Source organism: Aristolochia californica, unplaced genomic scaffold, assembly GCF_029961685.1.
Source record: "Aristolochia californica isolate CCGP_79_NKW_82.1479 unplaced genomic scaffold, dmAriCali1.0.hap1 SCAF_10, whole genome shotgun sequence".
NCBI lineage: Eukaryota > Viridiplantae > Streptophyta > Magnoliopsida > Piperales > Aristolochiaceae > Aristolochia > Aristolochia californica.
The window spans coordinates 30394560-30463407 of NW_027181771.1; the positions used below are offsets into that span (position 1 = coordinate 30394560).

The window sequence follows — 68848 nt, forward strand, 5'->3', positions numbered from 1 at the left end:
TGAATTTCAATAATGGATTAAAATGCACCAATATTAATATTTTTTACTCCAATTGTTGTCTAGCTTGTTTTGTAATTTTTGAATCTGGCCATAATTTATTATGGCCTCCTTAGTGCCCCTAGATAAAAATTTATATTCTAGGAGAAACTAAAAATATTTTTCCTATGATACATAGTCCCAAAAAACCTTTAAATAAAATCTTATTACTATTAGTGACTTATTAGAAAATTACAGGAAATATTTTAAAATTTTCTTAAGAAATTTAAATGGACCTTTTTCTTGTCTCTTATAGGGAAATAAATAAAAATTAATAATCAATCTAATATATTATTATACTTATCGATAAATTTTTAATTAAATAAAATATCAAACACAAAATTGCAATGAAAATTGCTTCATGTTAAAAGTATTACTGCATCAACTGTTAAATACTTATTCAAAAATTTTTTATACATTTTTCTACCCAATCTTGGTACGAAAAATCTTACTTAGAAAATTATATGATTTTTAATAAAAAAATTCAATTCAAAAAATGTTTAAAAAAACATGAGACACTAATAGTTTATAGAAAATTATTTCTATAAAATTTATTTTTAATTTTTTCCAAAGGAAAAAGTCTTTTTTTATTTTTTTTATTTTATGATCTCGCACGTGCGAGATCATCTTCTTGCGAGGGAGGGGGGAGATTATTTCTCCCATGTTATGGTTTTCCGCCGAGACAACGCGGAGGGAAGGGGGTTACGGCGCCGGGGAGGACCTATCGTCGGGGATGACGGCCACGACGGAGGCGGTGGCAATGGAAACAGAGGTGTCGACGAGGAGAAGAAGAAATCGAACGGACGGTCACAGAGGCGCCGGTGAGTAGCTGCGACGGCGGTATAGACGGCCGGTGAACAGCTGCAATGGTGGTAGAGGCGGCGACAACAACCGATGGGAGGGGTCAACGGTGACGAGGGGGGAGGAAAAAATTTCCCCCCTGCGCTCTCACTCCCGCTCACTCGCGATCCCGTTACCGATCCATACTGATCCGACTCACTTCGAGCCGGCTTGTGAGCCGACGAACCGAACCTAGCTTCAATCGAGCTCGTTAACGAGCCGATTTCGGTGCTCGAACTCGATAAATGATGAATCGAACCGAACCGGCCCGTGAACCGGCTCGGTTCGAAGCCACTCCTGTCTTGATTATTCCTCCATTTTCTGGTAATCGAACGGAATCGAACGAAATCTCGTTCAGTTTTCTGCTGATTGGATGTAATTGATAGATCGAACGTTCGCTATCAGTAGTACTTTCATCTTTTGTACGATTGCCTGCAACGCTTCTCCGCTCCTCTCTTATTTGTCTCTTCTCATCTGCTTCTTTCTTCTCATTTTCTTCTTCGTTTCTGTTTTTTCTTTTTCCTTTTTCTTCTCAGCTTCGGATCGGCCTCGTTTTCTTCTCCAGACTTGTGGTTTGCTTCAATTACAGGTACGCTCCCTTCTTCTTTCCTTCTTTTCAGTTTTGGTTTTTTCTTCACTTCTTCTTCTCTTCCGTTCCTCTTTCTTCTTTGCTCTGCCTGTGTTGGTTTCTCTGTTTATGATTGATTGGTCGCATAATGATTCGCATGTCGAACCAGCCTGTGAGGCTTAACTCGTGTGATCATGCGAACGATGAAATGACTCAAAAAAAGCTAAATCAATAACAATAGTCAGAATTATTTGTTGAGTGGAATCATGCAAATGGAAACAAGACTAAAGAGTCGAAAGTTAGTGAGGTGACCACATGATCTGATGTATGAATACTCCAAGAGACTAAATGATCTTTGGACTTAATGATCCTTGACCATTGTCCGATACATGGTGATGGTTGGTGGGTGATGAATGTAGGAAAAGAAAGAATGGTGCCAATTGATGAACATTTGTCGTGTTCATATTGTGCACTACTCTTAAAGAGGTGGCACATTAGTGTAACATGAATGAAAGTGAATTTGAATTATCTCTCACTTACTCAAAATTATTAAAAGGAAAAGTGAAAATGAATTTTGAGGGTAAAACCAATTCATTTACTTTCGCTCGCTATCTCGCTCTTTGTCTTTAGTCGTGTTGTCGAGTTTCTCCCTCTTGCCGTCTTAAATCCTCTTTCTTTTCCGTTTTTGCTTCGATTTTCCACTTGCGGTGCCTCTCTTTCTTCTATTTACCTCTTGCCATTTGAATTCTCTTGTTGTCTCAAATCCTCTATTTCTTTTCCCTTTTTGGCTTCAATTTTTTTTTCTTGGATTTTCCCATTTGGCCTCGATTTTCCTAAAAAGTCCTCGATTTGTTATAATTAATTAAAATAATAATTTTATTTTACTTTGTAATTATATTAGTAATTTATACTACACTAAAATAGATTTTATGTTATTAATAAAATACCATATTTATTATATGTATTACCGTCAATATAATATTAAATTAGTAATTTAAGAGTGATAATTAATATAATGGTAAAGTAAGAATTTGATCAAGTATCTAGACATTATAAAAGTAACTATTTTGTTTAAGTATTCTATATTCTATAATTAATTTAATTAATAATTTGGGTTTTAACTCATAATTAGTGTATTATTTTAGACTAAACAACAATCTATCTTAATTTATTAATAAAATATCCTACTTAATCATATTTGTTATAGTGCATATATTATGTTAATATATTTTAATATTATATCAAATTACTAATTATAAAATTAATCATATTTGTTCAAATTTATTATTTATTTACATATATTATAAAATGTAATTCATTATCTTGTTTCTATTACATTTTTCATTTTATGCACTATAAGAAGAAAGTAATGTACTTTACATCGAGTACACTAACACAAAAAAGTAATTCCTTCGTATGAGGGTTACCCTGAATTATTGTGCCGTTTAAGAATACAAAAGGAATATTTCAATGTCTACGAGAAAGCGAAAGGGAGCGAGGTTTCTTCCTAAGTGACCATTGGAAACGGGAGGAACAACCCCCCTTTCTTTAGATTAACAAATAAATTACTTTTATGCGTGGATTAGGGGAACTAATCCAATCTTACTCACATCCGACCTCAAAATATCTATGTATGCGTGGTAAGTTCAGGTCGACTACATTAAAAAAATTGAAGCTTTGTCAACTAGTACTGTGCAAAACTGTTTTTTCTCAGCTCCGTTGTTGTTCGGCGAGATATCGCTCCTACGCCGCACGTCTCTAATGAGCGATGACTTCCCGGCGGGGCCAACGACCTCGCTTTCGGCAGTCCCGCGTAGGAACTTATCCGGATCACCCGGCGGATTAGGTGGTCGGTCCACGTTTGGTAGCTCGTGGGTGATTGGATACACGAAACAGACCTGGGCGGTGCAAGGCAGGGGAGCTTCTTGGTTCCACCTGAGTGGCGGCATCGGAAGACGAGCTCTTGTTCTATTTTTGTATTAACTGGAGCCTTTCGGAGTTTCTTCTTACGAGAGTGCGGCTCTTCTGTTTGACTAAATGGTCGAGTAACCCATGCTAGAAATAAAGAGACAACTGCGGAAGATTTTTATAATTTGCGTAGTTTTGAATCATGGGAAGTTGATCGAGTATTATTTAATCTCTCTTTTGCAGGCGAACTTTGGTGTAAGAAAAGAAAAGGCGCGTACTTTCATGGAAGAAGGCAGCAAGAAAAGTTTATCATCCATCAGTTCCGGTGGCTTGTTAACTATATTATTTGCGGGCTCTTGAATATACTGAAACTGATTAAAGTAACCGGACCAGAAAGGAACGGAGCGAAAAGTCATGGGGCCCGTTGATGCCCCTGCGGACAGGATATTTCTCTTTTCTCTTACATTCATGATTCATGGTGATAATTAAGACGCCATTTGGTCCTAAGAAGGTGACCACCTAGTGTCAATCCAGGATGGGCAGTGACACCAGCTCCGACGATACAGCCACGTGTACCGTGCTGAGCTCTCTTCTTTATCAGTTTCTGATCGATTTTAAAATTGTAGCTAACTTTCGCTTCAGTCGTCCATACTCTTTCCTATTTAAGAAAGCGATATCACACACGCCCTGAGGCAGATACAGAGTCTCTGGATAACCGCCTCTGTGTATCATCCCTGCAGCTTCAATATAGAAGGAAGAAGAAGTGAGGAAGAAATCGTTTAGAGAAGAACCAAGATGTTTAGGGCGAGTAACAGCTTAATCGGGTTTGTAAATTTCATGACGTTTCTGCTGTCGATCCCGATACTGGGAGGAGGGATCTGGCTGAGCAGCAGAGCCACGCAGACGGACTGCCTGAGGTTCCTCCAATGGCCCATGATCGTTGTCGGAGCTGCTATCTTGGTCATTTCACTCATGGGTTTTGTTGGCTCCTGCTATAGGATCTCATGGATGCTCTGGCTCTATCTGTTCTTCATGTTCTTTGTTATCGCCACTCTCTTCGGCCTCGTCATCTTCGCCTACGCTGTCACCGCCAAAGGCTCCGGCAGGCCGCTCTTGAACCGGGGCTATGAGGATTATTACCTGACAGACTATTCTGGTTGGCTCAAGGACCGGGTCTCAGAGACCAAGTATTGGAGTAAGATCAGTGCTTGCATCCATGATTCAAAAACGTGTCCCAAGCTGAGGAGGACCGTCGGTGGAGTGCCGGAGTCGGCGGATATGTTCTATCGCATGCGTCTCTCTCCGATCGAGGTCTGTCTCTGTAACCTTCAATGCGTTTTTTTTATATGTTTCAGGAAAAAGTTTCCTTTCTTCTTTTCAGTCCCATAAAAAATCCAGGGGATAGAAAAGAAATTCTCTTAGGACATCTTTTCTCTCTCCCTCTCTCGATGAAGATTAGAATTAAAAACCAGTTAAAGTTTGGTCGATATTTAATTTCCTGTAGTTTGTCAGATTAATATCTATCATCAATATGATAGCAACACTGTGCAAACTGTAGAACATGGTAGACCCTCCCAAGGATAGAGATCTGAATCAAGAATAGGACAAAGCATGGCTGGAGATCAACATAATCATGTCTCCATTGCTGATTTATATTACCGTGAGGGTCCTCCTAGATGGAATCTTGGGATGATATGAATTATTATTAAAATCCTCCGGTTGGTTACAAACAGCTTATTATAGAGAGATTTACAGAGACCCCTTAACGATTACAAAGACTAACCTCAGCTACGTATCGTAGCTGGATACAGTGTTTACAGTTTGAGTTGGAGTCATCTTCCTCATCTTCTACAGCTTACACTCTACAATTACTAATTGCTCTGTTCATAGTTGTCTTAAATTTAGATATTTTGACACTTATAGACAATCTCTGTTCGTTGTGGCAGTCTGGCTGTTGCAAGCCACTCTCTGCTTGTGGGTTCACGTATGTGAACGAGACACTGTGGAACCCAAATCCTGGCCTGCTTCTCGGCGACCCTGACTGCTCTAGGTGGAGCAACGATCAAGACCAGTTATGTTTCTCCTGTGACTCGTGCAAAGCCGGCGTTTTGGCAAGTCTCAAGAAGAGCTGGAGGAAGGTCTCTGTGATCAATATTGTGGTGCTCATCATCCTCGTGATCTTTTATGTTGTTGGATGTGCTGCATTCAGAAACAACCGCAGATTAGACAACGATGAGCCTTATGGCGTAAACAGGATGACAAAGGCACAACCTACAAGGATACATTTCTAGCCTTCAATGCAGATGTGAGATACCCACTTCTCATTTTCTCCATTTGGGTGATGTTGTCTCTGCTCTTTTTCTTTATTGGCTTATGTTGTGTGTTTAAATTGGGTACTTCAAGTTTGCTTGTTTAGGTTTCTTTGTAATGAAACTCTACAGAGTCAGTCTACACTTTATTTGTGCCAGATCCTTTTTATCTTTTAGCAGTAGAGATTAAAAGATGGGCTGTCCTTTAATTTTCCCCTTTGTTTTTCTGGGGATGGCTTGTATCTATAATGCATGTAAATATGCAAGGTTAATATAAGAAAAACTTGGTTTATTATTTATGCTTCCATGAAGGATTTGTTACAGAAGCAACTTGAACTTTTGGCTTCTTGATGCATAGAAGGGTAACCACCGAAAAATAATTTTCTGGTCATGTAACTGGCATAAAAATCTGCTGCTAAGCTCCTGCAGAAATGGTCTCATCAGCTTTGACAGTAACCTTTACAGGCATAGGATTTACGTAGCAGAGGGAAAAACAGAGAAGTACAAGACTGAGGAGACATGGCTAAGTTCAACTGAACTTTTGAAGTACCCATGTGTGACTGGTTGTCAGATTGCTTCAGAATATGTTCCCTTTTCTTCTTTTTCTAAAAAGAAGGAATACCCATTGAAAAGCTTTTTCGACTTTTCTGCTAGTTCCTCTTTCTAAAAAGAAGGAATACCCATTGAAAAGCTTTTTCGACTTTTCTGCTTGTTCCTCTTTGGATGGAAAGATGATGGTCCCTGCTGAAGTGGTGAAATTCTTCCTGAAACTTTTCTTATTAGCAGCTTGATGATTCTCTCCTGTTAGGCATGACAAAATCATCAAAATCATGAGATTTTCAATAATTTTGAAACCTATGTGAGGCATGACATTAAATCTTTAGATAATAACACATTCGTTTATATCACACTAACGAACAACCCATAGGAAGGTAGAAAATGGTAAGGTCTTTAGGGTCAAATGGAATAAATGAATGAATCTTAGAATTTAATTGCACTTTTTTCAAACGAAAGAGGAGATAAGACCGTTAGGGGACCTAACCCTTGTTGTTATTTTGCTTTGTTTAGTACAATTCAACATCATTAGTCGATTTTAGGATTGTACCATGTATTCTAGAATTGATTTGACATATTCAAAGCTTCTTGACATAATGTTTGAGCATAAGACAAGATGAAAGTAGATTTTTTTTTACTACAAGAATTCTTGACTCTGACTTGCATCTTCATCAAATTAGGAGTAATCTCGTTTCTAAGCCAATCTGCAACTAAGAAAGCTAATTAAATTCTTATGAAATAATAAGACATTTATGGAACATCACTCGTTTTTGTTTCAATTGTAATCAAGAAAGTATCAAGATTAAAACAATAGTTGTGCAAAGATCGTAGAAAACAAAAGGTAAATAGATGATTGTTTACATCTTCATTGCTAAAATTTAAGTAATAGAGATAAAAAAACACAAATAATAATTTGCATTAGTCATTACAAACAACCTTTACAACAAGGATTATAAAACCCAAAAAGTACAAGTTGATCGCCCTCTCTTGTTTTTTGGCTTCAAGTGAGTAGGAATAACACCATTGTCCACATATGTTCTATTTAGTAAGTGGTAAACAGATAAACAAGTAAAATTGTCCACATTAATCAAACATACTTAGCTGAACTTGAAGTAGATGGAATTGTGTAGCGAAGTAACCCTAGCTCCAAGGAAGTAAGAGAGAGAGTTAAGATCATTCAGAGAGAAACGATGAGCAAGACAATTAACAAATTTAGAAATATGGTCATCATTGTTACTAGTAATAATAATGTCATTGACATATACCAATAAAAACAAAATATGTTTGCCAGTATTAAGAGTAAATAGGGAATTATAAAAGTGAGAATTCTTAAAACCTGAACCAGCAAGAAATTGACGTAGGTCATGATACCTAGCCTGTGGAGCTTATTTGAGACCATAGATAACTTTATAAAGTTTGTAGACAAAGGTTGGATCTTCTGAATCAACAAACCCGGTGCTTGTGCCATATAAACATTTTCTTAGAGTCGGCCTTGAAGAAAGACATTGTTGATGTCGAGTTGACGAAGGAACCAACCATTACTGACTGCAATACTGAGTACAAGTTTCACGGTGGTGGTCTTAACAACCGTGCTAAAAGTTTCACGGTAATCCACATTTGGTTGTTAATGAAATCTTTTGGTCACAAGACATGCTTTGAATCTGTCAATAGACCCATCAGAGTGTCTTTTTATTCGGAAAATCCTCTTACAACTAACAAGATTAGAGATACCATCAGGAGAAACTAGCTCCCATGTCCTATTACGAGCATGAGCATCATATTCTTCAGACATAGCTCGATGCCAGTTATGATATTTGAGGGCTTGAGTCATGGAAGTAGGTTCAAGGTCGGTTTGGAATGGTAGGTGGGTGTGAAGGTTGAGTTTTTTAATTGATTTACAGATATTATTTTCGGCTCGAGTGGTCATGTGATGTTGGATGAGTTGTTAGGTAGTTGATGGTATTTCGATAGATGGATGGGTCATGGTTATTGCTCAGTTTTTGTTTGATGTGTTGATGCCTCAAAGGTTTGTGGATTATCTTCAGAAGGAGGCATGACTTGAGGGTGCCCTTGAGGTGGAGTGTGAGGAGTTGATTGTGGTGACAAAGTGGATGAGATAGTGAGTACAGGTGGAATCCAAATATCTATGGTGGTAGAGGTGGGACGAGGTAGGTGATTATTAAGGGAGTTGCACGAGAATATATTCTACAAACTGGACATGATGAGAAACAAATATTTTTTATGTAGATGGTTCAAAACACAAGTAAGCACTTTGAGATAACGAGTAGAAGTCAGGGATAACATAAACAACCAAAAAAATCTAGTCTAGCATAATTTGACATTTTGTGGAAAATTAGTTTATAGGGAGATGATAGATTGAGTATGGTGGTTGACATTCTGTTTATTAAGGGGGGTTAGTCCACAATGGAGTGGAAAATTGAATTGAAGTGAGATGAATTGCTTCCACTTCAACTCATGTTTGGGTGTAAGTCTAGGCCAGTTGAAGTGGCTGGAAAACAGATTCCAGTGTTAGTGCTTGGAAAACAGATTTCAGTGTCTTTTTTCTAAATAAAGAAGAGAATGAGTAAAGGCATGAGACCAAAAGGTAATTGGAAGGGAAACATGAGAAAGTAGGGTGAGACTAGTTTCAACAATGTGACAATGTCTTCTTTTTGAGTAACCATTGTGTTCATGGGTATAACACGGAGTGGTTAATTGAGAGATGTTATTTAAAGAAAGGTAATATTTGATGCCCATATATTTAACCCCCATTATCTAAATAGAGTGTGATTATTTTTTTTTGAAGTAATTTTCTACAATGGCTTTGTAATGGTGAAAAACTTCATAAACTTCATATTTTCTTTTGAGTGGGTAAAACCATAAGTATCTGGTAAAGTGACCATAAAAAATGACATAGTATTTGAAACCATCGTGTGACAAAATAGGAGAAGTCCATACATCAGAAAAAATAATTTAAGTGGTTGTGTAGAGATAAGAGATAAAATAAAGAAAAGTATCTATGACTTTTATTGCTAAGACATGTATTACATGAAAACTCTTTTGGCATAAGAGTAGAGAAATTTGAAGATTAACTATAAAGAATGTGTTTCAAAATGGGAAGAGTAGGATGACATAATTGATGATGCCAATTGGATGATTTGGTTTTGATTTGAGAGAAGGCAAGGATTGGAGATGAAATGAATTTACTAGCCATCCACTCATACACTCCATCTCTAGTGCTACCCGTCGAACGAATTGGCCTCATGCAAATATCCTTTACATGAAAGGAAGATGGTAAAAAATTAACAAAAACATTATTAGTAGTACAAAATTGAGAGAGAGATTTAAGTTTTTTCGCATGGTTGATATGCAAATGACATCATTCAAAGTAAAGGTAGTAGTGGTAGTTGGAAGATATATAGAATTAGTGTGAGTGATGGAGAAACCAGTGTCAGAAGATATATAGAACTAGTGTGAGTGATGGAGAAACTAGTGTCATCGCCAATCATAACATCATCAGAGCCAATATAGAGTGCATGAAAAGATAATTTGTTCAAGTCTGTGGTGATATGGTGAGATGCTCCACTATCAAGTAACCAAGTAGGATTGTTGGAGGTGATGTTAGCAACATAATGAGTTTGAGGCTACCATGGTGTTGGCTAAGTACGAGGATGTGGAAATCCTGTATTGGTACAAGTTGAAATGAGGGACATTGCTTAGCTAAGTGCCCCTGGATGCCACAAATCTAACAATACCCCAGATATGGATGAGGTCAAGGTCTGCTGTTGTAAGTTAGAGCACCTGAGTTGGTAGCCATGGGTGGTGGGCCAGTGTTGTAAAGAGTTGAGCGCCAACCCACATGACCAGTAGAATATTGAGAGGGTGGGCGCACATTGTTGTTAGAATTTGGAGGGTGCCTACTTATATTTTCTCGATTCGTTGGATTTGCAGTGATTGGAAGATGTGCATCAGGTGTTATGTTTGCATGAATGGTTGCTTCAAAGGATAAAAGTTTATCATGAAGTTCATCAAAGATGATGGGTGTGTCTCGAGTTTGAACAACACAAAAAAACTCTTTGTATTTATCTCCCAATCCATCCAAGACCTTTTCTGTAAGATTTTCCTCATCCATTGATACTCTGAGTATGGCAAACTCATCTACACAAAATTTAATGTATTGGAGAAAATCAGTGATATTCATAGTACCTTTGGTGGGATTTTTTAGAAATTTTTTAACTTGTTTGATATGACCACGAGATGGTTTGACATTTGTATTTACAAGAATAGTCCATGTTTCTCTAGAGGTGGTGGCTCAAACAATGAATGAGATAATTGTAGGAGACAAAAAGCCGATGAGGGCATTGAGAATTGGTTGATTATGGTGGATCCAGATATTGTAGGCCAGATTTGGGGAGAGATTTGCAAAGAGGGTCTCCGACGGACAAGATTTGTAACCATCAATGTACCCAAGGAGATCGTACCTGATGAAGGGAGTTTCAAAGTGAAGCTTCTATGAGAGAGTTGGTAGAGGTGAGTTTGATCGGAGCTTGTACATAAATATTGATGGTAATGAGGTGAAACTCGTTAGTGTTGAGCACTGTTAGGTGCACTGGAGCATTTGGAACTTCGTTTGTAGTGGACATAGTGATTGATCTAGCTAAGTCGACTTATATATAGTATGCAATGAGCTGGAACTGAGAGATAGTGAATAAGAGTTGAACTGAAGCTCTTTGATGATCATGAGATTTTTTTTCTCGCACGTGTGGCTGACACGAACGGCGCACGCTTCATTTTCAACCTTGCATGCATCTTCTTCCTTTCGTTGGCAGTGTCGGGAACAAAGGCAAGCCTGGGCGGCTGTCGTGGGATGTTGGAAGTCCGTTCTGGTGGCTCAGCTAGGGTCATTAGAGGCACACAGAAGTTTTGTCGAAGCTTGGCTGGTACGTTTAAGAATCGTGTGTTGCAAAGAGTGTTATTGCGGGACGTCGGACCTCCATTTTGGTGACTCAACTAGGGTCGTCGAAGGTGCACGAAAGCTCGGCCGGAGCTCGACTGGTTCGCTAAGGAAGAATGTGTTGCAGAGAGAGCATTACGGGCGGAGAGGCAAAGGAAGTAAATTTAAAAACAAAATCGAAAGAGAGCATATGTAGAGGATTTATCAATATGCTCTGTTATCGTATGAGATGTTGAATTAAACCACATATTTGCATTGATTAAAAGTCATATTTGTATACAACAATTTATAACAATAAGCTTAACGAAACGATAAGCTTTACTGAAGGATAATTACAACAGAGAGCTTGTCTCTATACAAAGGGTAAATAATCCCTTATTTATTCGTTATCTATTATTTAACAACTTACAATGTAGTGTCTTGTAACAACAAACCTATAATGTTTTTCAGGCTGCAAATAGGTTGGGTTGGACAAGGGAATTGCATGATCCATATGCAAAAACCAATTGAAAATTTTGACCCACACCCTACTTCGGATTATATCAGATTGGTTTAATTAATAATTTTTATACATTCGTGGATGTTGCATATTGTATCTGAAACTTCAAACCCCGCATGGGATCCTTTTTCATGCGGATCGACAAGTGATTTTGCTTGAACGTACAATTCTATATTTGATCATACAAACAAAACTGGATGCGTTAACGAACTAAGCTCAAAAAGAGCAGAGCTGCAGCCTGTGATTTGGGTGCTCGTTTTTGGTGGAAATGTATTGCCCAGATTTTACGTAATCTTAGTTTATTCCGTGACGGATACCAGCTTGGAAGTTATCTCATTTTGAGCAACCAAAAGAACAAAATCGATGAACAACCCATCCTTTTTATAATGCAAAAGCGAGAAATATTTGTCTGAATCTTCCTGGAGCGAACACAGCAACGGTGTTAACACATTCCTGCAGAATAAAAATGCAAAATACTGAATCCAATCCGTACTTTTTAATTTGAAATCGATTGATGATCCACATAGCTTGTAAGCCAGGAACTCCAGGAGTGGACGCTGCATCCGATGCTGCCTTCATCCTTAAAAAGTCCTCAATTAGAAGCCACTAATCTTGCGACACGACCAATAAGCTGTCCAATACGTTGAAAAATCTTCACTGGGTTGTCGTTTGTCACACGACTTAACGTCCACGAAGAGAGGTTTCTCAGATTATTCGGGGAAGCAGCTGCAGAGGGGTCAGAGGAGAAAGAGACCCCCAGGCCTGTGAAGATAACTGGAAGTAGTGGTGGACAATTGATCCTCTGTAGAGATCAATTTTAAGATCGCTCTTGGATAATAAATTTCTGATTTGACATTTCAAATCTGAGCCAAGGCAAGATTACATTCAAACTGAGTCTTATCAAGCCATACTTGACATTTCAAATCTGAGCCAAGGCAAGATTACATTCAAACTGAGTCTTATCAAGCCATACTTGAGTTTGATGAGTCAAGGATGAGTCAAGGATGAGTCAAACCTGGCCTGGACTATTCAAAACTTGGATCAAGTCAATCGTGTTAGTAAGTCTCCACATATCATCATAATTCATATCGAACAGCCGCACCAGTCCACTACAACATTCACACCAGTTTTTTTTAATGGATTTGCTTACCAACCCATCTTCCACTCTTTCTCTCTCCACTCTACAGCAATGTCTTTATCTCCGAAAAAGTTGGGTAATTTCGTAATTTAACTAATCCTCATTCCGCTTTTTTGTCTGATTATTCCAGGCCGATCGCTCTGACCGTCGCCAGAAACCTCTGTTTTGTCGAGAGTCAGGAATTAGCATTGTCGTTGGTCTGTGCCATTTTCGTAATTATGGTTTTCCTTGCCATCAACAAATTGCGCTTTTGCCCGCTTCGTTTCACACTCCCCTCCAAAGGCATCTCTGTTGCTTGATTCATTTTCTAATTTCATTCTCTGCGTTCTCACCGCTGGGTGTCGCACTCTTTATCTTGTCACTACAGCTCGTGGGGTTGCCATTTCTTCGGTCCCTTGTAGAGAAATCCGGGTTCTATAAAGCCCCCTTTGTGTGGGACGAGGCTTCCTAGCACTAGCGAATCTGACAGCTCCTTGCTGCGATCCATTTGGGTTCATTGTGCTGTTCGTGTTTCGTGGTTTGCTGTTCTTGGGTTCTTTGTTCTTCGGTGTTAGGCAGTGCACTTCATGTTTCGAATTTTGTTTGGCTGAGTCGTGGAGGTTAGTACTCGTATTGTGTCAGTGAATCAAATGCTGGCTTTAACTTTTAGAATTAAGTCGTTTGATATATTTCAGCTGGAGTTGTTTTCTAGGTGTAGAAATTTGAACTTCAATAGTTTACTTTTGATAGCAGTTTGTTCTTGAACTTGTGCGATTTGATTTTGTTTTTTATCACCTCTTGGGTATTGGCAACTGGGCAAAGATAGTACTTCATTCTATATGTAGAAAATCTGTGAGTGAAAGGAGTATAAATGATAGAAACAAAATTAGAGAGTCTTCGAATTTTCTTTGTGGTTTAATCAGATTGCCCTCTACATTATTATAATGTTAGGCCTCAATATGGTGTCTGTGTCAAATACGGCAAGCATTGGTCCCTTAAGGAAACGCTGTTATGATGGCTCCCATTAATCCACAAATTCAAATGAGAGACAACTGGAAGCATCCTGATTTCTTTCTTTTCTCCACTTATTTGTTTTTCATAGGTGATTGATGATGACCTTCCTTTGAACTACTCAAGGAGTCCGGAGCTGTGTCAATGGAGTTTGCTTCTCTCTGCTATTCGCGAGTGCAAAAACAATGTCCAGTCGTGACAACCTGCCTCCTGCTTTTGCTCTTTCTATGCAATTGCAGGACAGCAATGCCAAATTCCTCATATCTGGTTGGGCTTGGAAGTTACGACATCACAGGACCTGCTGCAGATGTGAATATGATGGGATACGCAAATTCAGAACAGATTGCATCTGGAGTACACTTTAGACTGCGGGCTCGCACCTTCATTGTATCAGAGCCTCAGGGAAATCGTATGGTATTTGTCAATCTTGATGCCTGTATGGCCTCACAAATCATAACAATTAAAGTGCTCGAAAGACTGAAGTCCAGGTATACCACTTTGTGTGCATGTTTCTATATGTATTAGTTGTTAACTCATAAAAATATTAACTTCGGTGAAGATCTCCCATAAAAAACTACTGTATGGCTAACTTTTATCTTCCATCATAGTACATGCAGTGCGTAAACATCATCTTGAATCCTAATTTTGGTGATGGTGCCTCGTGGATCTGTTTTTCCTGTGTGTTTTGGTTCTATGAAGCTCTGTTTCTGGCTTTTTAAGTTAATCACTTTCTTGTCACTGTCCAACTTCCTCAACAATCTTATTTTGTGTTTGACAGGTATGGTGGCTTATACAATGAACAAAATGTTGCTATTAGTGGCATCCACACACACGCTGGGCCAGGGGGTTATCTTCAGTATGTTGTATATATTGTAACCTCTCTTGGATTTGTGCGTCAATCATTTGACGTAATTGTTGACGGTATTGAAAAGAGTATTGTACAAGCTCACGAGAATCTCCGTCCTGGTTCGGTGTTTGTCAATAAAGGTACAGACTTTTTTCGTATTGCTTCTTTTTTAATGTCAAGCTATGCATATTTTGCTTCCAAATTTTTGTTCTTTTGTCTTATATTGATTAACATCATGATCAGTTTCTTACTGGTTGGTCTGTGGTTCACAGGGGAGATCTTAGATGCTGGTGTAAATCGTAGTCCTAGTGCTTACCTCAACAATTCACTGGGAGAGCGAAACCTGTATAAATATAATGTTGATAAAGAGATGACTTTGTTGAAATTTGTTGATGATGAATGGGGTCCTGTAGGTAGTTTTAACTGGTTTGCAACTCATGGGACTTCAATGAGTCGTACAAATTCATTAATAAGTGGTGACAATAAAGGTGCAGCTGCACGTTTTATGGAGGACTGGGCAAAACAGAGTGGTTTTGGAGGAGGAGCCAAAACAATGTCCCATGATGTTTATGGCACCACTCTTGGTAAATTACATGGAATTCCCCGAAGGGTCTCTAACATAATTCCGAATGTACATGAAGATCGTAAGTTTGTCACTTCTTATTTTCTCGACATTTTACCTTTTCGATAGAAAATTGGTGTTTATCAGATGCCTTGCAGATCATAAACTTATGGAGCTTGCGGCTTCCTTTGAAAGTTCTGGGGGAAGGCCAGTGACCAGATTTCTCAGTGTTAGACGGCGAGTACGGAGCTCTGTTAGCCAAGGTCAGAGACCGGGATTTGTTTCCGCATTTTGTCAATCAAATTGTGGAGATGTCAGTCCAAATGTGCTTGGTGCATTTTGCATAGACTCTGGACTACCTTGTGACTTCAATCACAGCACCTGCAACGGAAAGAATGAGTTGTGCTATGGCCGTGGCCCGGGGTAATTATTGGTCTATTCATTTCCTTAAATATATATTACTCTTTTCAAAGACAACACACTTTTAGTAAATGAAGTCTGTTTCTGTCAGTTATCCAGATGAATTTGAAAGTACACGTATTATCGGGGACAGACAATTCAGGAAAGCTGTAGATCTTTTTAGTAAAGCAACAGAGCAGTTAAAAGGGAAAGTTGATTATCTGCACACTTACATTGATTTCTCAAAACTTGAGGTTGCTCTTCCTTCTGGTGAAGTAGTCAAAACATGCCCTGCTGCCATGGGTTTTGCTTTTGCTGCTGGAACAACTGATGGTCCAGGAGCTTTTGATTTCAAGCAAGGAGATAATACGGTATGCTTAGCAAATTAGTGGGTTTTCTCTGCTTTCTTCCCAATATCTAGAACAAAATTGGCTTTTTAGAAATATCACTAAAAAAAGACTTTTTGGAAATTAATAGAAAATGGAGAAATGAAAACTTAAAAGGTTAAGCTCCAATTATCATCCATCATGTAAAAACCAAAAAGACCACCCAGAAAATTATAAATCATGGTGCTGCTGGATAATTAACATCCCTGACGGGTTGTGCTTTGGTTGCTTGAACAACTGATAGTCCAGGAGCCTTTGATTTCAAGCCACGGAGATAATACAGTAATCCTGCAAATTGATGGACCTTCTCGGCCTTCTTATCAGTTTCTGTAACAAATTGACTGTTTGAAAATATTAAATTTTTTTTTTGGAATTAATAGGAAATGGAGAGACAAAACCTTGAAAGGTTAACTGACAATTATCTTCCTTTACATACATGGTCTTGCTTAAAGTAAACTATATGACATGGTCAATCTTATGATCTCATACTCATGCAATCAACAAGGCATAGCGTGACAAACATCTTTTAAACTAATATTCCTACATCTTTAACATCGTGTCAAGATGTCAAGTTCATTGATATTATAGATTGTGGTTATCTATTTATATGTGAAAGTTGTGGAGTCCATGTGCTACTTTCTAACTGTCTGACTTCCATATTTCAGGGCAATCTCTTCTGGAGATTGGTGCGCAATGTACTTAAAACCCCAGGCAAAGAGCAAGTTGAATGCCAGAAACCGAAGCCCATTTTGCTTGACACAGGTGAAATGAAAGTACCATATGACTGGGCGGTGAGTTGAATCCTCCTTTTCTTAGTCTGTTTTTTCTGGAGGCTGATGTTGTGGTATCTTTAGCAATTGAATTTAATAATTTTTTCTGAGTATTTTTCATTGATAGTTTTATGAAAAGAGGGGCTTCTTGGGTTTGCTTAAATGGTAGAATGTAATCAATATAGGGGTTGGTTTCTTGATTTTGTATTTACTATTCGGTTTTCTTTGTCTGATTTGCTTTGATTTTTTAAGGAGACACTTTTTTACTTATCATAATTCTTATATCTAAAAAAAATATTCTATATTTTGCAAGACTGTCATCAGAAAAGTAACAGTTGACTTGCTTTCACATTTGGTGCTGAGAAGTGTGTGATGTCTTTATATTTTCAGCCCTCGGTGCTTCCAATCCAGATACTGCGAATAGGACAGATGGTCATTCTCAGTGTTCCTGGAGGTGGTTTCCTTCATTCTTAAGATATGCTGTTTGCTGTTCATTGTTTTTATTTGGTTCACACGGTTGTCTTGAAGGGTCATATCTATCTTCTTCTTCAGAACTCTCTTTCTCTCTCTCTCTCTCTCTCTCTCAATTCATTCTTCAACAATTGGTAGTCTTATCCAAATGAAAACCTTCTCTTGTTAATTATGTTTCCTGTTTTATCCCTATTCTTCAACAGAATTCACAACAATGGCTGGAAGGCGTCTCCGTGATGCTGTTAAGACCGTTTTAACCCAAGGAGGAGATCGAAAATTTGATAAAAATGTTCATGTAGTTATTGCTGGCCTGACAAATACTTACTCTCAGTACGTGACCACTTTTGAGGAATACCAAATTCAGCGATACGAGGTTCGTGAACTTTCCGTCCCTGCATTTACAGTATAAAAGTTTATCATGGTGATAAAACTGAGTTTATGTGAATCTTAGACGATGGATAAGATTTCCTATATATTCATGTCACATTCTGTAATGATTCTATCTGACAGTTCTTAAAGTAGTGTAGCCCATTCATATGACTGCATACAACTAGAAAGAGAGACTGTAACGTTTTGCCTAAAATACTCGTCACCTCTTCTGACAATTTTCAGGGAGCCTCAACACTGTATGGACCGCACACACTAAGTGCATACATTCAGGAGTTTAAGAAGCTTGCAACTGCTCTTCTGAATGGCCAGCAAGTTGAACCAGGTCCAACGCCTCCAGATCTCTTGAGCAAACAAATTGAATTACTCCCGCCAGTCGTTACTGATGCAACACCAATAGGTGTGAAGTTTGGAGATGTTAGATCAGATGTAGCACAGAATAGTACTTTCAGGAGAGGTGATACTGTAACTGTCACATTTTGGTCTGCTTGTCCTCGGAACGATCTGATGACAGAAGGCACCTTCTCCCTGGTGGAAATTCTTGATAAATCCACACAGACATGGGTACCAGCCTATGACGATGATGATTTCTGTGTAAGGTTCAAGTGGTCGAGACCATGGAAATTGAGTACTCGAAGTGAAGCAACCATAGAGTGGAGAACACCAGAGACTGCAATTTCAGGTGTCTACAGGATTAGACATTTTGGGGCTTCAAAAAATTTGATGGGTACTGTTAGTCATTTTACTGGCGCCTCTCGTGCCTTTGTTGTTGCAGATTGATTATGTAGTCAGTACTGAAGTTTCTCTATTCTGGCCATCATCTCCTAGTTTTGAACATGAGAGATTATTAAATATTAAATAAAATATAAATTATTTTATTTAATTTAATATTTAATTAAATAGGTCACACTGGAGTCGTTCATTCGCTTACTTATAAACTTTTATAATAAAAAATTAAGTAATTACAAGTTTTCCCTTCTATTTTTACAATCATTTTTAGATTTTTTTTTTTATCTATTTTGGAATTTGGCCGACAGAATTTGAAAATATAACTATTTGGGAAATTATCAAAAAAATCAAAAACGGTTTTTTTTTGAATCCTATTACGGGAACCTTACTAAAATTTCTGTAAATCTCCTGTCATTTATAAATCCGAGAAGAGGTTTCTCTTTATAAAACCTTCAAGAGCTGCCCAGCGAGGACGAAAGTAGGGCTGAACGGCGCCTCGATGTCCGATTGAATCAGTAGTGAGGTGTCTTATTGTAAAGAGATATCTGCAGATTCCCGATTCGCACCCAGAGGTTGTTGACATCACCGAGTTCCTTGATTATGCAGCTGGCTTTTTCATTCGATTTATCTCGCAATGGGTTGCATATTGAATGATATTTTTCTTTGTCTTTCGGAGTAGAAGCTAAAGTCAAGTTAGGAAGAAGATTCTGAAGAGAAATGTCCGTTCAAGAGTATCTGGACAAACATATGCTCTCTAGGAAGATTGAAGACGCGGTCAATGCTGCTGTTAGGGCGAAGGCTCCAGATCCCGTGCTCTTCATCGTTAGTTATCTTATGCATTTCCACTTTATTGATCTATGTTTTTCGTCTTTTCTGTCTCTTCATGTTTTGTTCAATCTTTGATTTGCATTCCTTTATATTTTGCAGTCGAATCATATGAAAAAGTCAGTCCCGGCTGCAATCACGAAGATTAAAGCTCGGCAGGTCTTTGATAGTAGAGGAATTCCTAGTGTTGAAGTTGATCTCTTCACAAATAAAGGAATGTTTAGAGCTGCTGCTCCTAGTGGTGCTTCTGGCGGAATGTAGGTCACCATCGGTTATATGTTTTTCCTTCTCTTTTTGTTTTTTCTTGAATATATATTAGACACCATTTGGTTTTAAATACTTAAAAAGTGCGGTTAGAAATTCCCTGCAGGACTGATGTGGGTTGCCTTGATTTTGAAATTGGAGTGTCTTATAGCTGAATATTCCTGAATGATTTTTTTAGGAAACTTCTAACTCTTAACTGGTGCGATTAAACCTTGATTTCCATTTCCAAGGTATTGCAGGAAATAGTAGTTTTTTTTAATGATGGAAAGTTTGCATGAAATAGTTTGTCTGTATCACAGGCTTTAGGCCATCTGAGTTCCTTTATGCTACAGAAATTTTACAACTGCTTTGCTTCACTATTGAGACAGTTTATTGGTGATAAGTGATATTTTGGATAATTCCTGAAGCAACTTCACAGTTCCAGAACTTTTCCTGGTTATTGCATTCAAAGATCCAAAGCATAACTTTTTCTAAGCATCATGGTGGCTTTAGATGTTTATACAAATAGTTCAAATCCTGACATTTGATTAGAGTATTGATTTTGATCTTAATGACTGGGAATCTAGAAAGATATTTGTTTTAGACCGTCCTTCACCTGCATTTGTGGTAGTTGGCTTCCACTTTTTTTCAAATTATACCCTGATATTGTATCAAAGTGCTCATGTTCTGTTTCATAAATTGATCCTAGCTATGGGGCTTTTGAATTGCGTGATGGAGAGAAAGGAAAATACCTCGGGAAAGGTGTGTCAAAAGCTATTAAGAATATTAACGAGAAGATTTCAGAAGCCTTGATTGGTATGGACCCAACACTCCAGTCTCAGATTGATCAGGCAATGATAGATCTGGACAAAACTGAAAATAAGGTGAGGCTAACTTGCTCCATTTGTACATGATGTTGTAATAGATTTATGCATTCATAAACGAAGTTATAATAAATTTAAGCATTTTATTGTTTCAAATAAAATATTTCATCTGAATGCTAAAAATCTTTTGAACTTGCTTACTTCTTCAGAGGCATAACATTTCAGGACCTTTCTTTATACAGGGTGAGCTTGGAGCAAATTCAATATTAGCTGTTTCAATAGCTGCTTGCAAGGCTGGTGCTGCTGAGAAAGAGGCATGTCTGCTTCATTATGTTTATAGTTTTTTGTCTTTATGTTCGTGAACATTTTCTTTTGTGAAGTATTGAAAACTTATTCTTTTTTTGCCAGGTCCCACTTTATAAACACATAGCTGATCTTGCGGGTAAAACGGGTGCTGTTCTTCCTGTTCCTGCCATCACAGTTATCAGTGGTGGGAAACATGCTGGCAATAATCTGGCAGTCCAAGTATGCCCTACGATATCCAGGTTACAAACTTAAATGAATGAGTGAAGTTGATGTCCCTGCTTGCTTATGTTACTTAGAACCCTTATGATCTTCTATTGAGTAGAACATCATTGATTTAAAGAGTGGTTTTCATAAGTGATTTGATGATAGTGAAAAGTCATTTCTGTATTGCATCTGGGTTATTTCTTAGCCATGATGTATTGTCGAGTACTAAGACTCTATGCTTCAAGAACTGAATTAATGAGTGGCAAACTGCTAAGAGTTATTCAACACTCATGCTTTGCAAGACCTATGCTTTGAAATACAGTTTTTCATGTCGTTTATTGTATGGGGTGATATTTGTTGGATTTTGAGGAGGCTAATACATGGTGTATTAGGTAATATGGTATATAAAGCTCCTATATCAACTGAAACAACTATATATATCAGACTTTTGGGTGAGAATGTGCTATCTTCTCATTTTCTTCAGAAAAAGAGAAGTTAGTATGCAGTTCTGATATTCTCCAGAAGCATCAGAGAACAAATCATGAGCCATTCTTGCTGATTATTAGGTTCAAGTTTGAACATGTATATATTGCACAGATGTGTTCTTATAGTGTTTTGTTATATTTTCTGAGTTCATGGTTGTTCTTACAATATTTTTTTCTCTTTCATTCAAATAATTGAGTGTGTTTTTCCAGACTAATTCTTTGTCGCATGTATACATGCACAATTTAGCCCCAGGAACTGATAATTTAAATGGTAACAGGAAATTATGATTGTTCCTACTGGTGCTAACACATTTGAGGAGGCAATGCAAATGGGTTCTGAGACCTACCATCACTTGAAGGTATTCACTTACACAGAGAATGGAAACCTTTTAAGTGTAATTTGCTTCTGAATTTGCAGCATCCAATCTATGATGGTTATAAACATTGTTTCAGTCTTTTAGCTTATTTTTGCCTGTTTATCAACTTTCCGGAAAACAAATCTTTGGTAGCAGTGTTTTCTTTTTAAAACAATGAAATTCTCATGAAGGTTGTGATCTGAAAATGCCCAGTTACGTATGCCTGCAATTACTGAAACCACACAAGCAAAATCCAGAAGTCAACTAGGTTCTTGCTGTATGAATTGACGTGGTAAAACCTTTATTGATGATGAAATTTTGTTTCATTATAGAAATAAATTCCATCCTGTTTCTAGTCTTACAACCATATAGAAAAGAGAATGCACATGCACAAAAAAATGTCCTTTTTAACTGGAAATATTTGTAGGCTTAGTATCACACTTTGTGTGGATTGTAATAGGAAGTTTAAAAAAAGTCATTTGAGATGGTTTGGGCATGTTCAACAAAGGTTGCTCCACCTGTTTTAGTGTGACTTGATGGATGCAAGAAATGTAGATAGACCAAATAAGATGTGGATGAGAAGTTTGAGGCACTTGAAACTATATTTTTCCAACCTGGGATCGGGACCCGGATTCTTCAAAATCCGGGCCAGGTCGTTTATCCCGAGTCCAGTGCTGGACTCAGGGTGGGTCACAGTGAACTTACCCAAAACAGAAGGGGTGAGTCCAACCCCCAGACCCAACCTGGCCCTATTAAAATCTGGGTCGACCTGGCCGAGGCAGAAGACCCTGCTTGATGCAAACCCATGGTACTTGGGAAAAGCTTTGATAAAGATGTTGATTTTTATGCAAGGAGTGCTTTTCACACTCATATGCTGTTTTTAGGTCCATTATGGTGAAGCATATTTTACTGCCTGAAATCTAAACTAGCTTAGGAAAAGGACGAAGGATAATAATTGTGGGGACTGTGGAAAGCATAGTTGGTTGCTTCTGTGCTCCAGAAAAATTGTTTAATCCATTTTTAATTAAACAGTTCTCATCTTTGTAAAGCTAAGTTGATTTTTTCCAGTGAAAAGTATATAATCTTTCAGATGACTACTTAGCTATAAAAATTCTTGTCTTGGGATTTGTACCTTCTTTAATTTTTGACAAAAACTTCTGCTCAACATACTATTTAGAATTGGTTGAAGAATGTCAGGTAATCCTTTTGTGTTGAGGTGGATATAGCTAAGTTCTTTTTTTTTTTCTACTGATTAATTCTCTTGTACTCCTTGATCATTTGTTTCTTATCACTCCCCAAAATAGGTAGTCATCACAGAAAAGTATGGGTCAATGGGGTGCAATGTTGGTGTGGATGGTGGATATGCTCCAGATATCTCAAGGTACATTCTCTCTTAGTGACATCTTGTAATATAAATCTTGTATTACATTCAAGGAATAATCTCATTATTGTGTGTTCCTATTGGCTCACACTTCCCTCTGATGCGTAAGCATGCAGTGTAGATTGCATGATCAAGCAAAGAGGCTGTAATGTCTCAGTGCACAAGTTTCTGTATTAGGATCATCTTCAGTATATTGATATTTTTGAGAATCTTTGGTTTCATTTATCTCTTGATGTTTTATTATCTTCCCCTTTTACAGTGTCACAGAAGGGTTGGACCTTGTGAAGGAGGCAATTGATAGAGCAGGATACAGTGAGAGAATTAAGATATCGTTAGATGTTTCAGCCACTGACTTCTGCATAGGTCAGAATAACATAATGGCATGAATAGTTCTTAATGTGTTTTATCTGAAACATTGTGCAGCTGTTGGTGCACACAAGCTGATATGATACATTTCTTGCTCCTTTATGTTCTCCTGAGCCATCATCCATGGATCTAATCAGTTCAGCCTGCTACATCAGCTAGATAATTTTCGTCATGCCTAACATACTGGATCCTCTTTGTCCTGCTTCAGGAAAGAAGTATGATTTAGACCTCAAATCTCCTAATAGGTCTGGGCAAAATTTTAAGACCGGGGAGGATATGATTGAGATGTATAACCAACTATGTTCAGGTACTGATTAGTCGTCTGGTTGTATTTATTATATTTTTTCTCCTTGTGTGAAGATTATAAGACTTTCTGATCTGCCAGACTACCCTATCATCTCGATTGAGGAGCCTTTTGATAAAGATGATTGGGAACACACGAAGCTATTCTGCAACCTTGGACTTTGCCAGGTCTCGCTACCTTTTCTCCTATGTTTCAACAGATTTAAAAACACAGCTTAATGAAAGCAATTGTCTGCAGGTCGTAGGAGATGCATTGCTAATGTCAAATCCTAAACGTATTGAGAGGGCTGTTCGTGAAGGCACCTGCAATGCACTTCTTCTCAAGGTATTAAACGTTCAAAGAATTCACACAAAGTTGAATGCCACAAAATTTCATAAAACTTGTCGGTTCTCTGTAGGTAAATCACGTCGGGACTGTGACAGAAGCTATTGAAGCCGTCAAATTAGCAAAAGATGCCGGCTGGGGTGTCGTGGTTTCTCATAGGAGTGGAGAGACGGAAGATTCCTTCATAGCTGACTTAGCAGTCGGTTTAGCAACAGGTCAGATCAAAGCTGGTGCACCATGCCGTGGAGAGCGCCTTGTAAAGTATAACCAGGTTGTAAATTCTGCCTTCATGTCTGTATATTCAGCATGATTTATGTTATGCTTGCATTTTTCTGATGCAATTGTTTTTCTGATTTTCTCCAGATTGCTCTGCATTAATGTCAAAACTAACTCCGTAGGTCTTACATAATATTTCTCTATGTTGCATTTGTGGTTCCATCTTCACTTTGCTCTAAGATATCCATTTTTTTCCACGTTCAATTTAGAACTATAAAATTTGTTTCACAGTTTTCCTGCCTTTTATTTTTTAACATTGGTGAGAAAAGATTTTATCAAGGGAGAACAGAGATTACAAGTGTCCTGCTTCCATTTATGCCATTCATCCTTTATCAAGTACATCAACCGTCACTTTATCTTTTTTTAGATGTTTGAGCGTAGGTTTTTTAATCTATCTTGTTTGATCTCTGCTGCTGTTTAGTGGTACAACGATGAACATTTCACATGTAAATTAAAAAGCAAGGAAAAAATGAAGAAGCAAAGAAGAGAGAAATGCTTGTCATAAAGCTGGGTTAGAATTGTGGGTTGAACCTCAATTGTCTTTTATAGTTTTAGCTAATATATTGCAATAATGAAGCTGCTCTTTAGTAGCAGAATTGTGACTTGTAACTGACCTGACTTTTCTGCTGTTATACATAAAACACTGTAATACTCGACAAATCTTATATTCCTAATTTTTTGGCCGGTTACTTAATTACCTTTTTTTGTGGAGACTTAAGGTAAGTTTTGGAAGCTAAATGTGTAATTTCAATCTTACAACGTAACAGTGGTAACATGAAACAAGCAGGTTGCATTGATCATTCAAGACAAAAGATATAAAAAAAATGCACGGCATCAACTTTAAAAAAAGAAAAAAAGAAGAAGAATGAACTGTACCCAAAGCATCAAAGGGTCAGTAGTTGTTGATGAATGAGAAGGTAGTGTTTCTTATTTAAACAAAAAAAAGAACGGGGTCATTACTCTATTACTTTCAGGATAGATTAAAGGGTGAGTAGTTGTTGATGAATGAGAAGATGGTGTTTCTAAACAAACAGAAAGAGGGGGATTGTTTCTTGGTTACTTTTACGTATGTCAGGATACAGTCAACCTGTTAGGTTTTCTACATTAGCCACTCATGATACTTAAACCCAAGATCTCAAATAAAATAACCCTCTACACAGTCATTGATCCAAAGGATATCATTCTGTCTGTTACGATAAGGAGGTCAAACTGGTCATCTTATTCAGTTTGATATCTCCTCTTTTTTAATACTTCCCACAAATTCTTTCCTTAACTAATTTTTCATTCTGAACTCTTCCTCATTATCCTAAACTTGAGAATACATTTAGATATGCACTTTCCACTGCTGGTTTGTTGGCAGCAGCAGTGCCTCTACTGCTACTTTGTAAAGGTGTGCTTTGGACAAGGGTTTCTACCTGATAGCAGGAGTGCAATAATCATGCGTAAGGGCTTAAAGTGTCCATTGCAAAAAGGTGAAGGGACAAGTGCGGTGGCCGCCTCTTGCTATTTTGGCACTGCAGGCTCCTTATGGCATTAGTAGCCCCTCACTCGCAAGCATATGCCCATTAAAGTCTGGGGTGCCCTAAGGCTTGTGATAGAAATCTACAACAAACATGATTTTTCTTCAGATTTTACGATTGATTGTTTTCCTTTCCATCTTTTAAGGGGGTCCGTGTTTTTGAGATATAAGCCGAGCACAGACCCAAATTTCTTTTTGTTAATGTCATTCAAACAAAATATCTGAATTCCAGGTTTGAATTTTTCACCACTTGTCCGAAGTAGTTGGATTTTTTATCCTCAAGAATGTAAAATCAGAAGGAAATAGAATGTACAAGTTGTTCACTGTGGAATTTTTATTTTTAAGAAGCTTTAGCCATTTGGCTTACGCCTTTGCATGGAACTTGACTTTTCCTTTTTCGCTTTCACAGTTACTTCGGATAGGAGAAGAACTTGGGGATGATGCAGTGTACGCTGGAGAAAGCTGGAGGTCACCATGATTTCTACAAAGAGATTACCACCTTGATTTCTCAGGGGGTTTTATTCAGATGTAATTTAGCCTTTTGGTTTAGCATTTTCAAGGCTGGAAGAAGAGATGAAGAAAAAAAAAACAAGGTTACTTATTCAGAGGTGGCTGTTTTGCTTCTCAATATTTTTGGTTCCATTATATGCAGATTGTGACTTCTGTGGGATACAAGCTGCAAATGATAACATTTGTTACTGGATTCCTTGCTTTAGGGTATTTTACTTTGATATATTAACAATAAGATGGTAGGAGTTTTACCAGGTTTGGATGTTACATCACAACTGCATATATTGTTAACTTAAAAATGGAAGATTGCTGCGCCAGCGTATTTTGAATGTTTTGGTTGTTATGGTGGTCCATGTTGTAAATCTTATGGGATCGTGCTTGGCTAGGAAGATGTACAGTAAAGTCTGAAGCCTGTTTAAGGTATGATTTTACCCAGAAGGAAATCATTACCCATGTGCCTCCTTTCCCTTCTGAGACTTGGACCCGTATGTGGTTATAGACTATAGCGCAAAAGACCCCATCCGATCCAGAACAAAAAATCTTCAATGTTACATGAAAGTTGATGACAACTTTATTATTTCAAATTCACATTTGCATTCAGAGGTATTGCTCTTTTTTTAAGTCACCACAACGAAAGGATGAGAGAGTTCATTTGACTGAAAATTTGATCCAGATCACACTTTCATCTTTCCAAATATTTACCAATATTAGAATAAAAAATTTCTTTTTGGGCACAAATTTGAGTCCATTATCACATGTAAATTTTGAACACTGGCTGGCCCATGGGCACGGGCGACAGCCTTAAACGGGCTTTAATTGCTGGCCGGCTACCTAGATTCAAAATTTAAAGATTTTTAACTTTTAAGATAATACCTTTTTTAAATTTGGCCATTTAGTTCAATCTAACATTATGGGGAGTTAATCAATAAACTAAAAATTTAATCTTCATCTTCAAAATGGGTGTTAATATAGACAAGTTCATTTTCAAAAATGGTGTTACTGTTGATAAATTCATCTTTATCTTTATTAATTATAAAAATGAATTAATTAAACTAAATGTTTAAATTAATAATATTTTAATTACCACTATTAAATCACTAATATAATAAAATAAATAAATAAATAAATAAATAAATATTATATTAATAACATAAGATAAAGTTTTTACATGATATTAATTACTAATATATTTTCACAAAATTAAAAATAATTAATCAACCTCCATTCCAAAAATACCAAGGTATCTCAAAAATTGAAGGGAGAAGAAAGATATTCGCCCTGTTTCCACCTCTTGTCACAACAAAAAAGGTGAACAAATATGGGAATCAATTTAATTAAACAGTGATGATTACTTGTAATACTCTTCATTTTGTAGAAAACAAATAATCAAATCACTAATACAGTCAATAAAACCAATCGCTCCATTTCCACTTTATGAACAGCTCAAAGAGCAGACAAATTTCTTTGATACAATGTCCTCAATAAATCTTTTAAACCCCGTCTGTTTCAACACATTTTCAACCATTTCCGATCCTCTTACAAATAAGGTGTAATACTAGCTCATTAGTACCGGGAATATTGCACAAAAACAATAATGACCAAGCTAAAAGTGACACAAGGTGAGCGCAACCCCCTGATAGGTTTTGAAATTCCCATAAAATTAGATTCAGCAAAGAGGCTGCAAAAGCGTCATTAATTCAACACAACACGAGCATTGAACAAGAATCCGCATAGAACTCATACCTTTCTATAGCTGACTTGCATTGAAACATGAAAATTAGAAAACAGGTTAGAAAGGTAGACATAGTGAATGGGAGTATTTTAGTCATCTTCATTCTTCGCTTGCACCTTGGGTTTCTTACTTACTGTTTCTGCTACTTCATCTGCTTCATCATCTTCTATCTTTGGAGCCAGATAATATCTGACATAACCCATTTCAGCAACCTTGTATTCCACCACAACAGGCAGCTCAGAAGACAAGCTTATAATGACTGTATTGGATAAGGGGGTTGCTTTGGTGAAAGAGTTCATGTATCTCAGAGCAAAGGTAAGTGAGACTGGTTCTTTCATCTCTATGATGGTAGCTTCTTCTGGCTGTTTGACACAAATACAGAGATTACTTCCTTATAACAGTTATTATCTATACAAGCTACAAGAAATAGCCGACCTCATTGCATAATCATGAGACAGAACATACTAGCAGGACAAAGAGAAAATAATAACTGTGGTAGTCTGATTAAACATCGGACGAGGGGTACCTTGTCAACAGAAGTGTTCTGCCTGCAAACAATATTTGCTGTTCCAATATCCCCTCTAGTGGAAAACTTCACACCTTCTTTGGTGACAGAAATCACAACTGCGATGTCCAAGAAGCAAGTTGCACAATAATGAGTGAAGAACAATGTTCAGCAGAGCCAATTTGAACAAATATCACAATAGTTTTAACCAGAACTAAGCAGTTGGCATCTATGAACCTATAAAAAAGACACTAACTGCAATTGATTGAATGGGTTAATATTGGGTAACAAGACTCGCAGCTACCTAACCAAATGGCCAAAAATAAATTATTTAAAAAAAAAACGCTGGTATTCCTTATGCTAACAAAATGAAATAGATTAAAGATACCTGTGTCACCAATGGTGCTTAGGTCCTTGCATATCCTGGCAAATTCGGAAGCGGGCATTTTCACAATGGCATGATACTCCGCTTCTGGAATTCCCAAATGCTCGCTGTCAATATCCATCAGCTTCATCTCAAAATCCGCAATCTTATCTTGGTCTTCACAAAAAGAAGAACAAAATTGGTAAAAGCAACCAATATCAGCCCGCATAAAGCTCAGGGAAGCATGTTACAACATGAATCTTACAAAACCTAAAAAAAGAGGAATATATTCAGCGGAAAAAGGCGTTAATATTTGAAGTCACTTCCTAGGTTATGCGAGACGGAAGAAGGAACTTACTAGGGCTCTCAAACATGAAAGTAACAGTATCACTGCCATCGTCACCCTTTATGGTGATAATATCATCATTTCCAGCACATTTCAACATCTTGGACATGTTGTTCAGATTAATACCCATGGAGATGTTACGATCGCAGCGGTAGTGCTCGAAACCCTCTGACCTAAGGAGAAGGGCAACAAGAGCCACATGGCTGGAGTCCATGGCCTGGAGAGAGAAGCCGGTGGCGGAGCAATCGAAGTTGGCATCTGTAACTAGATCCTTTATGGCTTCGAGGACCTTCTTCAGGAGGCTCCCTTGAACGAGCCTAAGCTCCAACATCTTGATCTTCCCGCAGTAACTCTAGAAGAATGGATCAAAGAAAATGGGAAGCAGGAGAAATCGATGAATTGCGTAAGGAAGAAAGAAATGAGAGGGAAAGGGGTCGTAAGGCAGTTAATTTATAGTGGTTTGGAAAGCTAGGGCTTGAGAGGGCGGGAAATAGACGACAACGAACCATTTCCCGCCACCCCGACAAATTTAGATGGTTTTGGGCGCGGGCGCTCTGCAGACATGCACCGAATTTTTGTCTTCGCGGCCAAGGGTGGCTTCAAACCGAGCCGGCTTGCGAGCCGCTCGAGTTCGGTTCGGGTCAAAATGTTATATTTCAAGCTCAAGCCGAGCTCGAACTCAGGGATGGGCTCATTTATATTAACGAGTCGAACTTGAGCAGAGCCCGGTTCGGCTCGTCGGTTCGCGAGCCGACTCATTAATATAACGAGCGATTCAAGGATCGGGAGACCTCTCTTCGTTTCAGGAAACCTCTCTCTTCATTTCGCCTGCGAAACCCATACCTCACTTTGCCATTTCCATGTCGTTTCAGCATGATTTCTTGCGTAAATCGCTATCCATCGGCAGGTATTCAGGGGAAATGGGGGATTTAGTCTTCAAATCCCTCGTTCTCCCTCTCCCTCTTCGATTCCTCGATTTTTTCCTCTCCGATTTCTGTCTCTTCTTCCTCTACGATTTTTTTCTCTTCTTCTTCTTCGATTTCTTTATCCAAAGTTTTTCCTCGCCGACGAGACAAAATCAACTGTCCGACAGAAGGAGGTAAGATTTTTATTTAATCTTTCTGTTTTTTTTTTCATCGCCGAGCTAACCTAAAAAATCTCTAACTCTCACTTCGTTTCCCAGCAGTGCTCCTTCATTCTTGGAAAGTCTTTTTGGATATCCGAACGGCAAACAATCTATTTCTGTAAGCAAATGTTCTTTTTCTCAGCTCTGTTTTTTTTTTTCATATATTTGCAACTGACAGTTCAAAGTACACTCGGGAATAAATCATTGGAAGAAAACTGGTATGAATTTTATTTCATGATTTTGAGTGTTGATACCGTTTGATTTTTTGAAACGGTGAGTTCTTGATTTAAGGGTAGAAGGTAAGAAGATCATTTTATACAGATTGTATAAAATTTACCTATTTTATTCTCTTAATTTTTTTTTCATTTTGTTTTATTTTTTGCTTGAGTGTGGCATCAATTGCATTCTAGCTGGCTGAGAGCCAGAAAACTTCATACTGAGCTATGACATTCAAGAAGGAAAGGAAGCGTGGGGGAGAAAAATCCCCCACCTTATCATTTGTTATGTTTTTGTATATCTCAGAATGACTTACTAAGCTCAAGTGGTATAATGTTTGGAAAATAGTTGGTTGGTTGTCAATGATTTTTTTGCTCAAATTCCATTGTTCTTCATAAATGAAGTTATTATTCTAGACTTTCAAATATTTTTATGTTGTGGGATCTTGTTTCTTTTTTGCCTTCTTATTTTTAGGTGTCTGAGCTTTTATAAAATTTTGTACGTTTATCATACATTTCAGCAATAAACAACAATGGTATTCAAATTGTCACTTGATATATTTTAGCAATGGAATTTTATTTCATGATTTTGAGTGTTAATAACATATTCTGTTCAATAATACTCTATTATAGTTAATGGAATCAGGAGCTTTCTTAATTGCATCCAACTTCTCTTTATTATAAAAAAAAGTTAGTTTTTGTCCTTCTTTCTTAATTCTCATTGAACTTATATCTGTTGTTTTTCTAAAATATTATATGGCTTGATGTATTAGCAAAAGTGATTTGATAGTTCCTTTTCTATCTTTTGGAAATTGAGATCTTGTGTGTGAACCTTTGATGTCTTAAATTTACTCATTGGATGATATATAATGCCTAAACCTTGTCAAATGTTCATATTTCGTTGAATTGATACGTTAGATATAAATGGATGTAAATTATCTCTCTTTTTTACAATCGATTTTTATCCTTCCTCTTCGATTTCTTCATCCGAAGTTCTTCCTCGCTGACGAGACGAAAGCGACGGTCCGACGGGAGGTAAGATTTTTATTTAATGTTTTATTTTTATTTTTGTCGCCAACCTAACCCTACAAAATTTATAACTCTCGCTTCGTTTCAGCAGTGCTCTTTCATTATGGGAAAGACTTTTGGAGATATCCCTGAACGACGAATACACTTTCGGGTTCTGTAAGTGTTGTTTTTTTTCATTTTTATCATTAATTTCTTGGTATTGAGGTTGAATTTCATCAGAATATTAGAAGAGAATGTTGGTGTGCTTATTTCCTTATCTTAGAAGTTTTTAAATTTATATATAAAAAAATGATCGGTATATTGGACTGGAAACTATTGGGTGCAGGGCTACTGGCTCAAAGAGACCCCGCTGCATTGAAAGACAAGGGTCGTTCCCGATTGTCACAATGTCACGTACCTTCCTCTAAGAATAAACAAGTATCTTAAATCATGTGTAGGATCTTTGTTATTCGAATAACTTTCATTTCTTTATGTTTTTAATCAATAATTAACACTAGTTCTAGTGTGACTATAAATAGTGACTCAACTCCACTAGAGTCACTACCCTCTGTCATAGAAGTGGGCCCATATGAAATTACCATAAATGAGGATGAAGGTGATTATACTCATACTTCAAAAGGACAAAAAAAGTCTCATGTGTGGTTGGAATTCAAAGAAGTATCACTTAATGGTACAAAAAAGGCGTAGTGTGTTCATTGTAAAATCAATTTGAGTGTTATTAGTAGTGGAGTGACCACACATATGAGTCGACATTTGAAAAGTTGCACTAGTAGAAAAGTGGCAATGAGAAAACAAAAAACCTTAAACTTTCAACCAGTGGGAGCGGGTCTAATGTTGATCAAAGTCCATCTGGACTTCCTTTTATGGATTTTGGAGGAAAATATGATCAAGTTAAAATGAGAGTATTCATTGCTCATTGGATTCTTATGCATGAGCATCCATTCATGATAATAGAAGAGGAGGGATTTAATTTTGTAATGAAGATGGCAAATATGAATTATGAGAAAATATCCCGTAAGACTATTAAGAAGGAGTGTATGGAGGTGTATGAGGCAGAGAAAAAGAAATTGAAATTTTTTTTAAAAGAGATTAACAAGATTAGTCTTATCACGGATCTTCGGAAGTCTCAAAATCAAAAAATTGAATACATGGTTATTACTGGGCATTTTATTGACAGTAATTGGAAGCTACAAAAACGAGTCTTGAGTTTTGTGCATGTTCCTCCTCCTCCTCGTGGCGTTGATATAACAGATGCTATTTACAAGTGTTTGAAAGAGTGGGAGATCGAAAATAAAGTTTTTAGTATTTCAGTTGATAATGCTGCATATAATGATGTTTGTATCAGAGTTTTGAAACAAGATTTTTCAAGGAAAAAAAAATTGGTGTGTGGTGGAAAGTTGTTTCATGTGCGTTGTTGTGCTCATATTTTGAACTTATTAGTCCAAGATGGTCTTGTTCAGATTAAAAATATCATTGATAATGTGCGTGCAAGTGTAAAATTCATAAATCTGTCTGAGGCTAGACTTTGCATTTTTTTTGAAATTGTACGACAATTAGAACTTGGTGAAAAAAGGTTGGTTATTGATTGTCCAACTCGTTGGAACTCCACTTATGACATTTTGTCTTTTGCATTAAAATTCAAAGATGCATTCTCTAGATTTAAAGTTAGAGAACCAACATATGATTGTTTGCCAAGTTTTGATGAATGGGAAAAGGTTGACATGGTGTGTGAGATTTTAGAAGTTTTTAATGTAGTTACTAATATAATTTCTGGGAGTGACTACCCTACTTCTAATTTGTACCTTAGTGAGGTATATAGGGTAAAAGAAGTTTTGGATTTTCATTCTACAAATTAAAATATTTTCATTAGGACAATGGTTAGTAGAATGAAAGAGAAATTTGAGAAGTATTGGGGTGAATGCAATTTATTGATGGTTGTTGCTTCAGTTTTGGATCCAAGGGTCAAATTAAAGTTGATCGAAATGTGTTTTCCAGTGATATATTTTAAGGAGGAAGCTACAATGAATATAAATTTAGTTCGACGCACCTTATATGAGATCTACGATGAATATGTATCATTATATAATGTGGATATTAGAAATGAAAAGATTGTTTCAAGTACTAGTAGCTCTATGGGTGCTTCCACAAGTCGTAGGCCTTCATCAAGTTCAGGTTGGTCAAAGTTGATGAATTATATGAAACAAAAGGATGTAGTTAATTCACCAAGGTCAGAATTGGAAATTTATCTTGAAGAAGATGTATATAGTTGTGAGGAAAGTTCACAATATGATTTTGATGTTTTAGAATGGTGGAAAGTGAATCATATGAAATTTCGGGTATTATCTAAGATGGCAGCAGACATCCTTGTAATTCCCATATCCACAGTAGCTTCAAAGTCTACATTTAGTGCTGGTGGTAGAGTAATAAACTCATATCATTCTTCCTTGGCACTAAGTACAGTTAAAGTTTTGATTTGTGGCAGTGATTGGATTCGGGTTCTTCACGATGTAAAGAAAAATCAAAAGGTGAATTTCTTTGATCAATTCTTTATTATGATATTTTTTAGTTTTATTTATTAAAATTTCGTTTTATGATTACAACCTGAGAAGAAGAGTGTAGAGATAATGCTACCAGCTACATGATTTTTCATGTTTCTCTTATCATGGTAATTTTAATATTTTAAACGACATTAAGTAACTAGTAGTGGAAGAGTATTTTTTTATCTGAGAATAACTAATTTTATTTTTTTGTTTTTGTCGTAGGTGGAAATTTTGCTCATGCAGGGACGTATATTATTTTCTAGCATTAAGAGAAACAACTATAGTTTGTAATTTTATAATGGATTTATAGTTTTTATTTGGGTGATTGTAAATTGATAGTGATATTTAATTTAATTTTGTTGTGTTTGATTATTGTATGAAGTTTATTTATAATATTATGCAGTGTATGAAGTGTTTAGACTATTTTATGGAGTGTTTATGGAATGCATAGATTATTTTATGGAGTGTTTATGGAGTATTTATGGAGTGTTTATGCAGGTATTATGTATATTGATTATGCCCAATTTTAAGTAGAGGTCATGCCGAATTTTATACAGGTATTATATACATAGATTATACTCAATTTTAAGAAGAGGTTATGCCTCAATCTTATACATGTATTATATATATAGGTTATGCCTAATTTTATGTAGAGTTCATGTCCAATTTTATGTAAAATGTATGTATAATTTTATATATAATTTATTTGATATATATTTTTTGAAAAATTTTAAATGTATGTTGAGGCTCGAGTTCGGCTGGAAGCTCGGCTCGAGCTCGGTTAAAAATTTTGGGCTCGAGCTCGATAATAATTTTAGGCTCAAGACGAGGCTCGACTAGAAGCTCGGCTCGGCTCGATGCCACCCCTATTCGCGGCCTAGATACCAATCTCAAAGTATGTATCCTCACCCTTTTTACTACTTTACCCGGTTACTGCTCGTAAAACATGAAACTATATAAAATATACATAACTTAAATAAAAATTATAATTGTTTGGTACAAAATATGCGAAATATCATCTCAGCCGTCCGATCATGATCAACGGACTGAGATGGCGGTTTTGTATATTTCACACAAAATAATTTTATCTACACCTTTGACTGGGTTCGGATTGAGGTGTCCAGAAATTTTATTATTTTAACCAAATTATTGACCAAGTTAATAGTCGTAAGTCATAACCCAAACCTAACTCGTTTATTCCTAAAGATCAGACGGATCAGACGGTTGAGAGGCCGTTTCCTAAATAGATTGGACTAGGTTTAGCTTGGCTGTTAAGGTTGCCATCTGCCTCTTACATTTAGGAGAGAAATATTTTGCAATGCGGATTAGATGCAGAACGTAAATAAGGAAGAATGAGGTGAATTGCTAGTGCTTTCTACTGACTCTTCTAGCCCATTAGCCACCGGATGAAGCCTGAAGGTCAACAGAAAAAAAATTGGAGCCTACTACCTCTTATTTACCTGTTCATCACTCAAACTTCAAACCCAGGGGCCGCTCTTACCAGTTCATCACTCAACGTCATATTTGCTCTTGTAGTCATGCGGCAATGAATATTTGGATGGTCCTGGACGAGAACCGGAACGGCAAGCAATATCAGGCATGAAATAACCCATTCAGATAGTGGCACACAAGTTCCAATTTCACACGAGGCTAATTCAAATGGATGTTCCGGCTGATAAGTAACAAAAGCTCTCATACTGTTAGAGAAAACATGAAAGGAAGGAATCAAGATTTACTGATTCCTAATGCAAAGCAAAGCAAAACAAAAAAGAGAACCATATCACTGGTTGAATAACAATGTCTGGTTAAACTGCATCACCAATCATGCTTCAGGAACAGGGGTTGTTGGACGCTTCATGGATGCACTCTTGATGAGATGGTTATAACTCCCTTTTTCCTTAAAAAGCTGAGAAAAATGGTGCTTGCAGTAGAGAATTCCTTCAAGGGCTGCGTAATTTGATGGAGAGATAGGGCAACCCCCATGCGAGCATTTGAAACAGGACTTGTGGTAGGCTTGGCTCTCCACTGTTACCTGATAAAATGCAGTGACACAGCCAAATTATAATGAAGGTAAATGACAACAATCAACTACATAACATGCTGATCTGTTAGGACAAGGTTCAAACTGGGAGTATTAGTCTTTTTTTGCTGCTGGCTTTCAATCCATATAATTATTTCATATTCCAGCTTCATCCTTAGCTATAGAGATGTCACATGCTATGCTTTAGGTGATCATCTATAGACCATCAAACACGGCAAATTGATATGTTTTCGTCTAGATGTAAAGTACATCTGAAGTAAAACATGCACTGTGGGCTGACAAGTAATCCTAACATTTTTCTTCTACAGTCCGATATAGCATTTGCTTTCATGCTGTAACAGGAAGATCATGGGCTCTTTCTTATTCTCAAACACTACAAAAGACTATGAATCAAAGGCACACATCACTAGCAAACACTATGTTAGGAAGAAAAATGTATAGATCCTAGATCATGTGCTCTATGGTAGATATAAAAATAGCCTGGCCCAAACAGCCTCAATCGTGTAACATGCTTTCCAATATTCCAGTCCTTGAAATAGAAGCTGGACTTTCACACCATCCTTCAGTCAGAAATCCAAAAAGTAGAAGCATAAGTGGTATTATTACTAGATATCCTAAACTTGCCTTGGAATCTGAGGAAGGAAAACCAGGAATCAGAATAGAAATTCCATCAGATTAACCAGAGATACAGTTCAAGTCTAAAAGGTTGAATCTAAAGGATAGACATACCACAAGCATTTCTGTGAACTATAAAAGGGAATGTCATGAGCATATTACCTAAATCGCCTACAGAATTCATGTCATGTTGGCTTCAAGTAGTTCGCAGGAGGTTGTTAAGCTTCTTAATTTGCAATTTATGGCAGCTAGAAGAACAACTAAACTGCCGAAGAGCATAAACCTAAAGTTGGGTGACTAATTAAGGCATGCTACTTTTTATTTTTTTCTTGAAGGACGCAAGGCAAGATAATTACAATCACATAATGTAACAGAAAACCCTAAAACTGAACAATGGTTATGAAAAATTACTATAAAGCTAGTGAAAGTAGATAAAACTACCAGCCAACAATGAATAGGATGCCACTGGCATATGTTACTGATTAATGGTAGCATTATAGTACTAAAACCAACCTTCTCAAGTGGATATGCCGTTTTACCACAGGTAGCACACTTTTCTTGAGTACCAGAAAACATGCTTGCTGCTTTGCTAGGTGACCTCATCTGAAACCCAAAGTAATCAATTGTAACATCCCTTTATATCAACATAGAAAACCGAAGACACAAATCAGAGGTTTACCAGTTGTGGAGCTAACTTCTCGACTGGCTTCGCGGCTGTTTATACAGAAATACATTGTGCCATCAAAATATATAGAAGTAATGCTGCAATTCTTTTTTTAACAAAAAGCACATTTTATACAAATTTACTGAGAGAGCTTACGTGACTGGAAGCTCTTGTTGAAACTTCCAGTTTCCTTAAAGAGTTGCTCGAAGTGAGGCTTGCAGTATAGAACACCTTCTAGTGAAGAGTAATTGCTAAGCTGAAAACACAGATAATTGATTAAAATAAGTCAGAAATATGCATTTTCACTCTGAGATTTTTGTCTTTATCGCAACTAAAATTGTGCTTTAAACTGATACTGAAAAAAGAAGAAGAAAACAACGAATGGATCCAATTTTCAGCTAAGCCCTAGTACATTTAACTGTGCTGCGGTTAATGAAATAGTAAAGGCAATATAACAACCTCCATGTCTAGTTAATATATAGGAGTTGAAATGTAAGTGATGTACTTGCACTTTCTGACCTACAGTAGGACTACGATGAAATAATATATGATTGAAATCAGTCCCTAATTGAAACTAAATTTGATGCAACTTGTACCAACTGAAAACCAGTAAATGAAAATAGATAACTCTCCAGTTGATGTCATACTATTCGGCATAACAATTTGCGGAGTTTTTTGGAACAGGATAAGCAAGTTAAAACTCTTTTCTGCATTAGATTTCAGGAAAACATCATATGACTGATGTCTCTCTCAGATAATATTTTCCGACCTTAAATAGAGAAAAAAATGAAACTCTAAGAAACAGGGATAGCTCTAAGATCGTACCTTCAAAGTTCCCTTGCAGTGATTACATTTAAAGCAGGCCTTATGATAAGATACCCCATCAGCGCTCAACTGATCAACCACGTAAACGGTCTTGTCGCATGCCTTACATTTCTGCTGAGTTCCGGAAAAAAACGCCATCGCTTCTAGATCCGATGTTGTCCAACTACGACGAAGGAATCTAACACCTAAATAAAATTGATCGGTGACTCCTAAAAGACAAATTAATTGCTCACTCTCAAACAAAAAAAAAAAAAAAAAAAAAGTTAAAAAACACTTCCCCAACCTTATCTCCTCCCTATGTTCAAATGGGCTGCTGCTTCAAATATACCAAATCAAAGATCCCGACCTCAAACAATCAGATCTGATACAAACAACCTCACTGTACAACCTTCCTCCAGATCAACTAAACAAGTTGGAAGTAAAAGGCAAAAGTCTCCACCGAAAAGGTAGAGCTTTATCAGAGTTTTACAAGAACTTTGATCAACAGTAATCTAGCCGTTGGAAGAACTACAAACGAACGATCATAAAAACACGGAAGAAAAACTACACCAGCAGAAATTCCAGCGGTCCCGAAGAGCTTCGTGATGAGTGGAGATGGAGACAAGAGAAGGAGAGCGCAGCAGAGATCGCTTTGATGCTCCCTGCAGCGACCGGATACCGCAAATAAAGGATGAAAACAGTGATGGCAATCTGCAAAAAAAAAGGTGTCGAAGGAATGATGATGACCGGGAGCGGCAACGCTCCGAGGTGAAAGTATCTTCTTTATCGTCAGATGTTTTACACGCACTTTGGCGAGATTATTGGTCCTTTCAGTGGGACGTGACTTCTTACCAACCACGTCGCGTTTCTTAGCTCCGATGCGCTGTAAAAATACTCCCGCTTCGGCAGTTCGGACAATTTATGTTTGTCTGAGCTGCTGTCGGCCGCGAGTACGAATTACCATTGGTGACTCTGTGGACCCACTGTGAAAACAGCAGTCTACGCGGAGAAATGAGAACGAGGGCATGCGGGCGCAATTGAGAATCGTTCCTCGCGGCATGCGAGTATTCATGATGCCACGTTATGATTGCTTCCGAGTTCTCGTGCGTGTACAAAATTTTCGGCCTGACTCAGTCCGGGCCCTCACTGGATCACTGTTTTACAAGAGTTTGAATTGGGTAAAAACTCGCGTGATCAGATTGGGAATCGGTTGAGCGGACGGGTCATCTGTTAGGCAGAGAGAATAATAAGTTCATCTTTTGTGCTTTAAAAATCCTTAATTTGGTTCGACTGGGTCTGCCCTACCGTAAAAGAAAATAAAAAGCGACCTCTTATCGTGACAGCCCGAACCACAAGTCGCCCGTGCATTCCGCATAGTTGTTGGGGTAGGGATGGGAGGGCACGTTACTGATTGAATTACCTACTTAAAGTTAAAAGTTAAAGTTAAATGAATTACTTTTTTATGTTAATAAAGGTAAAAAAATATATAATAAAAAATATTCTTTTTTGTTAGTGTATAGTGAAAAATATAGAGAGAGGTACATAAATTTTTTATTAATAAAATAATATAATAGATTATAACTTGTTTTAATTAATTAATAAATATTTTTTAAAGATGATTATTTAATTAAATATATAAAAATAAAATAATTTTAAAATTTTACTTTTATAATATCTAAATGTTTAATAAAATTGTTACTTTTTAATATCTAAATTCTCACTCTTAAAAAATTAATTAAACATAGTATTAAAAATCATAAATTTATGTAAATAAAAATTAGGTTTTTTATTATACAAATTTACTTTCATAGATTTAATTCTATAAGATTATTTTTTAACTAAACTACAATATTTTTTAAATTAATAAATTATTTTATTTGATTAAATTAAATATATAAAAATGCACTCTTATAATAGTCATTAATATAATATTAAAAATAAGGAATTTATATAAATAAAAGTATTTTATTATATAAAATTACTTTAATATATTTAAATTTTATTTTATATAGTTTTATTTTACTAGACTGAAATAAATTTTAAAAAAATAACTTGTTTTAAATTAATAATTTTAAAATTAATTTTAACTTGTTTTATAATATCCAGATACAAATACTTAATCATATTGTTACTTTTTTAATAACTAATTTCTCACTCTTAAATTATAAATCAAATATAATATTAAAATAATTAATTTATATAAATTAAAAAGGGTATTTTATTATATAAAACCACTCTAATAGATTTATTTTTTATAAGATAGTTTTATTTAATTATTTTGTTAATAAACTAAGATAAAATCCAACTTATTTTAAATTAATAAATAATTAATCACTTTTCTGATTTGAGGAAGATTTGGTCAATGATACACGTCCTTAGTCACCAAGGCGCAAGAGTTCAATCCTTGGAGCCGCTGAGAACGATGGTATGACAAAAAAAAAAATCAAAATGAAGTTATGAACCCTAACCTCTTGGGCTCCCATCCCATATTCCCGTTCCTTTTGTTTTGTATCTTTCTTTCGCTATTATAATTGGTCTGAATGATTCGGGCTGGTTATTCGGTTCGGCAGTTTAACCACTTAACCAAGCTCTAAGTCGATCAGTTTTTGGTATACCTTAGGTTTTTTGCCTACGTAGGGCCTATATAGTCAAATTCGATATTTTCCAAGTACGGCTGGTTAGTTTGTGAGCCAATTATTTAGCATAATTTTTTTATAAAAATACTCTTTACTCTTGTCAAATCCCTCTTTAGTTGGTTGATAGTTGATATAATATTCTCTTTTTTTTGTATTTTTTTATTTTAAATTTTTTAAATATAAATTGGAGAATGAACCCATGTTCAAGCTCGAACATATATATAGGTTTGAGTGTTTGGCTTTGACTCGATACCACCCCTAACATTGAGTTTGATTAAACCAGGTTTAACCAAAAATACGTTCTAGGTTTTATAACACTAGGAGAGACAAAACTTGGTAACAAATTATTATTTTAATAGAGAAAGATATTTAAAAAAACCCAAGACATCTTGCTTTAAGAAGCCCATACTTTGGTCATGGTGGGGCCTAACAAGTTGAGGAGGACCAAATACCACTAGTCAGAAATCGGTGGCGGAGTGACCACGAGCTCACGTTATTGGTCCGATAAAACTAATACGAATCTTCTTTATTATTCAGCGGTTCAGATTTTCTCATCCGTAATCCGACGTAGTCTGCAGACCTGTCCGAGTGCGAAAGATTCGGCGACCGCTTCGATGTAAGCTGTAGTGGTCCCCGAAAACGAATTTAGCATCAGATGTCGTATTTTTAACCAAATTCTAAATATTACAATTTTTTTTATCTGGTTCGATCAAGTTAATAAAATAAAAAATATACAAAAATTAATGGTAGTATTCCACGTTGGTCAAGTACTTTATTATGGTAGTGTGAACAACAAAAATTTAGTGGAAAGTGGATAATGAGTTTATTAATAAAATACTCTGATATATTTAATTTTATTAAGATAGTTTTATTTAACTTTTTATTAAAAAAGATAAATAATTTATTTATTAAAATAAGAATATATTAAATTAATTTAATATAAAAAACAATTTACCTAAATAACACATGGTTACTTTTATAATGCTTAGATACTTAATCAAATTCTTACTTTTATAATATCTAAATTATCACTCTTAAATAGTAATTTAATATAATATTAAAATTAATATATATTACAAATAAATAAAAGGGTATTTTATTATTTTAATTAATAATAAAAAATAATACTTAAAACAAAAATGTTTACTCTAGATACTTGATCAAATTCTTACATACCTTAATTATCATTCTTAAATTTGTTATTTAATATAATATTAAAAGTCATAAATATAATAAATAAATAAACATATTTATTAATAAAATAATACGAGTATTTTCATTAAAATTACTTTGAGCGTTACGAGTACTTAGACAGTGCTTTAATATAATAGCCCCGGGTTTAGGTGAAAAACTTGAATGTTATTAGATCATAACGGCTGGCCCACAGAATCAACGGCCTTGACTCTATTTCCACGTCAGCTGGTCCCCGGACAAAGTGAAGAAGGAAAGAAAACTCACCCTTTTACATGTCGCGGAAGAAAGAGATGGAGGACTGAGCAGAGTGAGGACAGAGGAAGCATAGGTCAATTTGGAGAAGAATCGAATGCTTCGGCCATTACAAGTCCGCAGAAAAACAACGGTGGTGACGCGGAAGGTGAAGCCAATTGCGTTCTGACTACACAGACACTTTTCCCGATATTCCGTTAACCACGGTGTCTCCCACTTCGTTTCTGTTATATTGACCAGATACAGTTTTCTCTGTTGCGGTCCTATTCGTTTCTGATCTCCTGCATTTTGCTTGGAAAAACGGTCTCCGGTCGTCCGAAGGTGTGTCTCGGCGAACATGGTCGCGGATCTTAAGTCCAAATCGGAGATCTCTTTCGCCGGGACGTTCGCCAGCAGTGCTTTTGCCGCTTGTTTCGCTGAGGTATATCTGTTTTATTTGTATTAACCTATTGAGATTCGCCTAACCGGTGGTTGGTCGTCTAAGAGTGTAATCTTTGTTTTTGATCTTCGCCTGCGGTTTTCAACATTTTCCTTGGAAACTTCGTTGAGCTTTGGGTTGTGACGTTGTTCACGTGCTTGGATTAGGACAACTTCACTTTTTTTTTTTTTTTTTTCGTGTGTTTCGTGAGCGTTTGTCTTTGTCATACATCCTGGAGAATAGGCGGATTGCTGTGGACAATTTTATGATTTCCGGATACTTAGTGAACAGTGATATTTGGTTTCGTCTTTCTGCTGTGTCTGACAGATTGTCTCTCAACAATCATTGAGCTCACATCTTTCTTGTTTGTATACTTCTGGCACTCTGGAAATTTGAACTCCCTAGAAGTTCGGTTCTGCATTTGAATGCAAGTGGGGATTTTTTATGGTAGATTTTTACCTCGTCATCGTCGCGGGAACTTTCGCCAACTATCCATGTGTCGGCCACAAGAATCCTGTTCCTGGAATAAACCCTGGCGGGCATTTGCTACCTCTATTCTTAGGTTGTTCTTTCAGAACCTTTGCCCCTTCGTATATGTCAGTCAAACCAGGTTATTCTGGAGCAAGAGTCTGAGCTGGACATTGTGACAGGCTTCTGATGTGATCCTGACATGCTTATGTAATCCTGTTCTAGTATTTGATAAATTGTTCGGCACTGGTTTCGGCCTGATGGAGCTCTCTGCTATTACTGGACTTTGGACCAGCAGTTCAATACTAAATGGCTGAGTCAAGAAGTTTCACCTGAAATTCTTTAAACGTGAATATGCAGATAATGGAAAGACTGTGTTGCGTCCACGTTCAGTGTCCTCCTCGGGTTGGTTATTGTAGTTTGTATGAAATAATCATGCTGAACTCATTGATCCCCCTTTCAAATGATTGAAAAATTCGGAACTGCCTCATTGAAAGTTTTACATCGTGTGGTTATTGGACGTGTATTGATGATAACTATCTGTTAATGGTTTAATTATTGTAGATTTCTAGTTGGACTATCATTGTTCGGGAACTTATGCTACTAGCAATTATGAGCTTGTTGTTAAGTACTGTATTGGCATCTACCCAATGATAAAGTGTTAAATCACTAGTCTCCTCTATGTTTTAGACTTCTAACTGGAAATATCATTGCTTGCAAATATGTGCTGTTGGTAATTACTACATTGTGCTTCTATCTTTATCTTGTTAGTTGGAGAGAATCACTTGTCCTTATCAATATTTTTTCCTCCATATTCTTTACATCCAAGAAGACAGAGTCAACTAATGAAAAATGTCAATCACATTGGCTTTATCCTTCACAAAGAAAAAAATTCAGCTTTTGATCCACACATAAGATTTTTGCATTTTAGTGTTTGAAATGTTAGTCCCTTGTTGTATTCTTATGTTGCTTTTAAGTTGCTGCTATGCAGATATGTACTATTCCTTTGGATACGGCTAAAGTTAGGTTGCAGCTCCAGAAGAAAGCAGCTTCAGGCGATGGAGTTGGTGTACCTAAATACAGGGGAATGTTGGGCACTGTTGCTACAATTGCCAGAGAGGAAGGTTTGACAGCACTCTGGAAGGGTATTGTGCCAGGATTACATCGTCAGTGCCTCTATGGAGGGTTAAGAATAGGGTTATATGAACCGGTACTTTTTTATGTCAAACTCTTTAATGTATTTATGCTATAATCATCAAAAGGAATGGAAGCAAATGCATGTTTTAGATGGTTTTCTTAACTTTTTTGAAATATTTGAAGGTTAAAAACTTTTACTGTGGTGACGATTTTGTTGGAGATGTCCCACTATTTAAGAAGGTGCTTGCTGCTCTTACCACTGGTGAGTTCTCAATTAAACTATTAAAATTTTTGTGGTTCCCTTTTTCAAAACTCATGATTTGTTTTAATGTAACTGTTTTTCTACATTTTCCGCCACATCAACATCAAAATTGTTAGTATGAATAATTTCACATGGTTAACATCATAAAAAGTCTTTTGGTTATTAGTTAGAAAACAAAACTTCTAACTTTTGCTAATAATTTTGGGATAGACCTTGATTCAATTTTAATATGGTACTAGACTGTTGTGCCCTATTTAATTTGTACCTTGTTTGTGTTATTTACAACTCAGGCCTGGATGTAAGAGTGTTAATGGGAAGAATCCCACATAGGTTAATATTTGGAAAAGTCACATTGTTATTAGTTAAAAAAAGGTCTTTTAACTTCTACTAGTCATTTTGGACGGACTTGAACTCATTTTTAACAAAAATATATACTATACTCAATTTCACTTGTTTGTTTGCTGTGTTATGTTAAATCAAACAGGTGCTTTGGCAATTACTGTGGCTAATCCTACTGACCTTGTAAAAGTTCGCCTTCAATCTGAAGGAAAGCTTCCTCCTGGTGCACCAAGGCGTTACTCTGGAGCTTTGAGTGCCTATTCAACTATAGTTAGACAGGTAGATATTTCTTCAGAGGTTTTAAAATTTATCCGTTATTTATTTGCTTGTCAAGTAAACTTTGATTTGAACAATTGTTAAAAAGAAAGCGAACTCACTTGTGATCCCTTTCTAGGAAGGAATTGGGGCTCTTTGGACTGGCATTGGTCCTAATATTGCAAGGAATGCCATTATTAATGCTGCAGAATTAGCCAGTTATGATCAATTGAAAGAGGTAATATTAGGAATGCCGAAATTCTCTGATGGAGTATCAGTTATTTATAATGTTCAATTCATGCCATCCTGACCTGTTTCATCCAATGCAGACGATTTTGAAAATTCCAGGGTTCACAGACAATGTTGTTACCCATCTCTTTGCTGGTTTAGGAGCAGGATTTTTTGCTGTCTGCATTGGTTCTCCTGTTGATGTGGTAAGCTTCAGGTCTCTTGCCTGTGTACTCCCCGCTAGTAAGATTCATGTCTCTTGCCTGTGTACTCCCGGCTAGTAAGAATAATTTCATCTTACCTTAGTCACTTCAGTTTTTCAGTTTGAGAAACTCTTAGTTAAAAGCACAATGGTTGAAAATGCTGTGTGGTGAAACTTGGAACATCGTAGTTATTTGAGCTTATATAATTGTATTTGACATGCTTCTATGTAGAGAAACTAATGTTTGATGGGAATTAGAAATGAACCCACTTTGTTTAAAGATACAACAAAAATACTGGAATCACCTGTTCCTTGTTTATCAGTTAAGGCTACAAGCTTGATAGAGAAGGCTTGACTATCTTAACTTAAATGGGTGGATTGGGCTATAAGAGAGGATTGTTCTTCTTCCATGTGGTCATTTGAGTTACTGTCGATAACTATCATTTACTCACAAAGTAGATAAATGATGTAAAATTTGAGATTAAAGTACTTGTTTACTTATGGATAATTTTGTCTTAAGAAATAGTGAACGACTAAAATAAAGACATGGATCTTTCTTCTCTTAGGTGTAAAATACAGATTTAGAGAGTTTTTACATGTACAAGGTAGTGCAATTTCTGTTTTCATTACTCTGTTACCTTGTGAGCTTAACTAACAAGAGACAAAAATAATGAAATGGATCATCTTTCTTCTCTTAAGTGTAAAATACAGATGTTGGCAGTTTTTACATGTACAAGTTAGTGCTATGTCTGTTTTCATTATTCCGTTACCTTGTGAGCTTAATGATACTTGTTGTTTCTTTTTTATGCTTCTTTAAATGCCTGTCGTGTGTAGATATCTGAAAAGGAACATCAGTTAGAAAGCCTTTGTCCTGAAAATCCTATGATAAATCCTCATCTTTGGATTATTATTATTATTATTATGTTCTCGTTGTTGCTATTGACGTTATCATTTTCCCTGTTAATGTGCAGGTGAAGTCCAGAATGATGGGAGATCCTACCTACAAAAGCACACTGGACTGTTTCATCAAAACTTTGAGAAATGATGTATGTGAATTTCCATGAGGGAGAGTTAATGCTTTTCTTTACTTAAAAGATTGTTTAATGGGTTTCTTGAAAGTGTCTTCCTATAGAACAGTATAGTAGCTTTAACCAATGTCTGACTGACTTGTCGTGTCTGCAGGGACCTTTGGCATTTTATAAAGGGTTCATCCCAAATTTTGGTCGACTGGGATCATGGAACGTCATTATGTTTTTGACATTGGAGCAGGTGAACCACTTTTCTGTTAGGAATTTCTCTTAATTGCTAATTTCTAGGTTGGGCATCTTGCTGAATGTTTCAATTTTCCTGAGCACCTAGAACTTTTTGTTACCCTCAATATGCCAAAGGTGCTTGTGGAATTGGTCGAGGAATTTAAGCTCTTATGGAACTCTTTTCTCTTGCATTGACTCAACACATTGTGCAAACCAGTCTTCTTTTGTTTACTTCACTTCTGTGTACCAATTATTGTTGGTTAGGATTACTGTATGTTATTAATTTTTGCTTCTTTTCATGTCCATAACAGGTCAAGAAATTCTTCATAAAGGATGTACCAAATTAAGGATTTGTGAAGTTTCCAAAGACATTAGCATGGCAGCCAAGATTATTTCAGAGTTAGGAGAAAAGAAAATAAGCCTTCCATTTATTAAAGTTGTTTTTCTTTCACATATGTCCTTCTATAGAGTTTTTGTAACAGGAAAACACCAAGAAAACTTCCTACTGGGTTAATTGGAGCATCATCTGGGTACCATTTCAACTTAATCAAATCAATGTTGCAAAACTATACTTCCAAAATAAAAGTTGATGCTTCTCCATAATGTTAACTTCTGGCAATACTGTTCCATCTCAAATTTCTATCCATCATTTTTTATTCTTGTTTTAATTAATTGCTGTCAAGAAGTTCCAAATCGGGAAAATGAAGCCACTATGAAAGAGCTTATGTTTGTGTCATCGAATATTTTTTATCAACTTATGGCTAGTGGATGATTTTGTAGCATCTATTTCAGATGATTTTCGGCCGGTTCCAGCAGGAGTATACTGTTTTGTCATTTGCTTGGATTGCTTAAACCAGACCGCCTCTCCTAGTCTTGTTTGAAATCCCAAAGAATAATAAAGAAAATGAGAATTTGATCATTATTATTTTAAAAAATATCATTGTCTCATTTTCATTAATTATTTTAGGAATAATGATGGTCACAATTTTATTTTATTTTCTTTTCTAGGGGTTTCAAACATACCCCTAGTGCTTATCATTGTGGAAAATTCGGTACCAAGAAACAGTAACTACATCTCTAGATAATTGAAAGTTGAGAAAAACTAGTGGTTCGTGTAACCAACCAAAATGAAGTCTTCAATTAATCTGGTCCCTTCTTGATTATTCAGTGATCAAATACTGACACTGTAAAAGTAAGACTGATACAACACTCGGACTTCTTCAAACGAACTTAAATACATTAGTTCAAACTAGCAAATAAAGTTAGGACTCCATGAAATGCATCCAGCTACAACGTTGTCTTGCGATCATAGCAAACCTGTATTTCCTGCCATCTACTCTTCTGCATTTCACTTCATTCAAAAAAACTCTAGGGATTTCCAGGGTAAGCTGCTGCATCTACACTACAGTAAAAAAACTGTTGTATCTGTACTGAAAAAAGTAAGAAAAAAAAAAGGTTGAAGAGAGAGAATGAGAGGGAGAGAAAGTGGAGAAGATAATATTGAGAAAGAAACTGAGATGGAGGACCTGGACATCCCCTAGCTTCTATTTATAGCTTAAGGTTAAGTGGGTTGAGTATAATTTACAACATTGTCCATCATTTCAAGTGAAAACCTTAATTCTCTATATTTCGTATTCTACGTGTCCCCTTTACATGAAATTTGATCTATAGACATAGTTTGACATGTAGAATAAGATCATATTAAGAAATATAAATAACAATAAGGTAAAATAACCAAAATACCCCTACTCTTGTTTTTCAACATTTATCTTCACTTTGAATAATGACTTTCTGCGCCAGATTCACCATTTAAATCTTTATTCCGTAGGTAAATAATTGAATCAAAGTCTTTGAAACCAGTTACTTAACCAGATGAATGTTAGTTCAATGATAAGTGTCTCCAAGCAGAAGCATTTGTGCACAGTTAGATATCATACTTATTTGCTTACCAGATCATATGAACCAATCTGTTGGTGTGTCCAGAAGATACCCTTCTTCCCACATTGCAGTCACCAAATCATGTAATGTTTTACTTATTTCTTCCATATATGGGTGTGAAGGATTCTCCACAGTAAAAGCATGGACACGATTCCTCACCTCAATCCAACTACACCCAGGTTGCTTCTTAACTCCATAGTCAAGCATCATGTTTCTCAACCTATCCACATCATTCCACCTCTCTTGAGAAGCATAAATATTAGACAATATCACATAGTTCCCTGGGTCATCTGGCTGCAATTCAAGAAGATGTCTTGCCGCATACTCTGCCATTTCCACATTCCCATAAGTCTTAGCAGAAGAAAGCAGAGCACCCCAAAGACTAGCAGTTGGTTGAAGTGGCATCTGGATGATGAAATTTCGGGCATTTTCAAAGTGGCCTGCACGACCAAGTAAGTCAACCATGCATGCGTAGTGCTTTCCAGTAGGAACTATACCATAAACTGAACTCATGCTATTGAACTGTTTCCAACCTTCATCAATTAAACCAGCATGACTGCAGGCAGAAAGGACACCTACAAAAGTGACACTATCAGGAAGAATCGCTTCATTCAACATTTCATTGAATAGGGCAAGGGATGAGTGAGACTTTCCATGAATGGAATATCCAGTAATCATGGTATTCCATGTTATAATATCTCTATGAGTGTGTGTTCTGAAAATGCGCTCTGCATAAGTGAAGGACCCACACTTAATAAACATGTCCATCAGGGAGTTCACTAGAAAAAAATCATTGTAAGTAGCCATGCTTCTGATACTATATCCATGAATAGCTTTACCATGCGATAGAGTAGCAGATAGCGCACATGCAGACAGAATACAAGCAATGGTGATGGAATTAGGTTTTAGCCCATGCGACTGAAGCTGGCGAAAATACTTGAAACTCTCATCAACTTGCCCATTTTGCACATGTGCTGAGATAAGTGAAGTCCAGGTGATTATGTTAGCTTTCTCTCCTTCCATTTCCATATTCTTGAAGGTCTTCAAAGCCTCATCAAGAAAACCATTTTTTGCAAGCACAGTGATTAGTGTATTCCATGATACAATGTCTTTTGAGTTCATGGAGTTAAAAATCTTAGCAGCATAATGTGTGTCTCCACAATTGCCGTACATGTTCATTAATGCCGTGCTGATATAATGGTTCATCTTGTATCCATGCCTGAGAAAAATATTGTGCAACTCCTTTCCCGTCCTCAAACTAGTTAAACTTGCAAGAACCGGTAGGATAATTTCAAAACTTGTTGAATCAGGTCTCTGTTTTGACCACTTCATTTCTTCAAAAATCTCCATGGCACCTTTAAAATCATAATTTCTGACAAGCCCATCAATCACAGAGTTCCAACTTAGAATATCAGGTTCTATGCCATCCTTTCTCATGGAATCAAACAGTTCCAGTGCATTATTAGCTTGGCTATAATTTGCGTAAGAAGATATCATTGAATTCCAGTCCCCCAACTCTTTCTCTTCAATGCTGTTAAAGATATCAAGGGCAGCTTCAAAATCTGCAAATTTCAAGTAAAAATTCAAAAAGAGAGAAATCATGGTCTTATCAGATAAATATCCTTCTTTTCCCAGGTATTGCTGAAGCTCTTTCACATACTGGACCACATCTGGAGATTCACACATTTGAAGCAGTGATGAAATAGATAGATAATTTGGTCTAACACCACCAGATTCCAATCTCTTAGTTATACCAAGGATATTATCGATGGATCCGCTTTGGACAACTGCAGCCATTAAACACTCCCAAGTGGCTTTATTTGGATTTACTTGATTATCATGCATCTGTATTAACAGTTTAATAGCCTCATCAAAGAGCCCTACCTGTGAATAACCTTTGATCATTGCATTCCAACATGCTGTATCCCTTTCCTTCACTCTCTCAAAAATTAAATGACCATACCCCAGGCCTCCACAATTTGTGTACATATCAACAAGACCACTTCCAACAAACTTGTCAGACTCAAAGCCAGAAACTGCAATCAATCCATGAATTTGTTTAGCTAAATCCAAACTACCAGAATGAGAAAATATGGGCAAAATCCCTGCAAAGATGGCTGAACAAGGTCTAACTTCTACATTCATCATTCTTCTGAAAAAATCCAATGCATCTTCGCTATAGCAAGCCTGGACATATCCTACAAGCATCGTAGTCCAAGTAAAACTGTCCCTAAAATCCATTTCACAAAACACTTTCTCAGCATCAACCATGCATTCACATTTGGAATACATATCTACAAGGGAATTCATCACAACGACATCCCACTGGAACCCACTCTTTATGACATTGACATGGATCCTTCTTCCTTTCCTAGAATCTCGCATCTTTCCACATGATTTCAAAATTAAAGGGTACAAAAAACGATCGGCTCTAAGACCAGTAAAAATCATTTTCTCATAAAATTCAAATGCTTGGGTGGACTCACCAACATTCATACAACCACCAATTATTGCTGTCCAAGAAAACAAGTTTCTCTCGCCCATCTTGTCGAATAGTTCATGCGCGAAGCTCTGCTCCCCACTTTTATAATACAGAGTGATTAAATGATTCCGTAGAGTTACATCTGGCTGAAAACCATTTTCGACCATGTGTTTGTGAATCTCACGGCCTTCTTTGAAAGCTTTGAATTTGATACAGGAGCGGATGAGACGAAGGTATGTCTCAGGGTGGACGCGGATCTTGGGTGAGTTTTCTCTCTGTAGAATGCGGATTGCGTCTTTGAGTCGGCCTTCTTGTGAGAAAAGATGAAGGTCCTGTTCCAGAGATTGTTGCTGAAACGGAAGGTTGTGTAAAGGCCTTGACAAGATTATGCGAGCACATATTGATACTCGTTGCATTTGCCACACGTAGTTGGTGGCATGAGGAAGGAGAGCAGGACCTCCTCAATAACAAGTTCGTTAGTTTCGCCAGTTAAACTCCAGGGTTTATTTTGAAATAACGGCTGATTATACTGGGAAGGCCCAAATGTCCACAATGGTATATCAAACTCAGTGAAGGCACTCTTACCTGAAGCCGCATCCCTTCATGCGTCTCTCGCGATGGAACTCAGGTTTCCGTCCCCGTCGGCGATGAAGTACAAGAAAAAGAAGTGAAGCTTCAACGGAACACTTGTAGCTGTCTCCCTTCTCCAGCGTAAACGGTGAAAAGCGCATAACACTCTTACAAATTGGTTTGCCCAGAGTTCCACAATGTCTTCCTTCTGCTACTCTACCCAGTATGATGCAACCGGAAAGGTTGTATCTGTTCCAGAATTAAGTTATCCAAGATAAAATAGGAAGCCTCATCTTTACAAAAGAAGTAACTAGAGCCGTATTACATTGAAATCATCTATTGAAGTTCATATTACTATTCATGAGTTATACTTTGATATGTGAGATTATATTGAACTGTTTTGTGTGCATTCACCAACTTGAAAATCGATCCAAGATTTACACTGAGCCTAGATTTTCAAATCAAACCATCTTGAACTACATATATTTTCAAATTAAGTCATTGAGGAGTATATGAACTATCTTCATTTTAAAATCAAGCCATCAAGAACTACATGATCTAACCTTCTTTTAAATTCAAGTCATTAAGGACTATTTCATTCTTATGATTACGTTGAATATGTATTTAGGATTAATATGCCTATTTTTAAGCTCATACCATTAAATTAGCCTATTGAGAGACAAATTATATTAGGCTACATTGTAAACAAGTAATCCTTGTAATTTAGGTCAAACCATCAGTAGACAAGACCATTTATACTCAAAGAATTTGTGTGAAGTTGTTATGGTTGAAGAGTAGGGGTTGGCAAATTAGATTTGTTGTGTAAGCAGTAAGACTTTGTGTAGGCAAGTGGTGCTGAGAATTCCTTGTGGGTCTTAAGCTTGTGTGTCTAATGAGTTGTTGAAAATTCATGTGTAGGTCTAGGATTGTCTAGCTTTGTGAGGTGTTGGAAAATCCTTTTGTGGGTCTAGGCTAGTGTGCCAATTTATTGTTATAAACTAAGTGAAGGTATATTATTGTAAATTGGTCGTTATCGTCAATTGAGTGGTCTAAGTCCTTTTATGGGTAGCATTGTAATTAGCCTTAGAGGTAATTTTCTATAGATGTTGTAGGCAATCCATACTTAGTGGAGCCTGCTAAAACATCTTAGGGCATGGAGTAGGAATCCATGAAATGATTGTGAACCACCTAAAAATCTTGTGTACTTTGTTTATGATTCCTTCCACTTGTTTTGTGCACAAACATAAATTGTAAAATAAAATTTACACTTTGAATCAATTAAAAGAATAACAACCTTCATGAGCTAAATTTTATGTTTTTGTTAAAACTATAAGTAAAAGTTAAAACCTATTCACCCCCTCAAGGTTTATTCCTTACTGGGCCTTATACTTTGTTAGCCTACTAGCCTTCTGTTGAATTTATGACCCCATGATTGAAACCTTGAACAAGATGAGAGAAGGAGAAGAAAAAGAGTAAAGACAGAGAGAGAGAGAGTTCGGGTAAAGAGGAGAGAAGAGAAAAGAAAGAAAAATAGTTTAGGCTAGGGAGAGGTTCTTCACGAGTTGAGAAGTGGAAAGCTAGATTGAACCTTTCAACTAATACCCCTATTTATGCTATTTTCATTACATATTTAGAGATAAGATATGATCCTTAATATCACTAATTACATTAATCATGATTATCCAAATCTACATGGATCAAGGGAAGATAAATCGATTACATTAATCAAGGAAGATTGCCAAATCTTCCAACTCATGTGATAAGGATGCCAACTCGTGTGATGATTCATCATGCTACCTCACGTGATCATGGTGGGTCCCACTTTGTAACACTCCCCCTCAAACCAAGGGTGAGAAAACATCGTAAATGCTCAACTTGCTGTAGATGGTGGACAATATCTTATGCGTGACTGGTTTGGTGAGAATGTCTACAACTTCCCTTGTGAGGAGATATGTTTCAGAGATAATATGTCGACTTGGAATTTCGCTCATATGAAATGGCAGTCTACTTCAATGTGCTTTGTTCTCTCATGGAGGACCGGATTTGAGGTGATATGTATTACCGCCTGATTATCGCAATGTAGATCCATAGGGGCTCCTTTATAGAATCCAAATTTAGTGAGAGAGGATCTGATTTATAGAAGCTCACTAATTGTGTGTGCCATGTCTCTGTATTCTGCTTCTGCACCAAACCTTGTAACTACATTTTGCTTCTTGCTTCTCCATGTAACCAAGTTCCCTCCAACCATTGTACAATATCCAGAAGTAGATGTTCTGTCATTCGGGGATCTAGCCCAGTCTGCATATGAGACCTTTCTATGTTGAAGTAACCATGGTTCTTATAGAGAAGTCCTCTTCCTGGAGCTCCTTTCAAATATCACAATATTCTTTCTATTGATTTCCAGTGAGTAAGTTGTGGTTTGTGCATCTATTAACTCACCACACTTATTGCATATGACATATTCGGCCTTGTTACACAGAGATAAATGAGTTTCCCTACAAGTTTTTGATATTTTTAGATATTCACATCATCTCCAGTGCCTGCAGATAATTTTGTATTGGAATCCATAGGAATTTCTGTTGGTCAACACCCCATCATTCCTGTCTCCTCCAGTAGATCAAGGACATACTTCCTTTGAGATAGTATAATCCCATGTTTGGACTGTAGTACTTCAATACCCATAAATTATTTCAGTAGTCCAAGATTTTTTGTCTTGAATTCTTCACATATCTTTTCCTTGGTTTCCTGAATACCCTCGGGATCACTATCAATTAAGATAATATCATCAACATATACGACCAAAATTACTTTGCCTTTAGGTGTGTCTTTAAGAAATACGGAGTGATCTGTGGAATATCTGTGAAATCCGGCCCATATGAGTGCTTGACTACATTTATCCAACCGTGCACGATGAGACTGTTTCAAACTATAAAGGGATATTTTTAATAGACATACCGACTTCCCCTCAACCACAAATCCAGGTGGTTGTTGCATATAAATTTCTTCTTTTATATCCTCATTGAGAAAAATATTTTTCACATCAAGTTGATAGACCAACCAGGTAGAATTAGCAACAAGAGATAATAAAATACGTACCGAGTTCATTTTGGCCACCAAAGAGAATGTTTCCTCATAATTGATCCCATAGCATTGCGTATAGCCTTAAGGAATGATGTGAGCCTTAAGGTGAGCAACTTACCCATCCAAATTGTGTTTAATAGTAAAAACCCACTTAAAATCGACAAATTTTTTATCTGATGGAAGAGGAACTAGCACCCATGTTTGATTCTCATAGAGTGCCTGCATTTCTTTGTCCATTGCCTCATTCCACATTGGATAGAACCGTGGGACTGAGATGGAGAAGATAAACTCAAGAAATTGACAACATGAAGAGGATAAACGATGGTGAGACACAAAATTGGATATGGGGTGAGAAGTAGAGGGCCTAGTTCAAGTTTTGGGTTCTTTTCTTAAGGCAATGGGTTGGGTTTCATATTGTGGTCCAAAAAGAATGGGAGAAAACGGACTTACCTCAATGGGATCCACAAACTCCACAGGTGTGGTGTCAGCCAGCGCTTCAGGGGGTTGAACAATTTCCATATTATCGGGCACAACTGGTTGAGGAGAAGTTGGTATAGAAAAGAGACTTGGAGGAGCATTGTCAGAGTAGTGTGAAGAGTATTCAAAAAAGGTTACATCCCTAGACACAAGTAACCTTTGGAGAGTGGGATTGTAGCAAATATAACCCTTCTACGTGCGAGAGTATCCTAAGAAGATACACTTGACAGATTTTGGATCAAGTTTAATATGTTACGGGGAGGTAATATGAACAAAGCATGTACAACGGAAGACTTTCAAGGGAAGTGAGAAAGGATAGCCATGTGGAAATAATAAGGAATATGGGGATTTATGACCGAGAACGGAAGAGTGTAGCCTATTTATAAGAAAATATGTAGTAAGGATGGCATGCGGCAAATAAAAGTATGAGACTTTCATGGTATACAATAAGTTGCGAGCTACCTCAAGGAGGTGATAGTTCTTTTGTTCCGCTGTACCATTCTGTTGGGGGGTGTAGGTACAAAATGTTTGATGGATAATGTCATTCTCTTGACAAAAATAGTCAAGATCTCTGGAAGTATATTCTTTGGCATTATCAGACCGAAGTACTTTGATTTTCTGACCAAATTGAGTGACAACCATAACATGAAAAGATTTAAATATGGATAGTATTTTAGATCGCTCTTTAAAAAGAAATAGCCATGTGGTAGGAGTAAAATCATCAATAAAGGTAATAAAGTAATTGACTTGGAAAATGTTTGAGATACTCAAGGGTCCCCATATATCTGTGTGGATCAATGAAAAAGGAGCAACACTTTTAAGTTCTGGATGAGGTGAGTATGTGGTCCTTTGGTGTTTGCTCAGTTGACACACTTCACAATTTAAATTTGACTTATCCTTAAAGGTAGGAAAAATAAGATGAAGAGATTATGCGGATGGATGTCCCAACCGATTGTGCCATAGATATGTCTCAGTTTCCTTGGTTGAGATGATATTTATTTGAGGCATGTCTAGGTAGTTGACCCCCCTTGTTCATGGCATCCACCAATCACTTGTTTCGTTATAAGATCTTGAAACACACAAGAAGTAGGTGAGAAGGTAATTGAGCAATTAAAATGTTGTGTTAACTAACTAACAAATAAAAGATTCAAGGGAAAGGTAGGAACAAAAAGAATATGTGTGAACGAAAGAGATGGTGTAATAGAGGTGGATCATTTCCCGATAACTTTAGTTTGGGAGCCGTCAACTATGGTAACAAGTTTATTCGAGAGACAAGGAGAAACTAAGTGGAGTAGACATGTGAGATGCTTAGAGGCCCCTGAGTCAATTATCCATGATGAAGAGGAGAAAGTGGCAGAGCATACCTGAAGTGGTGGTGGCAGCAATAGTTGAGGAGGAACTTGGAGGAGAGACCATGAGTGTTTTTATTTTTTGGAATAAGTCATACTCATCATCGATAAGGGTTTTCTTTTTTGTTAATGGGGGTAGACTGGTCCTCCTTTGTATCACTTACTGAGGCTTGATTAGCCTTAACCCAATCCGGTATGCCATTGATTTTAAAACATTGATCTATATTGTGGCCATATTTCCCACAATGGGTGCATTCCATGAGGTCTGTTTTGACAAAACCATTCCTTCCACCACTTCCTCGTTCTCCTCTATAATTTCTTCCACTGCCTCAGCCACGGTCGATTGATGTTCCCCTATACCCAGAGTACATAGCGGATGACACTTTAGTAAGAGAAAGAGAAGAAGAGTCTGGTATACGGAGTAATGTGGCACATACATCATCAAAGGTGGGAATAATAGAGGTGCTAAGGAGTTGACTTTTAGAAACTTCGAGATATGGTTTAATGTTTGTTAGGAAAATGGCAGTGGCTAAGGCTTCTTTCTGCTTGTCCTGGACAGAGACATCGATGGAGGTAGGCTGAACTAGCTTTCATTCTTGAAGAAGGCCTCTAAAATGAGCCAAATATTAATGGATATTTTTTCCTTGTTTAGTGTTGAACATTCTTTAGAGAATATCATATGGCCTGTGTAAGTTGTAGAGCTAGAGTATAGCTTAACACATGTCTCCAAACTTTGTTTGGCGGTGTCGAGATGAATAACATTATTGGAGACAGGTTCTTCCATGTTGTTGATGAGTGTTGGAAGATGGGCCCAATCCCACACAACCAAGGGGCCCACATATCCAAGTATGTTGGAAGATAGGCCCAAACCCATAAGATATGGGACCACCATAATCACGTGAGGTAGCATAAGAAGTCTGACAGAGCCACAATTATTATGGAAGCATGTCTCATAGAGGAGTTTCAGTTTACAGGTGTTTTAGTCATGTTAGTCTTCTATTTATATTGGGTTTTTTAATTATACTAGGACTTATCTTTAAATGTTAGAGTTTGGGTATAATTAGGACAAAGGTAAGTTAATTGTAATTGGACTCTACTACCTTCTTCTATTATAAATAGAGGTTCATGTACTTTGATTATAAGAAGTCAATGAAGTATTTCACTTTTTCATAAATTCAACATGGTATCAGAGCAGGTTCTGTGAGTTGACTCGGTCAACCCACAAAGGTTATGTGATCTTTTCTGATTTATTATTTCTAGAAGTTTAGGTTCGTATTTATTTTTTCAGTCACTATACCCATTATTTGCTTTACATTTTCAGCTCTATAATGAATTTTTCATAAAGCATATTATATATTGACGGAAAGATATTCGAGTCTGATTTTCAACGAAAAAATAGTTTTGGAAATTAAAGTTTTCTACAAAGAGAAATCAATATTTGAAGAAACAAAGGTCAGATTACAAGAGAGGTTCGAGCAGCAGCAGAAAACTTCAACTTTCAAGCTATTTTATGCTATCGAGAACGAAGTTTTATATAGAGAATTATATATCCAAGAAATATCTATAACTCTATTTTTTTACCTATTCAACCAATTCTCGATCTGAGTTTTTTATATGGAGATATTGATCTTGGAAGAGTCAATGGTTATGTTGGCAAAAGGAGAGAGAATACTTAGTTCGACTAGATTACAATGACCGAAATATATCTGATTGTATATCTCAATAAAAGTATATTTTATGAAGAGAATTTATACTTGGATGAAAATTTAAGTCTATTTTCAGAAGAAGAAAGTTTCATGTTAATGTGATCTATATTTAAGAATATATTTGCATGGAAGAATCAAAGGTCAGACTAGTATCCTGTTGCATTGAAAAATCCAAATTTAAGCCGATTGTTTTGCGTCACTTTTTGAGTTGTTGTTATTGATCAACTATATCAGGTAAATATCTCATTTATTCCTTTTTTGGTTACTACATCTATGTTTTTTGGTTCAAGCTAGGAACATTGCCATTACCTCCCAGCTTGAGGGGGAGAAGTAGAAGAAGTACAAAAAATAGGTATTTTATTCCATATATTGTGGTAAGTTTTATGTAACCAAAATATTCAAGAAATGGGGAGCACAAAAGATGAAGTTTTTGCATCTAAGAAGAATTTTTTTGCAGCAAAGAAAATTGAAGATCAAGAATCCTGACTCACAGTAATATTTGTAGAAATTATTGGTGATACCTGTCTCGGCTCAACTCGATTCTATTTCTCTGACTAGATTATTATTGTGAGGTATTTACAACATATTCCTTGGTTAACATATTAGTTGGTGCAGATACTCGCATCAGATTATTTCAAGGGTCCTTTTACAAGAATTTTTATTATTTTGGTTCGTGTTATATGGATCCATGCCCATTTCAGTTGCAGCTATTATGTCTCTTTGGATAAAACATTATTATTGAAGAAGTGGTGGCTTCAACATCCTATCTTCTTGTTTACCCATTACCCATTGGTTATTTGACAACCTTACTCCTATCATCCTTTATTTGACTCTCACAAACATCTTTGGGCCAACCTTTTGCGTGTTGCTTCGGTTGGGGTTTTAAGTCCATTGAGACTTATATACATATATATACTTGTGAGTCTTTTATCGTCATCTTGTGAATGACACACATTACCCACTTATCACATTTTTATTGCCGTCTTGTGAATGATAGGCATTTATCATGTATCGCGTCTTTTATTGCCGTCTTGTGAATGACAGACATTTATCACCCATTTCTACCTGTGAGAGTCGGTGCCTAGGTTGGGATACCGTGATGGAGGAGCTTATTACTACATATATGTTACTCCCCTTAATTGGCATTTATTATTCCTACCACTTGAGAATTGTTGTCCTGTGGAGGGATACGGTGATGGAGGAATTTTTACTACACTTTTGAGCACTACATATAGACCCACTACCTACGAAAGATAGGAGTGTTACTACCTACGAATGATAGGAGTGTGCCCTACATCCAGCATGGGTTATGACTGGAGTACGGAGGGATGTCATACGGGTGGGAGTGATTTTACTCTCACTTATCTTATGCCAGTTGGGCCTCATGGAAGAAAGCACCAGTGTGAGAGGGAGTGTTGGAAGAGATGGAGGACTTCCATTTTATACGAGAAGATCCTATACATCATTTGTAGCAAACTGGGAGTTTATGATGTTCTCTTAGCCCCCAACTTGAGGGAGAGTGTTAGAAGATGGGTCCAAGCCCATAAGATCAAGGAAAACCCACACATCCAAGAGTGTTGGAAGATGGGCCCAAGTCCATAAGATATGGGAACCCCATGATCACATGAGGTGGCATAAGAAGTCTTACACAATAAGAAGTCTAACAGAGCCACAGTTATTATGGAAGCAGGTCTCATAGAGGAGTTTCAGTTTAAAGGTATTTTAGTCATTTTAGTCTTCTATTTATATTGGGTTATTTAATTATGTTAGGACTTATATTTAAGTGTTAGGGTTTGGGTGTAATGGGGACAAAGGTAGTTTAATTGTAATTAGACTCTATTACCTCTTCTATTATAAATAGAGGTTCATGTACTATGATTATAAGAAGTCAATGAAGTATTTCTCTTTTTCATAAATTCAACAATGAGCCAACTAATTACCAAAGTGTCATTTTTTAACCACTTAGCATAAGCAATATCTTCTTCATCAATGGGTGACCCAAGTTTGGTGAGGTGACCAAGTAGATCCCTTGTTATAAGGAACCGATGTGGACCAGCCCAAGAAATTTGATATCCCTCGCTAGGGTATGGTAGTAATCTTGAGAATATCATTCTTGTTACCCATGTATTCTTCAGCCATAAGAGACAATTCAAGGGTAATAATGTACTCAAATTTGAAGTAGCCTAAGTAAGCTGCTTGGAGATTGAAGACTAGCCAAGGCTAGCTCGGGTAGATGGGAGGAGAACCCGAGGTTATCAAGTCTTTAGGCGAGGGAAACCTCTTAGGCCAGTCAACTTGCTGGCCAAAAATTTATATAATTAATTCTCTAGTCTTCCTTGTAGAGAATAACAAAAAATCAATTAATAAGCACGAGATAAAGGTAAGGTAACAATTCCAAATTAGATATTTCCAAGATCATTCCAAAAATATATTTGACTCCAGCTTCGGATAGCCAATATATATTCAGTTCCTCATGAATTAGGCAAGATATAATTGATAAAAAAATCAAACAAAATCAGGCCTAATCAAGAAGATATTGTAAGATCTTCAAAAACAACAATCTTTCTTCAAATGGATTGACGTCAACTAGCCATTTCCTTTCTTATTTTGTGCTTGATTCCTTTTATGTAAAACACAATATTCGTTGTTTGATTTTCCAAGAAAAATCAGCTTTCTCATGGCTCTCAAAAAATTCTCCAAAAAATCACAAAACCGAGTAGAGTTCTTCAAATAACTCGGTTAATGGAGAAGCTTAGCACAAAAGCTAAATAATTAGATTTCTAAAATCCAATGGATAAAAAAACACTCATAATAGGCTCAAGAAAAACTTTATTCATTAGGAAAATCTTGTTCCCACAAAATTATAACCTTTTATGCAGAAAATCTCAATATAAACCGATTTTCAGCCAAAAACTTGCAAACTGACAAAACTGCCTTGGTAAACTTCTTCTAATCCGAGATGCATAAATCTCAATAATTTCATAAGATGAAGACAAGAATAAAAGTATCTTTGAACCATCTTCTAAAGATATGAAAATCAAGAGGATGAGGTAATAATAACAAAAATGAAAAACTTATCTCACAAGCTTCAATGTTGCTTCACAAAGAGCCTTCTATTAGTAGCTTTGATCATAACTTCTTATAACATTCTTTTGACGTGGGGATCCTAAATTTGATGCACTGATACTGTTGAATTTAGGACCACATGATTGAAACCTCGAGTAAGATGAGAGAGGGAGAAGAAAAAGAGCAAAGAGAGAGAGAGAGCTCAAGTAGAGAGGAGAGAAGAGAAAAGAGAAAAAAAATGTTTAGGCTAGAGAGAGATTCTTCACGAGTTGAGAAGTAGAGAGTTTGATTGAACCCTTCAACAAAGACCCATATTCATACTATTTTTATTACATATTTAGAGATAAGATAGGATCTCTAATATCTCTAATTACATCAATCACGATTATCCAAATCTACATAAATCAGACCAATTCTCTTTCAATTCTTTGAAGAGAAATCCGAACATTACCAGATATGGTCTGAATTCAGGTGTCTATAACCTTTTTATAATTATTCAAAATGAAGTTTCGATGAAACTTAATCAAACATTCAATAAGGGATGTAATATTATAAACCGTTAATCGTTTAAAAGTAGTCTTACTTTATAATTGAAATTTAAAGCTCTGTTATTTTCTTATTCAACGGTCAGTATTCTGCATTTCGACTCCAACCCGGTATTTTTGTATGCATTACACGAGCTTTCGAACAGTCGGCATACCAAAATTTTGGTCCCCGGATAAAGAATCGACGATCCGTCCCTCGCAGGAAAACATGATATGACAGTGATGTTCTAAATCGAACAGATCCTAGATCCCTCGCCTGGACTTACCTCCGTCCTTCTCTTTCTATCTGCTGATCCTGGTTCATTTCTGGGCTGGAACCGCGAAGCTACGTGTTTGAAGGAAATCCCTTCGCTCCAATTTTAGGTTCCCTGCTGCTCCACCTTTTACCTCTGGATGACCTTTTCGTTTCCTTTTTGCTGCAAATTATTTACTTTGTTGTCTTTTTCTCTGTGATTTGAGGAATTTGGATGGTCAATTTCATGATTCCTGCATACATCTGTTCCTTGACGATCGTTCATATTCTGCTACCCGAGGTCGAACTCATTTTTTTTTTGGTTCTCAAATTGGGTTTTGGTTTTTCTTTTACTAAAGAAACTGTGAGCTCGAAATATTGCCCATGTAGCTTGAAGCTGGAGATTTTCCCGGGGAACAGAATTAAAATAGTCTAACTGCACATTCGGAGCTTGGGTGGCCGAAAGAGTTGAATCTACACGTTTTTCCCCCCTATGACCCTTCTCCGTTCCATCTGATGGAGCCTGTAAATCTATGGTAGTTGCCTATCAAGGACTAGTTTCCTGCCGTATTAAACATGGGAAAAGATCCTTGCGCTTCATAATGCAGGAAGTAGATGTAAACTGAAAGTGGAAAAGAATGATAATCAGTAATGGAAGCATAAAACTAGCTAAATCTCCGGTTTCTCAAGTTTACCTCTGTACTCTGCGGTTTTGGTAGGATATGGCTCTCATTTTTATTGACCCCATAGCATTCCCCTCCTCTAGACTGTCGCAGAAGAGTTGACCGGAGATGCTGTCGAGTGGTTCATCTGGGAGAACTTGAAGATTTTGATTTCAATTTTTCATGTGCTGATGAAATAAAAAAAAGAGTGCAGAGTGTAGAACTTGACACTCATCTATCACAAGCACACAAAAATTGTTTCCACTGTAACTAATGTTACCAGAATATTTGGTTGCTGGTTCTGTTATGTGGTTATTCTTCTAATTGGCCATCCCAACCTGCTTTATTTTCAGATAATTATGGAGAAGAAACCTTCTTCCTTTCTTAAAGAAAAACATAACTACCCTAACTGGTGAGCATGTTTACCCTCTTAAACTATTTAGGTCCACTTGAAGTCTTGAAAATTATAATTTCATAAAGGAGTGATTCAATGGTTTTTTATGACTTGACACAAAATATTTTGGAGACATGCATTGGGGACTTGCCATTTGAATTTAAGAATGTCAGGTTCCTTTATGTTAGTGAACAAAAAAGAATTTACTCTGATTCTCATCAAAGAGTGCTTGCAGGTGCTAGGTTTTTCTAATCCTGCATTTCCTACTTTGACCCACCTGATGAAACCGGGTGTTTCATGCTTCACCAACAGTATTTGAAAAAAAAAACACTTGGGTTCATTTTCTAGCAACCTTAGGTCCCGCAAACAGCGGAATGCATTTGCATCATTAGCATCCTGACTGAAGGATTTAAAGTAAAGCTTTGTAAATGTGGTTCATACATTATTGAATCCTCCTCAATGAAGACTAAATGTCCTAACCATCTTATTTTAAGACAAGACAACAACTGGGACCTCTGAATTTTGGTGCAAATAAATAAGCTATGACTTTCTGTATCCTGACATATGAATCAGTTTGATGAATTTCAAGGTGGCTTCCAACATGGTTTCAGCTACAGTTTTGCATTATATTCATGTTCAATGTAAATGCTTTTCCATTTTGTATATATCCATCAATTAATGAAATTTTTTCATCTTGCATGTTAAGTATCATCTTATTTAATTAGCTAAGAGTGGATAAACCAACAAATTCAAAATGGACCCAAGTAACTATTACATGGATTTATGTCTCTTTTACATCCCCAGGGACTCACTATATTTTGAAGTAAGAGTTTTGATTAAACCAATCATTGGAAGACCTTTCAGTGGGCAAAGTCTAAGTTTAAGGCATTCTTAGTACTTTTCTGTAAATTTAAGCAACTTACATCATAGACAAGGATATTTTCTCTAGTTTGCTTAGTGAGTTTGTTGGGAGTATGAGCTTCTCACGTGCATAGAATTTCTTGGTGTATGGTGACTATTGTTAGAGATTTTGGATGGGATTAGGTGATTTGGTTGTCTCCATGCGACTTCTTTTATTTCCTTATTGTTGTCCTGGAACTGATGTTCCCATAAGATCTGCTTTTTAATTGATCTGTTACAGTCCTCGTGCTTTTATTGGTGTTCTGTGAGTTGTCGAGTTCTAGTTCTAACCAACTAGTCTTCAATGACGTTCCAAATGTTATTGCCACATGCAAGAGATTGTGGTTACATTTACAGGCTCACCAAAGGCAGATGAACATGGATAGGTTCATATGAGCCTCTGGTATTGGGTTTCATCATTATTTCGGATTGAATATCTAATAGGATTTCAGGTCCAGGTTCCATCTTTCAAACCTTTAGGTCTGTATAGTTCACCTCTAACATGGTATTACAATCTTGTAGAAACTGGAAAATGTGGTTGTCTATAATATGGATGATGATTTTTGTTTGTAACAGGTTTTATGGTATACATATATTCCATGGTGAAAGTCAAGCGTAGGCAGCTTAGGGCAATTGCTGAAAGGAAAGGTCCTGTGCAAGGTGGACGACCAGCCAAACCTTCAACCTCCGAAACTGATGAGGAACAGGATGAAAATGATTGGGTTATAGTTAAAAAACAGAGAATTAGGATATGGATTCCTCCAATGTCAACAGAAAAGCCTCTGCTTCAAAGTTCAAATTTGAAACATAAAAAAGCCAAACCAAGACAGATGCCTAAAGAAAGCCAACCTCAAATCATGGCTAAAAGACGTCTCAAGCATGTGCAGTCTGAACAGAAGAAGACCACTCGTATTTCCAAGAACAAAGAGAAAAGCTCGAAAACTCATGGTCCAGCACCATCATTTCGTCCTCTAGATTGTCTTTTACCTCAACCTGCTTATGAGATCACATCAAAAGACTCGAATCCATTTTCCGGGGAATCAGCTGCAGAGCCATCTTGGAAGCATATGGTAAGGATGCATAAATCCTCAAAAACACATGTTAGCCCCATGAAATTAAGAACTGGTGTACTGGCTGGCTCAAGTACACAACGGTTGTCACTGCTTGCAGCTTCCTGCCATAATGAACCAAAAAAACCTTGTATTTTTGAGTCAATAAGCTGCATTAACATGGGTGAGTTGCAGAACCAACAAACTCGGGCTATGAATCTTGAGAGGAAACTAGACCTAGCAGGTGGCTTGAGCAGATGGCTTGTGTCACAAGGTTTGGAGCAGTTTGTGTTGATCTTTCAGAGGGAAAATGTTGATAAATTGCAACTTTTGAATCTGACCATGGGGAAGCTTAAAGATATGGGGGCTGTGGCAGTAGGACCCAGGCGAAAACTGATACATGCCATTGATAGACTTTCTCAACCATACTATTTCTGATTAGATCGACTTAAAAGCCTATTGATAGTCACCTCCCTTCATGCCATTCTCAATCATGACTTCAATTTATTGAAGTGGAGGTGGATGAGGAAGTGCTGGTCCTCTTGATCTCAATTTGAGATGAAGAGTTTCACTTCTCAGCCATCACTCAGCAGAGAACAACAGGGGAATACTGTTCCATTACCCATTATATATGTACATGTCAAAGATGTTAATACGTGGTGATATGCTAAGAGGAGAAAGATTTTTAAGGGCATTCTATTTCCTATACCCAGATTAAATTTATAAAATGTAATTTGTTCACCCTATATGATACATGTGTTAGAAGGAGTAATTTCATGTTTCTTAATGGTATTTCTTAAGGCCTATGCAATGTTGACATTTTGAACTATTCCTAGGTAAGTAACTACTCTACTGTTGCAATTGGATTGCTCTCTGTTGGGATTTCAAACGATTTTAGAGTCGTGTTCATCAACAATTGGAATCAAGGATTTTGAAGCAGTTAATTTGCAGAATCAAATATGTTTCCACCCTCCGAAGACGCATATCTACATAGAGCGGAATATGTTTCTGCTTCAGGATTCAAAGACAAATCGATTGAACAGTGACGAGAGTCTTTAACCCTAAAACCTCCTCCTTTATGAGTGTCTACACACCACAGTAACGGCTCTGAGCAGATCAAGGGCTTTTGTTAATGAGAACATGCCATAATTGGTTGACAAAAACAATGAAGAATCGGCCGAACTTTTTTAAAATCTCCTTTCTGACAGTCAAATTGGCTCTCCTACTCAGGAAAGAAAAAGGCCAGTGAGCTTGGTTTGAATTTCGAACCATTTGCTATCCAGTTCTCAAGTATAAAATGCTCCCATGATGAAAGGCGCCCGTCTAAGCTGCATTTGATCTTGATCAGCAGGGAAGGGAACTCTGGAACATTTAGTAATGGAATGAGAAAAATGTCGAGGAGAGCGGAGCGGCATCAAACTGGCTCTATTCCCAAAGGCACCACCGTCCGCTTTTCTCATTTGGAAATCTCAACCCCTAACTTTATCAAACTTCTTTAACTTTCTTCTCCATTTTTGTCAAAAGAGTCTGAAAATCAGTACTTTTCAGCCGCGGTCTTGGCGACAGCCCAGAGGTGGCCACCTCCTCGCCCGTGTCGGAGTTGCAGAGTTTTGCATTTCTGACTTGTTTCGTTTTTTTTTTTAATTTTTTTATTTGGAGTAATATGAAACTCAATTTTTTTACGTTGTTGCCATCAACAATCCCCTTAAAAAAGAGAGCATCTCTTCAACTACAAGAATTTTGCTTACACAACAATTGACCACAAATGTGACTACATGTAACTACTATATTTACATACGAAGTGGCGGTCTAACTCAATGTGTTTAAACAAATGAGACTTATTGTTATCGTAATTGCACCCGTAATGTCAAAGTCGGATGTGGCTGTGACTTCGTTTACAGTCAATAATGAAACATGAAAGTTGTTGAATCTAAATTAATTTAGTAACCTAACTAATTATGACAAGAAATTTGCTTACACAACAATTGACCACAAATGTGACTACATGTAACTACTATATTCACATATGAAGTGGCGGTCTAACTCAATGTGTTTAAGCAGATGAGACTTATTGTTATCGTAATTGCACCCGTAATGTCAAAGTCGGATGTGGATGTGACTTCATTTACGGACAATAATGAAACATGAAAGTTGTTGAATCCAAATTAATTTAGTACCCTCATCGATTATGACGATGTATTCAGCTTCGATAATGGAACGAGCGGTAATGCATCATTTCTAGCTTCACCATGAAATAATGTTATCCCCTAGAAAATTGCATAAACACTTACTAACCATTAAGTTTTCTAACAGAATCAAAGAAAAATCGGAGTTTGAGGTAGTAAGGGTTTGTTTGGAACCCCTAGAAAAGAAAAGAAAAGAATAAAAATGAGAATTTGACTATTTTTGGGAATCCCTATCCGGTCCACCCGAGTTTTCTAATATCTTCTATATCAAATCTATAGCAATATTGTCAAAATCGGACCGAACCAGCCGGTTCAACTGGTTTAAATGGGAATTGGATATTTGTCCAGTTTCTATTGAGGTAAAAATTGGATTTTTCTTAAAACCAGATGGTTGGTCTGACCATAAATCGGACCAGTTGACTTTGGTCCAACATCGTCCGGCCTACCGGTTCAATAACAAATTGGGTTTAATGACATTGCTTTGTTAAAAAGAGAAAAATGAAAAAACTTTCCAATTAGACCATCTTTACCCTTTAATCCACTATCTCTAAGGGGGCCACTCCTTCCCACCACCTCGTTTTTGAAACTCGAAAACCTCTTCCTCCCTGCTTCAAATACAGCAGAAATGGCTTCTCAAATCTCTAACAAGGCTTGGGATTCTACAGACTACTACTCCTGAAATCCGGACAGACAAGAGGACTAAAGGAGAGATCTCCTCTTTTTATCGGATTTGCATATTACCATGGACGAGGAGTCTGAGAATATCTGTGAAATTAAGGGCGTTCCTACTCGCGACGGAAGCTATGTTCAGTACAATATTTTGGGTAATCTATTTGAGGTCACTTCCAAGTATGTCCCTCCGATACATCCCGTCGGCCGAGGAGCTTACGGCATCGTCTGGTAATTAAGTTTCTCTCTTTGTACTCTTCTCGAGACCCTGCTTTTGTTTTAGATTTTGTTATTGGCTTCATTCACTGAAATGATTGATTTCTGTTATCTGCTTTTGTTTTTCTGTAATAGCTGCGCAAAAAATGCAGAGACAGATGAAGAGGTTGCTATCAAGAAGATAGGGAACGCGTTTGACAATAGGATTGATGCAAAAAGGACATTGAGAGAGATCAAACTTCTTAGCCATATGAATCATGAAAATGTAACTGAATGATTTTTTATTTTATTTTATTTCGTATCTATGGTTCTTTTTCCTTAATGCAAATTTCGTAAACACGTTGAATAAGCTTCCACGAATTATTGGATCAGTTGGTCTTTATCTCATCTTGTTCTTCTAATTTAATTTATGCTGTTTCCTGTCCTGTAA

The 68848-nt window shown here is 36.8% G+C and overlaps 9 protein-coding genes across 14 annotated transcripts in view; 6 read left to right on the plus strand and 3 right to left on the minus strand.

Moving 5' to 3' along the window:
- The first annotated feature begins 4005 nt into the window (after positions 1-4005).
- Positions 4006-5926, plus strand: LOC137942394 (tetraspanin-3-like). The gene is made up of 2 exons (XM_068788022.1): positions 4006-4663; positions 5299-5926. The coding sequence occupies exons 1-2, from the start codon at positions 4148-4150 to the stop codon at positions 5641-5643; spliced, it is 861 nt and encodes a 286-aa protein (XP_068644123.1). The 5' UTR covers positions 4006-4147; the 3' UTR covers positions 5644-5926.
- A 7049-nt stretch (positions 5927-12975) lies between these two features.
- Positions 12976-18456, plus strand: LOC137942395 (neutral ceramidase 2-like). Its single transcript, XM_068788023.1, has 10 exons — positions 12976-13406; positions 13889-14285; positions 14576-14784; positions 14917-15288; positions 15365-15629; positions 15718-15976; positions 16657-16782; positions 17152-17215; positions 17436-17605; positions 17845-18456. The coding sequence occupies exons 2-10, from the start codon at positions 13942-13944 to the stop codon at positions 18397-18399; spliced, it is 2364 nt and encodes a 787-aa protein (XP_068644124.1). The 5' UTR covers positions 12976-13406; positions 13889-13941; the 3' UTR covers positions 18400-18456.
- Positions 18457-18783: 327 nt separating this feature from the next.
- LOC137942396 (cytosolic enolase 3-like) lies at positions 18784-26615 on the plus strand. Its single transcript, XM_068788025.1, has 14 exons — positions 18784-18920; positions 19028-19170; positions 19276-19430; positions 20126-20300; positions 20483-20554; positions 20649-20765; positions 21514-21594; positions 22896-22972; positions 23232-23335; positions 23547-23645; positions 23724-23809; positions 23880-23966; positions 24040-24237; positions 26171-26615. The coding sequence occupies exons 2-14, from the start codon at positions 19066-19068 to the stop codon at positions 26237-26239; spliced, it is 1425 nt and encodes a 474-aa protein (XP_068644126.1). The 5' UTR covers positions 18784-18920; positions 19028-19065; the 3' UTR covers positions 26240-26615.
- Positions 26616-27600: 985 nt separating this feature from the next.
- On the minus strand, positions 27601-29712 carry LOC137942398 (proliferating cell nuclear antigen). Its single transcript, XM_068788026.1, has 4 exons — positions 29231-29712; positions 28897-29049; positions 28530-28627; positions 27601-28365 (listed from the first exon to the last, which is right to left on the minus strand). Exons 1-4 carry the CDS (start codon positions 29547-29549, stop codon positions 28093-28095), a joined length of 843 nt encoding a protein of 280 aa, XP_068644127.1. The 5' UTR covers positions 29550-29712; the 3' UTR covers positions 27601-28092.
- A 6016-nt stretch (positions 29713-35728) lies between these two features.
- LOC137935648 (LIM domain-containing protein WLIM2b-like) lies at positions 35729-39019 on the minus strand. 4 transcript variants are annotated; one of them, XM_068780223.1, is made up of 6 exons: positions 38557-39019; positions 38274-38436; positions 37605-37704; positions 37464-37498; positions 37298-37387; positions 35729-36160 (listed from the first exon to the last, which is right to left on the minus strand). In XM_068780223.1, exons 2-6 carry the CDS (start codon positions 38409-38411, stop codon positions 35951-35953), a joined length of 573 nt encoding a protein of 190 aa, XP_068636324.1. In that variant the 5' UTR covers positions 38412-38436; positions 38557-39019; the 3' UTR covers positions 35729-35950. The 4 variants fall into 4 exon arrangements, with proteins under 4 accessions (XP_068636324.1, XP_068636323.1, XP_068636322.1 ...); XM_068780222.1 differs by having other exon boundaries at positions 38274-38451; XM_068780221.1 differs by having other exon boundaries at positions 38274-38482.
- A 3352-nt stretch (positions 39020-42371) lies between these two features.
- LOC137942399 (mitochondrial uncoupling protein 1-like) lies at positions 42372-47499 on the plus strand. Its single transcript, XM_068788027.1, has 9 exons — positions 42372-42755; positions 44212-44430; positions 44541-44619; positions 45104-45237; positions 45353-45451; positions 45543-45647; positions 46615-46689; positions 46826-46912; positions 47208-47499. The coding sequence occupies exons 1-9, from the start codon at positions 42672-42674 to the stop codon at positions 47241-47243; spliced, it is 918 nt and encodes a 305-aa protein (XP_068644128.1). The 5' UTR covers positions 42372-42671; the 3' UTR covers positions 47244-47499.
- A 606-nt stretch (positions 47500-48105) lies between these two features.
- On the minus strand, positions 48106-51755 carry LOC137942629 (pentatricopeptide repeat-containing protein At2g13600-like). 3 transcript variants are annotated; one of them, XM_068788351.1, is made up of 2 exons: positions 48846-51755; positions 48106-48293 (listed from the first exon to the last, which is right to left on the minus strand). In XM_068788351.1, the coding sequence occupies exon 1, from the start codon at positions 51730-51732 to the stop codon at positions 48850-48852; it is 2883 nt and encodes a 960-aa protein (XP_068644452.1). In that variant the 5' UTR covers positions 51733-51755; the 3' UTR covers positions 48106-48293; positions 48846-48849. The 3 variants fall into 3 exon arrangements, with proteins under 3 accessions (XP_068644452.1, XP_068644451.1, XP_068644450.1); XM_068788350.1 differs by having other exon boundaries at positions 48106-48298; XM_068788349.1 differs by having other exon boundaries at positions 48106-48326.
- Positions 51756-62283: 10528 nt separating this feature from the next.
- On the plus strand, positions 62284-66174 carry LOC137942400 (uncharacterized). Its single transcript, XM_068788028.1, has 3 exons — positions 62284-62473; positions 64875-65368; positions 65543-66174. The coding sequence occupies exons 2-3, from the start codon at positions 64880-64882 to the stop codon at positions 65783-65785; spliced, it is 732 nt and encodes a 243-aa protein (XP_068644129.1). The 5' UTR covers positions 62284-62473; positions 64875-64879; the 3' UTR covers positions 65786-66174.
- A 1924-nt stretch (positions 66175-68098) lies between these two features.
- The window catches only part of LOC137942401 (mitogen-activated protein kinase homolog NTF6-like), a 2824-nt gene continuing 2074 nt past the window's right edge, over positions 68099-68848 (plus strand). Inside the window, exons 1-2 of the mRNA XM_068788030.1 lie at positions 68099-68433; positions 68554-68683. Coding sequence (XP_068644131.1) covers positions 68276-68433; positions 68554-68683 — 288 coding nt within the window. The 5' untranslated portion in view covers positions 68099-68275. The remainder of the gene's footprint in view (positions 68434-68553; positions 68684-68848) is intronic.

Bases quoted from the DNA above. Each gene is read 5' to 3' on its own strand.
- LOC137942398 (XM_068788026.1), bottom strand. From the start codon at position 29,549: ATGTTGGAGCTTAGGCTCGTTCAAGGGAGCCTCCTGAAGAAGGTCCTC. The intron at 28,628-28,896 runs GTATCTTTAATC...TGGACATCGCAG, and splicing joins AAGCACCATTGGTGACACAG to TTGTGATTTCTGTCACCAAA. The intron at 28,366-28,529 runs GTACCCCTCGTC...TGTGTCAAACAG, and splicing joins AGAACACTTCTGTTGACAAG to CCAGAAGAAGCTACCATCAT.
- LOC137942395 (XM_068788023.1), top strand. From the start codon at position 13,942: ATGGAGTTTGCTTCTCTCTGCTATTCGCGAGTGCAAAAACAATGTCCA. The intron at 14,286-14,575 runs GTATACCACTTT...TGTGTTTGACAG, and splicing joins CTCGAAAGACTGAAGTCCAG to GTATGGTGGCTTATACAATG. The intron at 15,289-15,364 runs GTAAGTTTGTCA...GATGCCTTGCAG, and splicing joins TCCGAATGTACATGAAGATC to ATCATAAACTTATGGAGCTT.
- LOC137942629 (XM_068788351.1), bottom strand. From the start codon at position 51,732: ATGCAACGAGTATCAATATGTGCTCGCATAATCTTGTCAAGGCCTTTA.
- LOC137942394 (XM_068788022.1), top strand. From the start codon at position 4,148: ATGTTTAGGGCGAGTAACAGCTTAATCGGGTTTGTAAATTTCATGACG. The intron at 4,664-5,298 runs GTCTGTCTCTGT...TCGTTGTGGCAG, and splicing joins TGCGTCTCTCTCCGATCGAG to TCTGGCTGTTGCAAGCCACT.
- LOC137942400 (XM_068788028.1), top strand. From the start codon at position 64,880: ATGGTATACATATATTCCATGGTGAAAGTCAAGCGTAGGCAGCTTAGG. The intron at 65,369-65,542 runs GTAAGGATGCAT...GGTGAGTTGCAG, and splicing joins AGCCATCTTGGAAGCATATG to AACCAACAAACTCGGGCTAT.
- LOC137942399 (XM_068788027.1), top strand. From the start codon at position 42,672: ATGGTCGCGGATCTTAAGTCCAAATCGGAGATCTCTTTCGCCGGGACG. The intron at 45,452-45,542 runs GTAATATTAGGA...CATCCAATGCAG, and splicing joins GTTATGATCAATTGAAAGAG to ACGATTTTGAAAATTCCAGG. The intron at 45,648-46,614 runs GTAAGCTTCAGG...GTTAATGTGCAG, and splicing joins TTGGTTCTCCTGTTGATGTG to GTGAAGTCCAGAATGATGGG.
- LOC137935648 (XM_068780223.1), bottom strand. From the start codon at position 38,411: ATGGCGTTTTTTTCCGGAACTCAGCAGAAATGTAAGGCATGCGACAAG. The intron at 37,705-38,273 runs GTACGATCTTAG...CTGTGTTTTCAG, and splicing joins ACTGCAAGGGAACTTTGAAG to CTTAGCAATTACTCTTCACT. The intron at 37,499-37,604 runs GTAAGCTCTCTC...CTGTATAAACAG, and splicing joins CAACAAGAGCTTCCAGTCAC to CCGCGAAGCCAGTCGAGAAG.
- LOC137942396 (XM_068788025.1), top strand. From the start codon at position 19,066: ATGTCCGTTCAAGAGTATCTGGACAAACATATGCTCTCTAGGAAGATT. The intron at 19,171-19,275 runs GTTAGTTATCTT...TATATTTTGCAG, and splicing joins CAGATCCCGTGCTCTTCATC to TCGAATCATATGAAAAAGTC. The intron at 19,431-20,125 runs GTAGGTCACCAT...AATTGATCCTAG, and splicing joins AGTGGTGCTTCTGGCGGAAT to CTATGGGGCTTTTGAATTGC.